The sequence below is a fragment of the Strongylocentrotus purpuratus genome, unplaced genomic scaffold, assembly GCF_000002235.5.
Source record: "Strongylocentrotus purpuratus isolate Spur 01 unplaced genomic scaffold, Spur_5.0 spur5_scaffold_4, whole genome shotgun sequence".
Classification (NCBI taxonomy): Eukaryota; Metazoa; Echinodermata; class Echinoidea; order Camarodonta; family Strongylocentrotidae; genus Strongylocentrotus; species Strongylocentrotus purpuratus.
The window spans coordinates 29,507,247-29,579,335 of NW_022145610.1; the positions used below are offsets into that span (position 1 = coordinate 29,507,247).

The 72,089-nt window shown below is 36.5% G+C and overlaps 2 protein-coding genes across 2 annotated transcripts; both read left to right on the forward strand.

Moving 5' to 3' along the window:
* Positions 1–2,673: 2,673 nt before the first annotated feature.
* LOC115929106 (inner centromere protein-like) lies at positions 2,674–35,223 on the forward strand. The gene is made up of 4 exons (XM_030997302.1): positions 2,674–2,974; positions 32,752–33,213; positions 33,556–34,424; positions 34,907–35,223. The coding sequence occupies exons 1-3, from the start codon at positions 2,674–2,676 to the stop codon at positions 34,026–34,028; spliced, it is 1,236 nt and encodes a 411-aa protein (XP_030853162.1). The 3' UTR covers positions 34,029–34,424; positions 34,907–35,223.
* Positions 35,224–54,851: 19,628 nt separating this feature from the next.
* On the forward strand, positions 54,852–68,807 carry LOC105440054. The gene is made up of 5 exons (XM_030997303.1): positions 54,852–55,059; positions 65,811–66,722; positions 67,168–67,231; positions 67,668–67,957; positions 68,398–68,807. The coding sequence occupies exons 1-5, from the start codon at positions 54,852–54,854 to the stop codon at positions 68,805–68,807; spliced, it is 1,884 nt and encodes a 627-aa protein (XP_030853163.1).
* The last annotated feature ends 3,282 nt before the right edge of the window (positions 68,808–72,089 follow it).

Consider the following 72,089-nt stretch of genomic DNA (forward strand, 5'->3'; position numbering starts at 1 on the left):
CCGGTTCTTATAATTTATTTCCCTCCCTCAACGAACTCATACGCCCACACATTTCACGTACTCGACCTTAAGTACCCTATATTGAAATTAAGTAAATATCAATGATCTGTTTCAAAGTCCTTGCTGGTCTCGTAATCATACTCACACGTTAGCTGACGTGCTAATTATGACCTGTATTGCAGTTTCACTTCACTTGCTTATGACGTATTAAGTTGATTAGTCACATTACGGTCCATGTCGCATACAGTGAACAACTAAATTATTCATACCCTGGTAAATTATATTTCTTGTTTTTTTTGTAACTCAAGAATGAAAGGTTAACTGGTTGAATTAGGGCCTTTTTTTAATGTAAGCACTAATATGTCACATTCTGAAGAAACATAAGTTGGGACAAATCGTTTGTTCACGCACTTACAAATTACAAAAATTGGTAAGGGTACGAATAAATCAAATGAAAGCTCCATGATTTTCGGGGAAATCCAACCTCACCATCCAATTTCTATGAAATTAAACTTAGTCAAAATAAAGAGAGAAAATATTCTTCTAGAATGCCATGAAAAGAATGAAGAAGATCCCAATTCCCCAAAACCAGCCTTTCCTTTAAAGGACAAGGAGTTTCAAAGTCAATTATTTGTGTCTAAAATTCAAAGGGAATGAAACCCAAACATACAAAAGCTGGTACCAGTCGTAATCAAATTAAGAAATTTTAATATTAAGCCTATTTGATTACTTAGCTGATAAATCAATCCCTCCTAATATTTTGCATTTTCCTTGCTAGCCATTGTCCCATGGAAATTGTCATTTTGGGGTTCACTTGAAGAACGAGCAATACCAACGTATACCGGCCTAGTTGCGTTGAAATTAAATAATCAATACATTTGATCAGCTTATGAAAAAAGAAATATAATATATGCATCTAGAATTACGGAAATCATACACAGATGCAGGGAAACAGATGAATCTATTTATTCGTTAAACGAGAGCGGTACGTGAAATAGATGGATATAGTGAGGGAGACAAGTGTGGGAGGGGGTGGTGGCTCGTTGTGGTTCAGGAAAGATATGTCTAGGCCATGTGAATATATGCTAACAACTCTGAAATAGCACTTACATAGTACGAAAAATCAAAAGGTATACATCGATACCTAAAGGCGAAACTAATCAAAAATTGTGTAATACATAAATTATACAGACCCCCCCCCCCGCCTCTCTCTCTCTGTCTTTCTCTCTCTCTTTCTCTCTCTCTCTCTCTCTCTATCTCTCTCTTTTCTCTCTCCCTCTCTCTATCTCTCCCTCTCTCCCCCTCTCTCTCTCTCTTCCTCTCTCTCTCTCTACCCCTCTCTCACTTTCTCTTTCTCTCTCTCTCTCTCTCTCTCTCTCTCTCTCTCTCTCTCTCTCTCTTACGTACGTTCAAGAGCTTGCTCTGACTGGATGCTCGAGATAGACGATTTTAGATTATGTTCCTATCTACCTAGAGAAGATATTAAGAGCAAGTCGTTATTCAATCATGACAGAACAAACACTCCATAAATTAGACATCCTGGACTCCATATTGATAACATATTATGAGCAAACATTGCTTGAAATGAAAAATATTCAGGCAGAATTATAATAATTACGCTACATAAAATTGCATCAATTATATTTCTTGATTTCTCTCTGCGCCAAGAGGCATATATCCGCTTTATGCTGAAAAGTTATTTTAGTTTTGTTATGTAATGTACTTTAACATGGATATGACGTGCGTATGATCCTTACTCGCAGCACCTCATTCAACCCATACTTGAGTGTTTGGAGCCAGAAGGACGTTAGATCAGTGTTAAAACAGAATGATATAACACCCTTCTGGATTCAAACAGTCGTACAATGCCATTTCGTCTACTACCCATAAGGTCTAATAATCATTTGACGATTATCATTTGTTATGATTAAATGGTTATTAGACTATGGATTGTAGCATTGGACAAACTGGGAATGAGACCCACTGGAAATTATAATAAATATGATTTAGCCTTTTCATCGTGATATGTCACGAATATCCATCCATTTCCTAAACTGAATTTAGGGCGGAGGCATATATGAGCATTTGTCCTGTATTATTGTTTATGTACATATTTATAATGATCGTATATATTGTTTTATTTTTAACATTATACAAATTGAAAACCACATTCGGCTTTTAGCCCCGAAGAAATGTTATTAATCAACCATTTTAACTAAATTGAATATTCATTCATATATAATGAGTTTTAGTTTAGCCTATCACCTTGAAAGTATTATGTTGTAAGGATGTCACACTGATGCTTTAACACATTAAGCAATGAATGTGGGGATGGGGGGGGGGTCTTGGGAAAGGGCAGCTCAGTGATCACGAGTCAAATGCACATATATGTAACTGTAATAGGAAGGGGGAAAAGGGGATGCATCAGTTTAAAAGGCAACCAGAACGAATCGTAAACTCATACAAATATAAAAATTATAAGATTGATAGGGGTTTTAATGCACATGTAGCAACGACTCCGGAAACTGAAAGTACAAAGTCCATGGCCTATTGACTCTATGAAAACCATATTTTGAACAGTAAACATTTGCCGTACGAGAGTATACTGATTGAATTAACTGCATATTAAAGGTTGTACTTATTCATAGTCGTAGGCAGGTATAGTCATTCAAAATGGCTTCTTCAAACGCGGATTTGAAGAAAAAAGTGGATACATTACGACGTGAAATCTTGTCGTACAAACCAGGCAAGGCTGTATCTTGTGATGATGAACGAGTGGTGTCTCCTTATAAGTTTGTCGTTGGTATGATTGAACCGTACGGGATTGCGCCCACCATAGTCCCTGCTCTGAGACGAGCTCTTCATGGAGACGTAAAGCCGAGCAAGCATGCTGATAAACAACAAACATTTACCAAGGATCAGGAGCAATATCTGACCGATTCTATATCTGTCATCACGAAAACATTCATTACGGGTTTGTACATTGAAAAATGCAATGTTGATTCACTTGTGTTTGTTTGTTCAAAAACAATTCAAATGAAACTGCACCTTTGAAGATGCAAACTATAAGTATGGCATGTTGGTTTTCCTTATCCTATAATCAAACAGTCAGAGGTATGTTTTTGGTAAAATGAGGAATCTTATCATCAAATTCTGGTACTACTAAAACAACTCAATGCTCTGTGTACCTCACTAAACCAGCATTGTGTAGAAATTAAAAACATTCTAGATATGCCGGATAAAACAAACAATTGATCTCATTTCCTTTTTGGTGTTTCCATCATTCGCTCTCTGAACGCATAGTATGCCCAATTGCCTAAAATAAAGGAAATCAGACGCAACTTGCGTATTTGTAAATTTTAAAAAATCATGTTACAAAATGGCTGTGAGGTAAAACTGCGAGACCATCCAAACTGTGCTTAAAATTACATTCACTTTGGTAGATTACACTAACTTATCACGATCAAAAGTTATCTAACAATGTAATAAATATACTCAGTCGCTTTGAATGTTCAATTATGTTTGATAAATTGCAGACGTCTTGAGCATTGTAATTGTTTGTATATAGAAGCTACAAAACAGGACAATACGCCTGACTAATCCATGAGCTATTGACATCATGTAACATATATTATCTCTTATGAAGTCATTGGTTTAACAGTAGAACAAAATAAAAATCTTGAAATTATTTGTGTATGGTACACATCGAACACATGGAGCGCAGTTTCTCATTTAAACAAAAATAAACATTGGAATAAAAACCAACCAATAATTGTAAGCCGTTGATCAATTTAACATGTGAGCTATATGAAACAATTATTAGTAAGATTATGTGTATGTTTCACTGTGACTATATACCTGACCTGCCTGATGTAATTAGTTTGGAGACTACCAGGAGGGTATTATGCATGAGCATACACGTGTGTATGTAAATTGTGGAAACAGGTTTTCGAACATTGTCAATCGTCAGATCAACACATTGGGATTATCAAAAATGAACTACGAATAATTATATGGCTAAACCTTTTCTCTCTCAAAAGCATATGGGGATACAAATACGGGGCCCTAACAAGCATTTCTCAAATATATTTTCAATGTCATGAAGCTTAAGCAGTGTTAACATATAGATGCACAAATTTCATTAAAGAGAGTGATGTCTTGGGCTTTTCAAACATCCTCATTTTGTTGATGTCGTTATGGGTGTTTCTATTACTGGCTTTGGAATGGTACTATTACTGACCACTGCAATTATTACAACATTCTCACATAACATTATGAATGTACTTGGCGTACATAGGTTCGTAGTTTTATCATAATTATGTCTCCCTCTTCTTAGTATGATTCCACGTCTTCCAAACCCATGTAAGATTCTCTTCATGAAACGCAATTTGTTCACTGTTTTTGTTATCACATAATATTATTTTGTGTGGTTTCCTTAAATGTTATTGCACAAAGAATTCATTCATTTGTGTTATTCTGGCATATTGCACAATCTTTTCTACCTTTTTCTTTCTCTACTTCTGCATGTATGCTAAATATCATGTTCGTAGTATTCAAAAGTTCATCATGCACAATGTATAAACACGTTCTCTCTTGTCATCTTACCAGGTTCATTCGAAAAAGATGTACGAGACTTTGCTGGGAAAGTTGGATGTATGGTGTTGTTAGTTACGTGGGTATTATTTTGTTTCTCTCTCCATATTTACATGGACAGTATATATTTTGACTGAAACCAAATCATATCTTTCTTCATCGCAAATCTGAAGAACACATGTTTTAGCACTTCAATCAAAATTCCACTAACGCGCATATTAATAATAATAAAAAAAGTTATTAAAAATTAATCAATTAATCAATTAGGATTGTGATATTAATAATTAACAGAAAACTCAGTCACTAGGTCTTCTTATTTCGTCATACACAAAACGATATCAAATAATATTTTCAAGAACAAGTTTATTGCTAGTTATTTTTATCGGGTGGGTTGTTTCTCTGAATTGTTCTTTTTTCATAGCACCTTGCAAATAAAAACGCGATTTACCAAACCTAATTCAGCAAAAAAGCGTGAAAAAATAGCAAATGCGATAAGTACATACGCGGAGGGCATCGTCAAGCATGTCGGCAAAGCTTCCAAATTCGGGTGTTTTTGGATTCATAAAATCAGTTCCGTAAAATCGATCGTAGAAGCCTAATTGGTACAGAAAATTAAACACCTTTATCGCAGAATATAGTGACCTGCCAGCATCACAAAAATATATCAAAATATGCTCATCTAACCGTTATGAATGCCTAAAATCCCTGAGCTTCCAGGGGCTCCGCCACTTAGACCCCACGCCAATTCCACTTAGTCTAGTTCTGGACCCTTTTCATTGATTGTTTTATTCGCCGACTATACGCATTAAGCCGAGTGATGGCGCGATCCCGAGAACCGGTCCAGAAAAGCAGGTAATTTTCGGGAATCTCGAATATAATTTTTTTTCGAACGACGAAGTTATTTAAAGCTTCACAACATGTGGCATTCAGAAGGAAAGAAAAAAGAACCAAAGGAAATGAGCTCACTTTTGTTTTAATCATTTATCAACAATGGTGTATATACGGGAGAGGCAAAAGATGCAGGGAGGTATAAAGGTAAGCAAGAGAAGAAGAAGAAGAAAAGTAGAAAAAAAAAAAGATTTTCCGGAATAAGAATAGGCACAAAATTACAAAGCAAACAGTGCACTGGAAAAAGACTTGTTGAAGTTTTAAAACAAATTAGTTTTCAAAATCATGGTCGCTTTTATCTATCGTTTATTTATTAAAGCTTCACAACATGTGGCATTCAGAAGGAAAGAAAAAAGAACCAAAGGAAATGAGCTCACTTTTGTTTTAAACCCAATCAGAGCAATGCAGCCAGCGCTATCCATAACATTGAGACTTGTGTACAAGATGTTCATAATTGGTTAAACTCACATTCACTGAAATTAAATCTCGCCAAATGCGAATTTATAATGTATGGTTCTGAGACTCAGTTAGAGAAGATTTCTTCCATCACTTCAATTACTCTTGCTGGACATGAAATTACCCTATCTAATGTATGTCGCAACCTTGGTGTGTTTCTCGACTCAAACATGAAAATGTCTACTCAAATTCAATATGTCTCAAAATCAGTACGTTATCAGTTACGCAATTTGGGTTTTATTCGTAAATATCTTAACCGTGGTGCCACCGAGAAAATTACTCATGCTTTGATTTCTTCTCGCTTGGATTTTGGTAATGGCCTTTTGTTTAGTTCGCCTCACAACCTACTCGCAAAATTACAAAGATTACAGAATGCTGCTGCTCGTGTCGTGACCCTGTCCAACAAGTACAGTCACATCACACCAGTCCTCAAATCACTCCATTGGTTGCCCGTAGAAAAACGTGTTGTTTTCAAGATTATTTTGCTATTATTTCACTGTATACATGGCTCTGCTCCGCAGTATAACATCGGCTTGATTAAGCATTACTTTCCTTCTAGACAGCTACGTTCTCAAAACTCTGGCTTACTTGTTACTCCTAGGGTTAAAACAAAGTGGGGGGAACGAACCTTCGCTCATGCTGGGCCTTCGTTATGGAATACTCTCCCTCAATGGGTTAAGAATAGCAGTTCTGCTGAGGTGTTAAAAAACAATCTTAAGAAATATCTGTTTAATTTAGCTTATAATTGATTACCATTACCTTTCATGTCTGTACCTTTCCTATCGCACTTTGTATAAATGTATCATGTATGTATTTCATCTTTTGCACAAGCTGCGCCTTGAGCATTTGACTGTCAAGTGGATTTGGCGCCTTATAAATCATATGTATTATTATTATTATTATTATCGTATAATTATGCCGATTCGGGATCGTGTAGTTCTGCGCCCCAACATAGCATAGTCCATACGAAGGGGTCCACATTAATTCTAATCGCTTTGCTCTAATTGAAAATGTGTTTAATTAGGCTCTTTTCAAATTAAGCGCAGGAGTGTACACAAATAAGGTTAGCCATTTAAAAGGAATTTCAACATTCTAGCATTTTACCTAATTTCTTGCCTATATTCATCGCGAGGGTTAGTGGTGGAGTCTTAATATGCAATTTACGTGCGAGGAACAAGAATTACATTTAGGAGAGAGAGCTTAGAACTTATCGATATGCTGCAATTTTTTAATGAATTACATGTATAACAATGTTGATACGCGTGCCGTGCGACAAACATGAGTTTGCCTTTATACCTAATATACGGTAAGCCCCTACCTGCACACTTCTAGGGCTTTGGCATAAAGTGTGTAGGTTTTGGAAATATTTCTTTCTATGAGTATGGTCGAGAACGTCGCGCCCAAGTTAGAAACGGAAATCGGATTTTGAATCATGAAAGTGTGTATTTCCAACTTTTTTTTGGGGGGGGGGGGGGGGCAAAATAGTGAGTGTAGTGGTCCTGTCTTGAAGTTTTTGAAGTTTTATTTATTCCACATTTTACATAAAACAACAGTTTATGTATTTTTTTGTTTTGTACAAGTGTATATTTCTCACAAGAAAAAAAAAGGTACGAGAAAAACCAGTTCCTACCTCCTTTGTAAAGACTAGCACTTGCCCCGAATTTTGACTTTGGGGCCTGTACACGCAGTACCGCATCACTTGGTTTGCGAGGGAGTGTAATGACCGAATATTTAGAATGCTAATATTTAACAACATTTCTTTCTGTCTTGAGAAAATGCTCATTGAGGGGGTCGAAATCGATTATAAGTACTTGAAACAAAGAAAGAAACAAACAAAAAGACAGATAATTGCATGTTAAAGCTTTGTATTTTCACAGTGATAAGAGATATTTGTTATACTGCAAGAGGGCAGAAACGATTTAGCCGTCCCCATAATCATGTGACTGAAAGGCAACATAATGGCCCTCGCATTTAACGCCTCTGAAAGACAGGGTATATATGCAACATACGCCTATCATTTCTGTTGGTGTTGTTGTTGTGCGTGTGTAATGTAAAGGATCGTAGCATCCATTTAAGTACAATACGGAAAGAAGGGTGGAACTGCATTTCAGACCTGTTATAACTGAAAGCTTTACTAAACATTATTTATTGTAATTTAGGCGCAAGAAGTATTTCCCCATCCATTGATAAATGGAAGTACCTGCCCACTCATCCAATGCCTATTCTGCACAGAATATTTACGGTGCTGAGAAACATTACATCTTCAAACATTCGATGGAGCGTACCCACGGAGCGAGAACAATTTCATTGTGATATGCTTAAGGCTTGCGTATAGGGTTAACGTGTTAGAACACAATGAACAATTATTATAAGTGTAGGGTATAACAAATACATACACGTTATCTTCTTTGAGGTGGCCTTTGGTGGGGGTGGGTTGCAGAATCATGTTAATATCATTAAAAATAAATGTATGCAATTTATATTTTTTGATGTACATGCATTTTCTACAACTTCCTCTTATACTTTTTTCTTCATGTTTCTCCTCTCCGTTTTCCGGACTTCATGTTATATTCTGTTTTCTTATTTTTGCTGCCCAAGCAATCGTATCTTAGTAACTATATATGCATGTATTTCAATATTGACAAATTAATTGTAACTGTATTTTACGTTTGAAATATGCAATGAGTGTTTTATTTGTACACATGGTCAATTCAGCCATTGGGCTGCGACTCATGTTTTTCAATAAACCTTGGTTCAATTCAATTCAAGTCAAGCATTAACCCTTCAATCATCACCACGTGAATAATAACGATTCTGAATCGGTGGATTTTCTTATTTTTATTTTCAGCCCGGTTCATATGGATTCTTACCAAAAGTTGATCGAGATAGTAAAGAGGAATACAGGTGAGTTTGCCACTAATCCTTAATGGTAGGTAGAATCATAAAGTGAAGACATATGAAGTTTTATCTTTAAACAATTTTGAATTAATACAAATTGCACTGTTGATACACACAGTATACACCACAATGCGTTGATTTACACCACCGTATTAGTTAAAACAATAATTAATTTAATAAATAATGTTACTAGCCAGAATTCTATAACGCATGAATTATCATGTAGGTTGTTTAGCTTCGGTTACGTATCTGATGTTTTGCGTTATATGCACTGTTATTAAATGTGTAGGTATCTAACAATAATGACACCTGCTACACAATAATGTTCATCAGTAATGAATGGAACATGAAAGAAAACAACCATTATTCAATTTATATCATAATCAAATTTCTACAAGCAATTTCTGTGTGTTAATCATTATTCACATATTGAAAAAAACAGGGTAGCTCATTGACAATCGTGTTCAACCATAAAGCCCCGTACATAAACAGAGAGAAAGAAAGAAATTAAGGATATACATCAAAAACATGGCCTATCCACATATACACAATGAAGTCAAATTTAAGAAAATTGGGACATATATACAATAAATCAAGTATCTAGTATCAAGTATCAAGTTTATTTGTCTTCCAGAAAACACATGTGACAAAATATAATAGAGTATAATCATATTACAGTACAATGTAGAATAAAGAAAGACGAGGAGATCTTGGTTGAAGCACAGCTTCTTAAGTTAAGGCCCCCTCATATGGTGTGACAAAGATAACTGATTCATGAATACAACAACAAATATGGAATATATACTATTCACAAAATACTCTCAGAAAACAACTACCCAACGATGCATCGACCACAGCATGGATGACCACAACAGTCAACAAGTATACCCGAATATGCGCACATCCCCATCACACCGGGTGAGCTAACGAGCTCACCGGCCCGAATTCACAAAGGAGATTTGTCGACAAACCTAGGTTTATGTACGTCATATGACGCGTTTTGACGCGTTTTTTACAAACCTGGTTTGTAAAAAACGCGTCGAAACGCATTATGACGCACGAAAAGCTAGGTTTGTCGACAAACCTCCTTTGTGAATTCGGGCCACCGTGTGTGTTACAATATATGTCATATGAGCACGAACAACCCACCCATGGGAGGGCGATCTAATATGGACAAACCCAAGCTGACACCAAATCGAGACATCAATGAGTTAACGCTCTCTGAGTGCAGAGGTTAAGTAGGAATATATGGTTTATGTACAGATGGGAAAGAAAAAGGATCAAGGGGTTATGTCAAAGTCAAGAAATAACGAAAAATAGATCGAGAGTAGAGTTGAAATCTAGTATTTATCTAAGTTTTCTATATTATCCATATGAATTACACACTCTTAATTCTGATCACGTTGATATCGTGGACTCTTACAAGCCCCTTTTCCGTTCATTTTGTAAATTATATACGTTTTCCTTTCTTCGTAAATTGCATGTTAATACTTACCTCTGCTTGTGTAGGCCTGTGTTAATATGTATGATAGGCCTATGTGATAACACTATTTCCCCATTAATTTGATTATCATACCATCCATTGAAATGCTTGAACAAGATTCTTTTTTTCTATTAGATTTAATATGCATGCACATATCATATCATGTCCTCAGTTGGTAACCAACCGTATAATCATGGTGATTTTACCAGATTTTGGGTTTTGAGGCCATCGTGTTGAATCAAGTGAAACATGGATGGTGTGTATTACATGTATCTACCATTCCCCCCAAAACATCTACTCTGCTCCCGTGTTGAAATGGTTTCTCTCATCATCTGATCATGAATCTACGTGTGAGACATAAGGCCATGATCTGACAATCAACAGTGAACAATTTAAACATAACAAATATGAAACGATTATGACATTATATTTGGATGAAACATTTATTATGCATAATATAAGAAATGTTCCCTCCATTTATCTGCTTGTATACTTATAACATTTGGGGCTTAATGTCCATTTTCCTTGTACTGGATACAGCTTTCTAATTTTGAGCCGAGGCATGGGGGTGATTAAAGTTAGATATAATTATGGCAATGCTTACACCAATTTTTAATACCGGCATTAGGCCCTATATTGGTCGAACCCCACGTGGTCTTGATTTCATTCATTTATTTATTAAGTAATTTTCACTAACTACCCGATCTTTAGATTTCCCAATCATATTTCAACCTTTTTTTTCAGTCGAAGTTGTAGTAGTTAAACAATATCATAACAATATCATCAGTTTATTCTATCATGATTGTCCCGACTACATTTTCTACCATAAATATTACATTTCATTTGCATTATCATAGTTTTAAATGTATTACTATCTCATTAGTCACTTCATTTACTCTTTATACCGGTTCATCTTCAGTCTTCTTCCTCTATCACCCCCTCCCTACTTTGCTCACTCGATTTTGCCCATTCTACGTGTGAGACATAAGGCCATGATCCGACAATACACAGTCAACAATTTGAACATCAAAAATATGAATCAATTATGAAATTATATTTGGATGAGACATAAATTAAGCATAACTTAGAAATATATCCTCCACTTGTCTGCTTTTATACTTTAACATGTAATTTGAGGCTTTATAGCCATCTCCGTGTAGCTTTCTAATAATGAGCCGATCGAGGCATTGGAGTGATTAAAGTTGAATATAATTATGGCAATGCTTGCACCAAATACCGGTATTATATCAATCGAACCCAACGTGGTCTTGATTTCGTTCATTTTTGTATTAATCAATTTACTCTAACTACTGATCTTAAGAATTCCGAAATCATGTTTGATCTTGTTTCCGTTGAAGTTGTTGTGGTTAAACAATATCATAAACAATAAAATCAGTCTATTCTATCATGATTTTCCCGACTAAATTTCCTCCCATGAATATTAAATTTCATTTGCATTATCATAGTTGTGAATGTATTACTATCTCATTACTCACTTCATTTACTCTTTATACTGGCTCATCTTCAGTCTCCTTCCTTTATCATCATTCTCTCTCTCTCTCTCTCTCTCTCCGCTCCCTACTTTTCTCAATCGATTTTTGCCCATTCATTCTTTTTACAACTTAAATATGGCAGGAAATGATATGCTACTGAGAATACTGATAAAAATACACATAGATGAAGAAGCATTTCAGATTTTCTCATTCCTTCGTGTCAACTCCCCCCCCCCCCCCCCCCCCCCCCCCCCCCAACCCCCGAAAAAATAAAATATGATGTGACGTATGTGTGGTATGTACAGTAGTTGTCATAAAAAATATCATGACTTTGGACGTTATTTCGAGTAAACTCATTGACTATGTTTCGATTAAATAGGCCGCGTCCCTCTATGCGCTATACTTCATCATAGATACATCACAAAAGCGAGAAATTTTTTGAAGCGTCTCGGGATCACTGATATCTACGAAATAAATTACCGTGATGACATGCGCTCAGAAGAGGGTCAGTTGCAGTGGCTTGACCTTCTACGTGGATGCCTTAAAGAAGGTGACTGAACAATATCTGAGAAAGCGATGTCCTCATTGGTAGCAGAAATGAAGAAGAAACTTGAGTCTAAGCAACAGCATGTAGACACTTTAACAGAAATCGTAGGGGAGAAAGAGCGAAATGAGATGACTCTAACACAACAAGTTAAGGAGCTAAAGAAAGGAAGAGATGAAGACAGAGCTAGAGCTGAAAAGGAAAAACGCTCATCGGCAGCAGATATGACGAAGAAACTCGAGTCTAAGCAACAACGCGTAGACACTTTGACAGAAACCGTAGGGGAGAAAGAGCGAAATGAGGCAACTCTAAAACTACAAGTTCAGGAGCTAAAGAAAGGAAGAGAGGAAGACGGAGCAAGAGCTGAACAAGAGAAGCGCTTATTGGCAGCAGAAATGACACAGAAACTCGAGTCTAAGCGTAAAGTGTTTTCGAAAGTTAAACGAGGTGCGGGGAGGGTATAATTTAACCCATTGTCATCAACGGGTACAGGCATGTATTCAACACCAGAGGGACGAGACATAGATGTTGCACTCGCCTTGAACATTGGTTAGTGGCAAATTATGCAGGTTTAAAGGGGGGGGGGGGGTTAACATAAATTACAATATATGTAACAGACAGGAACATTTGCCAGATATTTGTGTTTGTGTATTGGAGAAGCATTTAAAAAGAGGGAGGGGAGCTGGAGAGAAATAAAGATACAGAGAGAGAGAGAGAGAGTAATGAAGATACAACTAAAGAGAGGGAACTGGAAAGAGAGAGAGAGAGAGAGTACGAAAAAGAAATGGGAGAAAGAGGGAGAGTGGGAGAGGAGGAGTGGGAGCATGTACACGTTACAACTTGCATTGTTCAAAGCAAGGCATTATGAAGAGTTAAAAGGTAAATGCTCTCAGAAGAGCAAAAACATAACGATCAACTTCAAAACCCTAATGTGAAGTTGAAAGAATTATAAATTACATCTTCACCTCTACTGTTTTATTTACTTAAAACACAAACAAAGTGCCATACTAAATTGTTCTTCAACATATGAAATGCACAAAGCACGTCAAAACAAAGTGAAACGAGAATTGCTCGTGAGATATGCTTTATATTAATATCTCTTCCTCGGTGAATGTTTGAATTAAGCCCTGGATCACAAACTATACTTCTCTTTCACACTTACCCTAAACCTATACTAAAACCCAATACGAACCCTATCCGGACTGCAATTATTATTTTAACGAAATAAAGCCCAGCTTTTTATTTTGCCGGAGTAAATGTTGAATCACCGCAAATTCGAACTTGAAGGCAAACAAAAAGTTATTTTCAAATCGCTGACATGTCTGAAGCATCCTCATAGTTGGAAAATGCAATTCATTTTTCGACATGGCGAGATTCGCAGTTAAAAAGCCGGGTTTCACAGCGATGCTAAAAGCTGTATCTTGAAGCTCTAGTTTAAAAAAAATTCAAGACGAAGATAGCAACAGGCAACAAACAAGCTGTTTACTTTTTGAATGGTTTGACGACTTGTGAATGTAGTTGTATTTCATGCCAATCGAGCGCAAATATTTACTTGACGCGATATCAAAAGAAGATCATTCAATGACCATGTTCCCTTAAATCAGTGTTTACTCCCTTCGGAGTTTAAAAGTTTGACGTGCATTGAAGCAATACAAGAAACACATACTCCATTCTCGCAAAAACTTTGCAAATGCTTTGCGAAGTTTGTAATGGCTTAGTGGACAATACATTAATTTTGCTTTCGCTATTTTTTTTCTCACGCCTCTGCCTACATTTTCGAGATAACAGCATATGCCATGGATAATGATGTTGTTGGTTGTACTTTTTGGCGTTCCGTAAAATGTTACCATTTTTCGCATGCATGAAGTTGATATATTTTTGTTTTACCTCAATTCATGGAATTTGTTTGACAATGATTTATTCCTAATAGATCTAGATAATAGTATACATTCTCAGATTGTATTGAATAATAATTTGCCTGTGTTTGTTTTGCGTGACTGCTACTGCATGTGTATGCTATTATGCTTATCAAATAGGGGACCTACGCCTTTAAGTCATAAATGACAGTAATGAGGATTAATGCCCCACAAAAGGGCACTAATATAGCACATCGACACGGCGTTGATCCTGGGGCCTCACAGTTACGAGGCCATTGCTTTGTCACTGAACCATGACTGTACGCAGCGGGGGCTAGGGTAGGGGGCAGTTCCCACAAATAAAAAAGGAAGAAAATGCAATAAATTATCAATAATTCATTGAATTCCCCCCCCCCCCCGGTCCCCAACAGAAAAATCTTCTGTGTGCCTATGCATTGAGCCATAATGCATGGCCGTACAGAGGATTTTTTTTATGTTGGGGACCGGGTAAAATGCAATGAATTATTGATAATTTATCAACGATTTCGTACGCTCAGCTTAATCTTGCCGGTTATTATAATATTTTATCTCTATAATAGTCCCTACACTTGCTGCAGGACGCCGAAGATGGTGTTATCAACGAACTCGTATGCCCAGCTTAATATGGCCGAAATATTCCTTACACTTGCTGCAAGCCGCCGAAGATGGCATTATCAACGAACTCGTACACCCAGCATTAATCTTGCCGGTTCTTATGATGCCTCTTTATTAATACTCCCTACACTTGCTCCAAGACGCCGAAGATGGCGTTATCAACGAACTCGTACGCGCAGCTTAATCTGTCCGGTTCTTATAATTTATCTCTATTAATATTCCCTCCATCACCGGACTCATACGCCCACACCAGGGGCGGCCGAGCGACTTCCAAAGTGGGGGGGGGACCAAGAAAAAGGGCACTTTCTGGAGAAAAAGGGCACCTACAAAGGGAAATCTCAAAGCGAAAATATACAATGTTTTAGACATTTGTATATACCCCTACATTGTGATTACAATTATCAGGGATGATTTCAATAATTTTTTTCACTTTATACACCATACAAAATATTGCTTAAGTATCATGATTTGCAGTCGGGTTTGATTGTTTAAAAACTGGTTTGCGAGTGAGCGAAGTGAGCGAGGACAAAATTTAAGAGGTCGCAGTGCGAAAAATTATATCTTATAAAGAGGAGAAACCCAAATCTAATGGGGTTATAAGCACACTCTCATAACGGAAGACTGAAAAGACCTTTGATAAGTAACATAAGTATATCATCTATAGATACCTGCGAGCGTAGCGAGCGATCTTTAGGGGAAATTGCTCTTAGTCGCTTGAAATTAGCTAGGGCGCGTTTAGTGATGAGAGGAAAAAGGGACACTTATCAGGAGTGAAAAGGAGCATGTGCCAAAATACAAAGAGTAATTATCAGAGGTGGAAATGGGGAACTTCTTACACCCTCAAAGAGAGGCACTCACCAGGGATGAAAAAAAGTCAGTAAAGAGAATAGGAAATGGGCATTTGTCGAAGGAAAAGGGGCCTCCATCATATTTTATATATGGGCATTTATGAAAAGGGGAAGGTCCCTTATTAGAAAGGAAAAGGGCATGTATCATTGTTCAAAGTGAAATTATCAGAGGTGAAAAGAGGCACTTATCGCACTTGAAAAGGGGCGATGACCAGATATGAAAAGGGGCACTTATGTGAATAAAAAGGGGGCACTTGTACTGAAGGAAAATGTGCATTAGTTGAAAGAAATTGGGCACCGATCAGATTTTAAAAGGGCATTTATCGGAGGTGAAGGGGGCACTTATCTGAAGTGAAAAGGAGTAATTTCTCGTACCTGAAAAGGGTCATTTACCAGAGAAGGGGCACCTATAAGAAGGGGAAGGGGCTCTTTTTTAATGGGGCACTTATCATTAAGAAAAGGGGCACTTTTTAGAAAGGAAAAAGGTCACATGTGGAAATATAAGGTGCGCTAAATTATCCGAGTTAAAATGAGGTTAGTTATAAAAGGGAAAGGGGCACTTCTTACAAAGGGAAAGGGGCACTTGTCAAAGTAAAAGAGGCACCTCTCAGAATTAAATAGGACAATTATCAGAGGTGAAGGGAGCACTTATCGAAAGTGAAAAGAGGCACTTCTTTTACCTAACGAGGGGAACTTACTAGAGATTAAAGAGGGCACTTATGAGAATGGAAAATGGACACTTATTGCAAAGGAAAATGGGAACTTGTCGAAGGAAAAGAGCCACGTGTCCAAGTAAAAGAGGCACTTTTCAAAGTTAAAAAAGGAAAGGGGCATTTTTATAAATTAATAGGGGCACTTGTCAAAGTAAAAAGGGGCACTATTTATATGTAAAAAGGGGTACTTTTCCTCTGTAAAAAGGGGCACTTTTCGGGTGCTTGAAAAAGTGGGGGCACTGTGCTCCCCCCCCCCCCCGGGAGGGCCGCCTCTGGCCCACACACTTCATGTACTCGACCTTTAGTATCCGAGATTGAAATTGAGTAAATATCAATGATCTGTTTCGAAGTCCTAGCTGATCTAATTGCATACTCACACGTTAGCGGACGTGCACATTTTATGCTGTAGTGAAGTTTTACTTCACATGATTATGACGTATCAAGTTGATTAGTCACATTGCGGTCCATGTCGCATACAGTGAACAACTTAATTATTCATACCCCTGAAAAAATCTGATATTTCTGGGTTGTTTTTGTAACTCAAGAATGAAAGGTTATTACTTGTTGAATTGGGGCCCTTTTTTATAATGTAAGCCTTAATATGTCACTGTACATGTGAACATGAAATAAAAGCTACATAGTTTTCGAGGAAATCCAACCTAACCATCTAATTTTCATAAAAGAAAACATAGTCAAAATAAAGAGAGAAATATTCCTCTAAAATGCCATAAAAAGAATGGAATGAGCCCATTACCCCAAAACAAGCCTTCTCTGTAAAGAACAAAGGGTTTCAACTTCAATTATTATGTATCTAAGATTTAAAGGGAATGAAACCGAACAAACAACAGCTAGTACCAATCTTGAAATTATGCCTATTTGATTACTAAGCCGATAAATTAATCTTTTTAAGTTTCCTTGCTATTTTTTTAATCTGTTTATATAAAAAAGCCATTCTCCCATGGGAATCGTCACTTTGGGGTTCACTTAAAGAACAAGCGAAACTAAACAACAATTGTGTAATACATAAATTGTACAGACCCCCCCCCCCCCCCCCCCCTCGCCCTCTCTCTCTCTGTCTCTCTCCCTCTCTCTCTCTCTTACGTACGTTCAAGAGCTTGCTCTGACTGGATGATCGAGATATGATTTTAGATAATATGTTTCTATCTACCTAGCGAAGATAAGAGCAAGTCGATATTCAATCATGACAGAACAAACAAATACTTCATAATGACCTCCTGTACTCAATATTGATAACATATTAAAAACAAACATTGCTTTAAACGAACAATACTCATGCAGAACTGTAGTAACTACGCGACCTGAATTGCATCAATTACATTTCTTGAACTCTTTCTGCGTCAAGAGGCATAGGCTATCCACTTCATGCTGAACGTTTTTGTTTTGTTATTTATTTTAACATGGAGACAGCATGCGCATGATCCTTATTCGCAGCACCTCATTCAACCCATACTTGAGTGTTTAGAGCCAGAAAGGCGTTAGATCAGTGTTAAAACAGAATGATATAACACCTTTCTGGCTTCAAACAGATGTAGTGATGCTGTATCAAGAGTCATAGTATGGACCACGTAACCATGGTTACTCGACTGATATGTACAGCAAAATAACAAAACTATGCCATGCAGCGTTTAAGAAGTAGCACATTATGCTCGTACTTTCAATGATGAGATAATAATGATAAAATTAGTAGTCGTTACAATAGCAGTGGTAGTAATAATAACAATAGTAACAACCAAAGTAATATTAATCATAATAATAACAATAGTCGGATCTTGTAAAGCACTCATGTAAGTCAGTCAGACGTGACCCTATTGGCGCTTCAAAATTATTACCCCGAATTCAGTACGGCTGCCATTCTGGCGCTCTAGTATTTCAAAGAATGAATTCATTTCAGGTAACCATTAACTTCACCTGGGTCGATTGTGACAAAAATATACTACCAACGGACATTAGTGCCGCAAAAATGCGATCAAAAAACCGGTGACGTATCCACTAGACCACGCCCCTCCACGCACAAGGATAGATTACACGCTGTAATATGTACACCATCTCCAATCCCTGCAAAAGGCTCTTAGAGAAGAGATGAGACGAGATGTATGAAAATGGCTTTCATCATCATCATCATCATACAGCTACGAATAACCTCTCACCCGAGAGTCTGGTGGTTAGGGACACACAATGAAACCGTTTGATTCAGCTCTCATTATATTTGCATGTCTGATCGAGCCCCTTAAAAGTGCACATTTTAAAAAAAATTAGGAATGCTCACGATTTATGAGTGTGAAATATTAGATTAGAAGGGACACCGATTTATTTGGTAGGGTAATATTCACTTGCACCACGAGCATTATACGTAGGAATGAAAACGTGAAGATAACATTATTATGTATTATACAACTTACTCCCAGATCCAAATCGAATGATTGGTTATTCGCGGTCACGTATATTATATTCCATATTTTCCAGTCCTATTGCACTCTTTTTCAGTGCGCATTAGTGCGCGTAGAGGTTAGAGCGCTTAATACTGCGTGTGCATGGGCCAATTCTTGCACAGCACTATGCGTAAATTGGTATAGAGGTATTAAAGTGCGCTTGCTATATCTATACTTATGTGTGCGCACTAAATTGAGACTTATTAAAATTATGATGCATGTTTGCTTTCGTTCTTTATACGATCTATCCGCCCTTGTTGATGCTGTGTGTATCTATCGCACTCAGCCTAACGGCTTCGTGCCATAGATACACACAGCCTCAACTCGAGTGCGGATAGATCGTATGGACTCATGCGCATGCATCATTTGTATAATATCACACTATAGTATTCTTTGGATTAATTGCGCTCACGAAATTTGAAATACGCCCTGCACATCAGCTGACGAGCCTATCAGCTAAATAGGATCACATTAGTTTGCATCAGTAGCAAATTTAGCGTTTCTTAAATGATTTATGAAATAATCCAACCACAATTGACGCAACACTATAGTGTAGCAATACTCAAAAGTATTTGCAGTGGAAATAATTGCAACCCTTTACAATATTCAAAAAGTTTCAATTCGCAAAGGTAACTGGCTTTTCAATATGCGGAAGCAAGTTTTTGTATTAATATCTTACATTAAACAATCATGCCAAAAAAGTATGAAGCCAGGAACAATACACTCAGTTCAATTGAGTTTAACCATTTCACTATCCATGAAAGCACATTGAATTCAGGTAAACATAATTATGTACATCCAAAGCGTGCAATAATGATGACAATCCCCTTGCCATTGGTAACATAAACATAATGCTAGTCTAATTCAATAGTGAATGCGAGATAAATAAAGAGATGTTTGGTCCTACACAATCGAAAAATAGCAACGAAAATAGACATATCAATGCTTTCCATCTTCACTCATCGGAGTACATCGCAAAAATAAACAGAAAAGCAATTTCGGCTTTATTCTAAAATTGAAGTAAGAGAACTAGAGAAAAGCTTGTCGTATGGTTCTCTTCTATTATGTTAGCTGTGTTACGGGGTATAAATCGGTTTGTTGCCGATTGATTTTACAACCAATTCATCTACTATCCAATTAGTCTTTACTCATATGGTCTACATCCAGCCCATCTACTATCCTTAGGGTGTGATAATCGTTTCGCCTACTTATCATTTGGTCTAATGACCATTTAGGCTAAAAGCCATTTGGTCTAATGACCATTTTGTCTTATCATCAATAAGTCTAATACCCATTTGGTATATTGTTTATTTTATACTACTAACCAGTTAGTCTAATTCCCAGTATGTATAATGCCAATTTCGTCTACTATACATAAGGTCTAATAATTATTTGACGATTAATTACATATGATTAAATGATTATTCGACTATATAGATTGCAGACAAAATGGGGATTAGACAAACTGGGAATGAGACCCAATGGAAAGTAGAATAAATATGCAATAGCCTTTTTGTTTTCATTGTGATATGTCACGAATATCCATCCATTTCCTAAACTGAATTTAGGGCAGAGTCATAAAGAAGACGCAGTCGCATTTTTTTGTTGGTATTATTGTGTCTGTACCTATTTGTTATGATTGTATATATTTTGTATTTTGTATTTTGTATTTTTTGTAAACGCAATTCGGCCTTTAGCCCCGATGAAATGTTATGAATAAACGATTTTAATTAAATTCAATATTCATTCATATCATTCAGCTATAATATGTTTCGGCCTATCACCTTAAACGTATTATGTTTGTGGGGTTTTCACTCTGATGCTTTAACACATTAAACAATATATGTGGGGGGGGGGGGGGGCTTGTGAAAGGGCAGCTCGGTGATCACTATTCAAATCAATGCACATGGGACAACGGAACGAATCGTTAACTCATACAAAATATTAAATTATACGATCGACAAGGGTTTTAATGCACATATAGCAATGACTCCGGAAACACTGAACGTACAAAGTGCATGGTCTATTAATCCTATCTTTACCAAAATAGCTCGCTCCGACTAATACAAATACAACTGCATTAATAATTATAATGTAATTTAATTTCATACATTGATTACTAGTTGTTGTCCTTTGGAACCGCTTATCACTGGAGTCTATGAAAACAACAGCTTGAACAGTGAACATTTGCCCTGCGAGAATATACTGATTTAATTCACTGCATTAGGTTGCACTTATTCATACGTAGGCAGGTAGTCATTCAAAATGGATTCTTTAAACGCGGATTTGAAGACGTGGATCGCTACATTACGACATGAAATCTTGTCTTACAAACCAGGCAAGGATGCATCTTGTGATGATGAACGAGTGGTGTTTCCTGATAAGCTTGTCGTTGGTATGATTAATACGTACGTGTATGCGCCTGCCATAGTCCCTGCTCTGAGACGCGCTCTTCATGGAGACGTAAAGCCGAGCAAGCATGCTGATAAACGACAAACATCTACCCAGGATCAGGAGCAATATCTGACTGATTCTATATCTGTCATCGTGAAAATATGCCTTGGGGGTTTGTATATTGAAAGAAAATGAAATGCTGATTTATTCGTGTTTGTTTGTTGAAAAAATCAAATGAAACTACACCACGAAGTTTGAAACTTGAACTATGGTATGATTTTTTTCCTTACCCTTTAATCATGAAGTTAGAGGTATGTTTTTTTGGTAAAATGATGAAACTTATGACCAAATTCTGTCTTTGGTATTACTAAACTAACGCAATGCTCTTTGTATCTCATTAAACCAGTATGGTGTTGCAATTTGAAACACTCTAGATATGCCGGATAAAACAAATAATTTCGTTTAATTTCCTATTTGGTTCTTCCAACATTCGCTTCCTAAACATGCGCCAATGCACAATTGCCCAAAATGAGGGAAATCAGACTTAACTTGCGTGTTTGTAAATTTGCAAAGAAATTGAGTAAAAATGAATGTTAGGTACATGTACAACTGCGAGACTATCCAAACTTTGCTTACAAATACATTAAATTTGGTAGATTACACTTATTTATCACAATCATACTTAATCTAACGATGAAATAAATATACTCAGTCACTTTGAATGTTAAATAACGTTTGCTAAATTGCAGTTGTCTTGAGCATTTTAATTGTTTGTATATTGAAGGTATAACCAGGAAATACGCCTCAGTAACCCATAAACTATTGCCATCATCAAACATATAGCATGTGAACACTTGCGTTCTCTTATAAGGTCATTGGTTTAACAGTAACAACAAGTAAAACTCTTAACATTCTTATTACATGGCACACATCAAACACCTGGAGCGCAGTATATCATTTTATTTATTATAAAGAATAAAATAAAAACAAAGGGATATCTGTAAGCCGTCGATCAATTTTACATGTCAGCTATATGAAACAATTAGGATATGTATGTTTCACTGTGACTATATACCTGACCTGCCTGATGTAATTACTTTGGAGACTACCAGGAGGGTATTATGGATGAACATACACGTGTAATCGTAAATTGTGGAAACAGGTTTACGAACATTGTCAATCGTCAGATCACCATATTGGGATTATTAACAAGGAACTGCGAATAATTATATAACTGAGCCTTTTCTCTCTCAAAATCGTATGGAGTACAAATAAGGGGGCATAAAAAGCAATTACTCAAATACATTTTCAATATCATGAAGCTCAAAGAGTGTTGATATATAGATGCCAAAATTTCATTAAAGAAAGTGATGTCTTGGGCTTTTCAAACATCCTCATTTTGTTGATGTCGTTATGGGTGTTTCTATTTTTGTACCTTTTTTGTACCATTACTGACCACTGCAATTCTTACAAAATTCTTACATGGCATTATACTTATAGGCCTACATATACCCATATATTTATCACAATTTTGGTTCTCCTTCTTAGTATGATTTCACGACAAACCCAGGTAAGATTCTCTACATTAAAAATATCATGTTCACTTTTTTTGCTATCACATAATATTATTTTGTGTGGTTTCATTAAATGTTATTGCACAAACAATTCATCCATGCGTGTTTATATAGCTTATTCTGAAATATTGGATGCAACTTATGGAACTACACAAACTTGTCTACTTTGTTCTCTCTCTTCTTATGCATGTAGCCTACATGTTATGCTCGTAGTATCTCAAATGTTCATCATGCACAATGTATCAAACACGTTTTCTCTTGTCATCTTACCAGATAATGTTGAAAAAGAGGTACAAGACATTGCTGGGAAAATTGGATGTATGGTGCTATTACTTGAGTGAGTATTATTTATTTTCGCTCTCTATATTCACATGAGCCGTATATATTTTGACTGAAACAAAATCACATAATAAGTTATTGGAAATCTGAAGAAAATAAACATTCACGAAAATAGAAGACACACGTTTTAGCGCTTTGATCAAAATCCCATAAACGCGCATATTAATAATAAGAAATGATGATTATTAAGAATTAATCAATTAGGACTGAAACAAGGATTGTGATAATAAAAATTAACACAAAACTCAGTCAAATAATAATAACTTCAAGAACATTTTTATTGCTAGTTATTTGGGTGGGTTGTTCTTTTTCATAACACCTTGCAAATAAAGCGCGATTTAGCAAACCTAATTCAGCAAAAAAGCAAAAGAATAGCAAATAGCAAAAGTACAAACACGAAGGGCATCGTCAAGCATGTTGGCAAAGCTTCCAAATTCGGGAGTTGTCGGATTCATGAAATCAGTTCCGTAAAAGCCTGATTGCTACAGGAAATTACACACCTTTATCGTAGAATATAGTGACCTGTCAGTGTCACAAAAAAGATATCGAAATATGTTCATCTGACCGTTATTAAATGCCTAAAATCCCTGAGCTTCCAGGGGCTCCGCCTATTAGACCACACGCCAAATTTAGGCTCAGTCTAGTTCTGGACCCTTCTTATTGATTGTTTTATTCGCCGACTATACGCATTAGGCCGAATAATGGCGCGATCCCGAGAACCGGTCCGGAAAAGCAAGTTATTTTCGGGAATAATCTCGAAGATAATTTGTTTTCGGACGAAGAAGTTATTTAAAGTTTCACAACATGTGGCATTCAAAAGGAAAGAAAAAAGAACGAAAGGAAATGAACTCACTTTTGTTTGAATTATGTATCGATAATGCCGTATAGGCCTATATACGGAGGAGGCAGAGAATTACAAAGGTAAGCAAGAGAAGAAAAAGAACTGTAGAATGAGAATAGACCCAAAAATACAAAACAAACGGTGCACTGGAAAAGGACTTGTTGAAGTTTTAAAACACGATCAATTTGAAAATCATGGTCGTTTTAATCTATCGTATAATTATGCTGATTCGGGATCGTGTAGTTCTTCACCCCCAACATAGCATAGTCCATACGAAGGGGTCCACATTAATTCTAATCGCTTTGCTCTAATTGAAATGTGTTTAATTAGGCTCTTGTCAATTTTTGCGCTGGAGTGTACACAAATAAGGTTAACAATTTAAAAGGAATTTCAACATTCTTGTATCTTACCAAATTTCCCGTCTATATTTACCGCGAGGGTTCGTTATCTTCGCACCTATTTGAGGAAGAAATAGATGGAGGACTGCTTTTATTAACGTTCAAAACTTGAAAGTCTACTGTTTGATTGCAGGGTTGGACGTTCCATTATTCGGGCAACCATCACCTCATCATTATTCGGGCAGCAAAGTGCCCGATTTTTTTTTGTGTAGGGTCTCGATTAAAATATAAAAAAGTAAAGTATAATGGGAACAAAATAAAAAAATTATTAGAAAAAAAATAGGTGAATATTTACATAAGAAGAAAAATAGTAAGAAACAAAAATGTTAGGCCCTAGCTAGAAAGGAATTTTGAAAATAATTTGTAATTTACTTCTAAAAAAAAAAAGTTGTAGTCCTACATGATTTTTTTTATTTCAAAACATTACGATCTTCGATAAATTGACCAACTCTTAACCCTAATATGGATGGCGCCTCACCGCTCGCTGATTTTTTTTCTTTTGAGTCTTGCGCATCTTTTAAAAGATTTTTTTGAAAATCGGACCTACAGTTACAAAGTCACGTGACCTTTTGTTTTTGCATGTCAGCCCGAAAATCGCTAATTTTCGTGATTTGTGTACAAAACATATGGAAATGTCATTTTTCCTAAAAATAGATCAAATATTGGTAATTGGGTCTTGTTTAAAGTTTAGGAGGTTGTTTTGGGAGTCAAAATAGTTGAATTGTAGTTAGAAATATAAACAAATTACAAAAACAATAAAATAAACAATTTAAAAAACAGTGAAATGCATAAGAAATCATCAAAACAAGAGCTAACGTAAGGATTAAGCTGGCTCTTCAAAATTTGTTGTCGTATTATTATTACAAATGGTCTAATAAATATATGTAGTGAAAGAGAATGCTTAAATAGGAATAATATATGATTTATGGGTAAAAATGTGAAAGTATTATAGTATTCTATACACTTCACTTGACATGCGTGTAAATTATCGCGGCGATCGGCCGTTTCACGCCCCCCCCCCCCCCCCCCCCCCGCCGTACTAACACCTCAAATAGCCCGGCCTTTTTAGGGTTAAGACTTTTTTTCGATGTTCTTGTGCTTCATATCACTACGTAACTAAGACGACTCGGAACGAACATGCAAATGTATGATATTTCCCCATTACAAAATTGATAGAAGGCGATAAAGAGAGCGAGGGAGAGAGAGGGGGAGAGGGGGAGAGGGGGAGAGGGAGAGAGGGGAGGGAGAGGGGGAGGGGGGGGGGGGTAAGGAGAAGGAAGGTCTTAAATGCCCATTACGAATAATTACAGATTCTACGCTCTTTGTATATATTTGTTCAGGCACGATGAAACGTTTCCACCTTTTTTTTGGAGGGGGGGGGGGTGGAGGAGGTGGGGTAGAAACTGTGAGAGGTCCCACCTCCAAATCGATTTTAACATGTTTTTAAACTAGGAAAAAAGCTACACTTACTAACTGCATATACCCCCATAACCCGCCGAAACAAGGAAAGCTAATATTCGCTTGATTAAATAATAATATTTCCAAAGAGCAATGATGTTCGTTAACGGAAATATACGTTGCCGTCCTATATGTACATCTTTATTCGTTGTTGTGTTCATCACTTATATATTAGACATGATAAGGTAGAAGGGTGGGATAAAGGTGGAATGTAGAAAAGGAGCACTGCCAAGAATAGCATCCACAGGCCTAAAGGGACCCAATGGGTTTTGAATTACACTTCCCTTGAGCAAGCAAAGAAGAAAATATCCAGAATCTCCATTTACATGAGACAGAACATTCACTTTCTCTACAGTACTTAGGATCTTATAACTTTAACTCTTTATGCGCCACTTAAAAAAAAACCCTGTGCCACATTCTTTTAGGGTCACACATTTCGAGGGAATCTTTATTGACTCTGCTGAATCAAGAGGCTATAACTCTTCACTGGATGATCATGATGAAAAATATTGTGCAGCAAAGTTGTAGACCGGAAAACGTGCTTTTCGATGAACCGTCATTTGTTATATTTTGAATTATCATTTTTATAATAATCATAATTATATAATGTTTAATTTTTCTTATTTACGGCAGTTTTTTATCCCTCTAGAATTTCTTATTTAGCAATGATAAGACATCTTCAAATCGAATCTATTAGAAAGGTGGACTTCTTACCTTTCTTTACATACCTTGCTCAAGTATTCTAACAATTCAGAAGGTTAGTATTTAGGTTGTTGAAGAAAAGAAGTTCAATAGGGAGAGACTTGAAAGTACCCCGCTCAGCCACCCTTGACAATGGGCTAATCTGCCCATTGAAATCCCTATTACCCCAGGTTATTGTCAATGTCCGGTTTAGCGGGGCATGAAAAGGGACGTCGTGGGGATGTTTTTCTTTGTTGTGCCATGATAAGTCAATAAGAAATAAGAGAATGTTATTGATTTTGCCCACTGGTATGAGCATGTAAAAATGGTATAGGCATAATATATTATATGTGATATACATGACATAATCAGCATCTTATTGAAATGTCTCATTATGAATGTTCACCGCATCTGTTCTCTCACCTTCTTTACCCCTCAATAAAATTGATTTCAAGTACATTTATCACAGCCATAGATATACAAAGAAAGAATGAATCAATCTTAAAATATAAACTATATTGCATTGTTTTCCATTTACTTTATTGTGAGAGAGCTTATTATCAGAAATGATTGACGAGTGGAGTATGCAATGAATAAAATATGATGAACGGACGTGAGAGACATTATGAGAGAGAAATAGTGATATGAAATGAAAGGACTTTACTGTGAATAAAGATTATAAGAGAAAGAGATAAAGATGACGGCAAGACAGGATACATATTGATACGAAAATAACAATAATAATGAGATAGAGATGACGGAAAGAAAGAGAGTAAACACTGATAGCATAAGAATGAATAAAGATAATAAGAGAAAGATATAGAGATGACGGCAAGACATAGGGTACATATAGATAGGAAAATGATAATAATAATAAGATAGAGATGACGGAAAGAAAGAGAGTAAACACTGATAGCATAAGAATGAATAAAGATAATAAGAGAAAGATATAGAGATGACGGCAAGACATAGGGTACATATAGATAGGAAAATGATAATAATAAAAAGATAGAGATGACGGAAAGAAAGAGAGTAAACACTGATAGCATAAGAATGAATAAAGATAATAAGAGAAAGATATACAGATGACGGCAAGACATAGGGTACATATAGATAGGAAAATGATAATAATAATAAGATAGAGATGACGGCAAGAAAGAGAGTAAACACTGATAGCATAAGAATGAATAAAGATAATAAGAGAAAGATATAGAGATGACGGCAAGACATAGGGTACATAATTATAGATAGGAAAATGATAATAATAATGAGATAGAGATGACGGCAAGAAAGAGAGTATTACACTCATAGCATAATAATGAATAAAGATAATAAGAAAAAGATATACAGATGACGGCAAGACATAGGGTACATATAGATAGGAAAATGATAATAATAATAAGATAGAGATGACGGAAAGAAAGAGAGTAAACACTGATAGCATAAGAATGAATAAAGATAATAAAAGAAAGATATAAAGATGACGGCAAGACAGGATACATCTTTCTTTCATTAGTTTTATTCATTCTTATTCTATCACTGTCTACTCTCTTTCTTGCTGTCATCTCTAGCTCTTTCATTAATTTTTATTCATTCTTATTCTATCAGTCTACTCTCTTTCTTGCTGTCATCTCTATCTCTTTCTTTCATTATTTTTATTCATTCTTATTCTATCAGTCTACTCTCTTTCTTGCTGTCATCTCTAGCTCTTTCATTAATTTTTATTCATTCTTATTCTATCAGTCTACTCTCAGGGAACACTTTTATCACTAGAGTCTTCGTCACTGCTCGATTCGTCGGAATCAGAGTCCATGCTCCATGCTTCCATAGTAACAAGATCTCGAGCCTCCTCTACACTAAACACACGTTGACGTTTTCCAGCAGGTGCCATCGTAACATCAGTAAAAAAAATCCAAAGAAAACCGCTAAATACACGGTAATTTCGAATGTAACACTATGAAGAAAAACAGTTTACCGGAAAGTGTGCGATGTATACAATGTAAACAATAGTAAACGCAACGCGTGGCTACACACTGCGAGCGGTATTATGAATGTCTAATTGACTCGTATACATCTGTGCAAAAATGCGAAGTTGGCACGCCTACGTCCGTGCAAATCGGCGAACAAAGCAAACAAAGAGTTAAAGTAAGTTCATTAGGAGACGAATGAGCGTAGCGAACGAATTGAAAAGACACCCTCACTCGCTTCTACGGCATTGTAATTAATTTTAATCAAGACTTCATTTACACACACAGACAAATCACAGCCTACTTCAAAATTATGATAATGACATTGAGCATATGCCATGCTCAGCAGAAAGAGAAGCGAGATAAAGCTTTGTGTGTTGTGAGAGGATGGCGATATTGATCGTGTCCTACCCCCTTCAATACAGTAAAACACGGATAAGAAATATTCCAATTCTTGAAATGTGTAAGAAATATTCCAATTATTGAAATGTGTAAGAAATATTCCAATTATTGAAATGTGATTGACATAGTTGCGAAGAACAAGAAATAGATTTATTTGTCGATAAACTGCAATTTTTTTAAAGATGTATTACATGTATAATAATGTTCTTACACGTGCCGGGTAACAAACACGAGTTTAGCTTTCCACCTTTATACTCAAAGCCCCTACCTGCACACTTCCAGGGCCTTGGCATAAAGTGCGTAGTTTTTGGAAATATGCTCGATAACGTAACGCCAAAGTTAGAAACATAAATCGGATTTTGAATAATGAAATTTGGTATTTCCACAAAAAAAAATTGGGGGGGGGGGGAGGAGGAAAGGGGAGTTTGGGGCAAAATAATGAGTGTAATGTTATCATCTTGTCTAGCGAGAGGTACGAGAAAAAACAAATTCCTACCTCCTTTTGTAAAGATTAGCACTTATCACGAATTTTGACTTTGGGGCCTGTTGAGACAGGGTTTATAATGTACACGCAGTACTGCATTACTTGGTTTGCAAGACAGTGTAGTGACCGAATATTTAGAATGTTAATATTTTACATTTTAGAGCCAAACAAGGCATTAGTGTTATATACATCAATGCCATTTCACGTCATTTAACAACATTTCTTTCTGTCTTGAGAAGGTGCTCATTGAAGGGGTCGAAATCGATTATTAGTACTTGAAACAAAGAAAGAAAGAAACAAAAAGTCAGATAATTGCATGTTGAAGCGTTGTATTTTCACAGTAATAAAAGATATTCGTTATACTGCAAGAGGGCGGAAACGATTTAGCCGTCCCCTTAATCATGTTACTGAAAGGCAACATAATGGAAAGAAGGGTGAAACTGCATTTCAGACCTGTTATAACTGAAAGCTTTACTAAACATTATTTATTGTAATTTAGGCGCAAGAAGTATTTCCCCATCCATTGATAAATGGAAGCACCTGCCCACTCTTCCAATGCCTATTCTACACATAATATTTACGGTGCTGAGAAACATTGCATCTTCAAACATTCGATGGAGCGTACCCACGGAGCGAGAACAATTTCATTGTGATATGCTTAATGTTTGCGTACTCTCTTTAAAAAAAAGAGTGAATTTTCACTCTATTTTCACTTTCTTGGGAGTGACGTCCGTGATCACTTGTTTAGGAGTGAAAATCGATTGATTTTAGAGTGCTCTCTAAGAAGAAAAGAATGAATGTTCACTCTATTTTCACTATATTTTCACTCTCCAGAGGAGTGACGTCCGTGATCACTCGATTTTTTTTTAGAGAGTATAGGGTTAACGTGTTAGAACACAATGAACAATTATTATAAGTGTAGGGTATAACAAATACAAACACGTTATCTTCTTTGAGGTGGCCTTTGGTGGGGGTGGGTTGCAGAATCATGTTAATATCATTAAAAATAAATGTATGCAATTTATATTTTTTGATGTACATGCATTTTCTACAACTTCCTCTTATACTTTTTTCTTCATGTTTCTCCTCTCCATTTTCCTGAATTCATATAATATTCTGTTTTCTTATTTTTGCTGCCCAAGCAGTCGTAACTTTAAAAACTATATATGCATGTATTTCAATATTGACAAATTAATTGTAACTGTATTTTATGTTTGAAATATGCAATGAGTGTTTTGTTTGTACACATGATCAATTCAGCCATTGGGCTGCGACACATTTTTTTTCAATAAACCTTGGTTCAATTCAATTCAATTCAATCATTAACCCTTCAATCATCACCACGTGAATAATAACGATTCTGAATTGGTGTATTTTCTTATTTTTATTTTCAGCCCGTTTTATAATAAAGATTACCTACATTGGATCGCGATAATAAAGAGGGATACAGGTGAGTTTGGTAGGTAGGATCATAAAGTGAAGACATATGAAGTTTTATCTTTAAACAATTTTGAATTAATACAAATTGCACTGTTGATACACATAGTATACACCACAAGGCGTTGATTTACACCACCGTATTCGTTAAAAGAATGATTAATTAAATAAATAATGTTACTAGCCAGAATTCTATAACGCATGAATCATTATGTAGGTTGTTTAACTCTGTTTACGTATATGGTGTTTGTGTTATATGCACTGTTATTAAATGTGTAGGTATCTAACAATAATGACACCTGCTACATGATGTTTCATCAGTAATGAATAGGACATAAAAGAAACGAGGAACAACTATTATTCAATTTATATCATAATCAAATTTCTACAAGCAATTTCTTTTTGTTAATCATTATCCACATATTTAAAAAACAGGATAGCTCATTGACAATCGTGTTCAACCATGAAACCCTGTACATAAACATATGACATGATATATGATTAATTCAATTTGTACATATGGTTCAACTATGGATATTTTCTTTTTCTTTGTAACCATGTACATGGATAAATTTGACATTTTATGTTTGTTACCCACTTGAATACATTTTGTAACATTGTGTTATGTTGTTGTTAATAAATTCAAATTATTTATTTAAAAAAAAAAAAGAGGGATCAAGGGGATTATGTCAAAGTCAAGAAATAACGATAAATAGATCGAGAGTAGAGTTAAATAATTATGCTACAGTACATGATTTGACCTTGAAATCAAGTATTTATCTAAGTTTTCTATATTATCCATATTAATTACACACCATTAATTCTGATCACGTTGAATCGTTTACTCTTACAAGCCCCTTTTTCCGTTCATTTTGTAAATTATATACTTTTTCCTTGCTTAGTAAATTGCATGTTAATACTTAGCTCTGCTTGTGTAAGCCTGTGTTAATATGTATAATAGGCCGATGTGATAACACTATTTCCCCATTAATTTGATTATCATACCATCCATTGAAATGCTTGATCAAGATTCATTTTTTTCTATTAGAGTTAATATGCATGCTCATATCATCTCATATCCTCGGTTGGTAACCAATCGAATAATCACGGTGATTTTACAAGATTTGGGATTTTGAGACGATCACTAACTACCGATCTTTAGATTTCCCAATCATGTTTCAACCTTTTTTCCGTTGAAGTTGTAGTATTTAAACAATATCAAAAACAACATCATCAGTCTATAATAACATTTAAAAAAAAAACGTTTTAGCCCTCCATAGGCTAATTTATTGAGTCAAACAAACATTTTTACAATTCAATGAAATTAAGTCGATTATAACATGATTGTCCCGACTAATTTTCCTACCACAAGTATATTACATTTCATTTACATCATCATAGTTTTAAATGTATTACTATCTCATTACTCACTTCATTTACTCCCTATACCGGCTCCTCGTCAGTCTCCTTCCTTTATCACCCTCATTTCTCTCTCCCCCTCCCTACGTTTCTCACTCGATTTTGCCCATTTATTTAAAAATTTAAATATGGCAGGAAATGATATGCCACTGAGAATACTTATAAAAACACATATATATGATGATGATGATGATTCACAGCATTTGTATGGCGCCATTTATCTGTTTCAAAAACATTCAAAGGCGCGAGCTCCTACAATAAAGTTATATAGCATAATTTAAATGTCTGAAGGAAGATGTAAGTTTTGAGTGAAATATTTCAGATTTTCAGATTTTCTCAATTCGTTTGTGTTACCCCCCCCCCCCCCAGGAAGAAAAAAGGATATTATGTGACGTAGGTGTGGTATGTAGATGTCATAAAAATATCATGAGTTTGGACGTTATGGCGAGTTTAACTCACTGAATATGTTTCGATTGAATAGGCCGTATCCCTCTAGATGCTATATTTCGTTACGGAGGCGTCCCCAAAGCGAGAAATAAATTGAAGCAGCCCGCCGGGAGCACTGATATGTACGAAATACCTCAACCTGATGGCTCTCCCTCAGATGACGACCAGTTGCAGTTGCTTGACCTTCTACGTGGATGCCTTTATGAAGGCGACAGAACGTTAGCAGCTAATGATCTGAAGAAGATGTGCACGAATCCACGATGTACGTTGTTCTATGAGAAAACCAAGAAAGAGGTGAAAGAGGCGAAAGAAGCAAATCAGAAGATGTTCACAGAGGTCCAAGAGCAAAATCAGGAATTAAAGAAAGGGAGAGAGGAAGACAGAGAAAGATCTGAGAAAGAGCAGCGCTTATTGGCAGCAGATATGACGAAGAAACTCGAGTCTAAGCAACAGCAAGTTGACACTTTGACAGAAATCGTAGGAGAGAAAGAGCGAAATGAGACGACTCTAACACAACATGTTGAAGAGCTAAAGAAAGGGAGAGAGGAAGACAGAGGAAAAGCTGATAAGGAGAAGCGCTCATTGGCAGCAGAAATGACGAAAAAACTCGAGTCTAAGCAACAACGCGTAGACACTTTGACAGAAATCGTAGGGGAGAAAGAGCAAAATGAGACGACTCTAATACAACAAGTTGAGGAGCTAAAGAAAGGAAAAGAGGAAGACAGAGCAAGATCTGAGAAAGAGAAGCGCTCATTGGCAGCAGATATGACGAAGAAACTCGAGTCTAACCAACACCATATAGACACTTTGACAGAAATCGTAGGGGAGAATGAGCGAAATGAGACGACTCTAACACAACAAGTTGAGGAGCTAAAGAAAGGAAGAGAGGAAGACAGAGAAAGAGCTGAAAAAGAGAAGCGCTCATTGGCATCAGATACGACGAAGAAACTCGAGTCTAAGCAACAGCAAGTAGACATTCTGACAGAAATCGTAGGGGAGAAAGGGCGAAATGAGACGACTTTAAGACAACAAGTTGAAGAGCTAAAGAAAGGAAGAGAGGAAGACAGAGCGCGATTGGACAAGGACAAACGGTCAATAGAATTAAGCTGGAAGAAGGAGCATGACTATAAGGAACATTTGGAGCAACTTGAGCGTGAGACCTGGAAGCTGAGAACCAAAATTCAACTAGAAAGTGAGATACGATCAGCAGAACAGAAGAAGAAAGCAGAGACACATCAATTGAGTTTCATTTCTCGGTTCACTACTGCTGGAAAACAAACTCAGGGTGGTAAGACTTTTTTTCCTTTTTAACTCCTTTTTTAAAAATTATGTTATAGGCCTACTATATAACTCCCATTCCATTTTGGGTTACTTTCTAAAATATTTATAATGTGAGGCTTATCCAATGTGGTCCTAAACCTAAATTGATATATTTCTCGTTTGTTTTAGATGTCATTATGTCAAAAAAAATGACGCCATTCGATTATATTATCCAAGGAAACTAGAGGGATGTAATGTTTGTGCATTATTTACACTTTAGAAGTTAAAAAACCACATAGAGATACAGTCAACGATAAATATCACTCAAAATATTTCTCTTGTTTTTTTTTCTCATTCAAAATGACCTCATTCCTTCATGACAGGCACATCATTAGTTGAGGACAATTCAACCGGAGGACTGGGAATGAGTGATACATTACAAGCAGGGTGAGATGAAATATATTTACTATTTACATGACAATGAAAGCATTATTGATTTTAAAGTGACAAAACTACTATGGAATGAAGTTTTGTGTGTGAAATGAGGGGTGCTAGACTGTCGATAAAAGTTCATAAAGTATGGCAGCACTTATGTTCTATGAATCCAAAATCATGATTAGAAATGTCATGACCACCTGTGATGATGTAGAAGCAGAAGTGACCAAAAGATTAAAATTCATTAACGAAAACATGGGAATCTTAGCTGCATTCCAGTCTATGGTGATTAGAGTTAAAAAGTGAATCCTTTAATGAGTTTATATCAATCATTTTAGCATGTTGAGTATGGTCTCATCTCCAGAAGAACCTATCTTTCCGTTTTATTTATTCACCTCAGTAAAGATTTTAATTACTTTTCAAGTTGATACGTCATACCTACTTTCTTTGACCGCCCCCATGTTTTATTTATTTATTACCGTGTACCATTCTAGAGAGGAACCCCCAGATGATGAGTTTGCAGGCATATTACAGCAGATAGCTGACGATCTTTACGATGAAGCCAAAATCGACAGCCTTGGTGGTCAGCTGGGAATCCTACACGGTGATATACAAAGAGCGCTCATGACCAATGTGAAGTTCAACCGTGTTACCAGTGATGGAACTCGCCATATGCTGAAACAATGGAGAGAAGGTGTGTCCAGGGAAAATGAACGGGTTGAGCTAACGAAGGCGCTGAAAGCTGCCAAGTTGTTCAACCTTGTAGACCTGTATCTCAGCGAAGGTAACGTATATTTTCATTAAGAACAATTGTAGTTTCGTAATAAGGTCCCCATTCAACACTTCAGCAACATGCTGTTATATTTGGTGTACAATACGGCCCATGTGTTTAGAGTCAGATTTATAGTATTTTCTGAAACAAGTTCATTTCCCACATTTACACTGCTGATATTTCGTTTAAATAAATACTATTAAAGGAGAGAAAATAAATAAAAGGAGAGCTTAGGTACTACTTTTAGTAAGCATTTTCCTTATTATAGATGGTAAACATTAAAATTTAAAAATTCCATGCGATAAGTTCTACAAAATTATGATAGTTCTGATTCGATGTGTTTTGAGAAATAAAACAATTATTTGTTTTCTTTCTTGCTGCCGGTCAGGTGGAGCAGGAAAACAGATCGATGCTGAATATGCCAACGTAGACGTCAACGATCAGTAGCTACCTTATAGAAATGAGAACTTTCTATAACAGGACCAGACCAAAGGACATACTGACATCCAGGTACTTCAGGAAGCTACAGCAAGCAGTAACCACACTCCACGAGATGAGCACACAGGAGACATGGCTTTCAAAACCCAGGAGGACTTGACAGATGGAAGTTGGAGTCAACATCTTGACCAATCACCGGAGCGCAGTACAGAGGACTTGGATGAATCTGAAGTGACTTCTGAAGAAGTGTCCTCTGAAGAAGTTCATCCTGGTGATGATATGAACATCGTAAGTAGCATTCAACCTTCTGTACAATCACCACTCCATGAAATGCAAGTCCTACCTGACGACATGTCTGAGATAGCCCCCTGCTATCTTATGGTGGGAAACCCAACGATGAATCCACCACCTTGGATACAAGCCATGTGGGCGGAATCATAAGTAATGAAGAAGATCTGGTTTCTCAACTCGTTCTTATTGATACATCCCCGGAGAAAATATTGCTCCTTTTCCTCGTAAAGATGATAATGGATATATCCCAGAAAGCACTCAGCTTATAAGGAATCACCAGAGAACCTTCAAGTCAAGTTTACTCACATTATTTTATCAGGGCGACTGGTTTTTAGCCCCAAATTATTGTTGACCCATGAATACGGTGACGAGGTCGAGGAACGTCGGCATGGTCGACCTCATGAAGCGTCTGTGGACGTAAAACGTCGCAAGCGAGAAAAAATTAAATCCAGTTTACTTTTTTTTATACACTATCTACTGCCGGGATGGTTGAAAAGAGTAATATACATAACCTTTATGATCATTAAGTAAATCATATTGCATCCAAACACCGCATATATAATTTCAACAATGTGAATTGTTGAAATATTACAAGTATAGCATGCAGAGCGTGATGTTTTTAATGTAGATTTGAATTTTCTTGTTGGCAAGATAACTGGATATAGAAATTAAATCAATTCTAGTAGTTATACAACAGTCTATTATTAAAATCGGAGCAATTTTAATTTATTTTTGTATTTTAATCTGTCAAAAAGTATTAGGTTTGATCAATCCTATAATATTAATCTTTTAAATTTCATTGTATATTTTAAAGGAAATCTTTATATGGATCAGAAGAATCGAATCATTTCCGTTAAAAAAGCTGCAACGCTCGTTGTTATTTATGTATCTACCGCCATTTTGAAATAGATCAGTAAATAGACGAATACATGAAACAATAACGAAGTCAATGAATGAATAATGAATATGAAATAATAAATAACTTAAATAAAGAGTATAAACATTGATTGTATAAGACACAGCACTCTTTAGAGAAGTATATCTATCACAGTTTCTTTACGGTTTTGTTTGTCTCTGTTTTTAAATATTTTTCCACGTACGTATTATGTAGACGTACTGAACGTATATGCATTAAAAAAAAGGCGTGTTAGTTGTTATTCGGGTCATGTCCAATATGTCCAACCTTGTCTACGCATATTTAACCGGTTTCTGTGCAGGTATTCGGTCTCATATAATCTTGGTCTTTGATGCGCCTGGTATACTTGTCATTTATCTGGCGTCTGTTAGAAATATTATCGATTTGTTTTACATTTCTTTGTGGCCATATACACAATTTATTGTCCGCTAAGTATAGCAGTAAATAACGTTATTCTAAATTATGTAGTCGATGACATTTAAACTACGTGAACTGCATTTTATGGAACGGAATACATCATGTATATGCTAATCGATGTTACACAATAACGATGTGGGAGATTAGACGGACACACAAAGGGAATAGACGACCTATCTACGCGAAGACAGCGCGAAAAGCAAATCACAAAGAAAAGAAAATGTATATTTAAATTCTTCAAATTGGATATATGACAAGATATGATAATAAGAACGTTACTTATATAGCGCATATCACTAAGACAAAGAAAGTCCCCATGCGCTTAGGAAAGAAGGAAATAGAGATAGGGCAGAATAAAAATGAACATTTATGCCTGATATATGAAAACTAAAGAATTTGGACCAAACTGCCAAGCCATGTGTGCTTGCGTATGTGTGTGTGTATATTATGTGCGTGAGCGCGTGCTTTGCAGCAAGACTGCGTCACGAATGTTTCAATTTCCTCTCATGTTGGTGATGCCGTAAAACTAAGGTATACAACAGTGTTTATATAAAACACAATCAGCTGTCGATTTTTTTTTACAGACAGTTGCTTGACCAGATCTCAAAAATATCTATAACTGCTTTTAATGTTCTGAATGAATGTAAAACTAACCACCCCAAAAAATGAAAATTAAGGAGAGAGAAACAAAATATTATATGTTGAATTTATTTTACGAACATCACTTATGAATCCTTTGATATTGTGGTGGAAGCATAACCCTGACATTATGACATTGTATTGCTGTATATTATTTGCTGCCTGTTTTCCTACGATACATTTGTTGTTGAAGCTAATAATGTTCTTTATAATGCATGTGATTATAATTGTGATTTTATCCATATCATATTTTCATATGTCATATATTAAATTTTATGTCGTTTTCCATAATACCGTTATTGATATTCCAATCTTATAGATATTAGTGTTCAGTTCCTAAAATTATATTTTCAAAATATTTAGGTTAAACAAAAAATTACATAGATTATAAAAGAAGACTTAGATGTAGACCTGATAGATGTAGGCCAATACGGTATAACATATAACCAGATGGCTTATTACTATAATATTAGCAGAAACTCATTTGGCTGTACATTGATGTGGTCACACACAGGGAATGCAAATATTAACTCTGAAAGGAACTTCCGTAAATTCTTGATATGTTAATAACAAACACTGAATAGATGAACATGTATTACTTTGCACTTGTTGCTTGCACCTACCGTTAGTACTCTGTATATACAGACATGCGCTTAGCATTGAACGTAAATAGACGTAAATAAACAATAATCGCATGAACAGTATACAGGCCTATCTGCGTGCAAAATATCATAAGGGTTTAGCTGGCATCCCAAATCGAGCAACTCTTGATTTCTATGTATCCTCGAATCGCAAATGTATGTTTTGCTGTATAGCGCTTGGCAAATATAGTTGAACCTAGAAATGAATTTGATATATTAAGTCATATGCAATTGTCATCATGTGTAGCACAATTTGTGTAAATGATACACAATTATGTAAGAAATAAAGTGACATGACTTTTGATTTAATTTCGAATATGTAAGCTACTGATACCATTTCTTTGTCTTCCTCAATATATCACTAATGTCTATTTCTCTACCGGATCGTTCATCAGCTTCATATCATTTTACTTGCAAGAGAATCATAAAGTTTGCCCAAAGAAAACCTTGATAAATCATTGAAATATTCGTCTGGCATTGATATCTCTTTTACTGCGTAAAGTGTTTTCGAAAGTTAATGACGGTGCGGGGAGTGTTATAATTATTATGCAGTCATAATTTAACCCGTTGTCATCAACGGGTACAGGCATGTATTTAACACCAGAGGGACGGGACATAGATTTCACCCTCGCCTTGAACATTTGTTAGAATTTAAAAAAGAGAGAGGGTGAAATGGAGAAATAATAGAAAGAGAGAGAGAGTAATGAAGAGAGAACTACAGAGGGGAAAGAGGGGGAGAGAGAGAGAAGGGGGTGCGGATGGGAGCATGCACACTTTATAACTTGCATTGTTCAAATCAAAGCATTATGAAGAGTTAAATGGTAAATGCTGACAGAAGTTGACAGAATTATGAATTACACGTTCACTTCTCTTGTTTAATTTACTTACAACATGAACAAAGTGCCACTCTAAACTGTTCTTCAACATAGGAAATGCACAAATGCCGCTTTAATTATTTTAACGAAATAAAGCCAATCTCATTTTTTTGCCGGAGTAAATGTTGAATCACCGCAAATTTGAACATCTTTTAACGTCTTTTGGTATGACGCGGCCGGGGTTCGAACCCCTCCAACGCTCTACTGACTGAGCCAACACTTCCTGTTGATTAGGTGCAAATATTTACTTGACGCGATATCAAAAGTAGATCATAAAGTTCAATGATTAGGCCCCTTATATCGGTGTTTACTCCCTTCAGAGTTTAAACGTTTGACTTCCATTGCAGCAATACAAGATGCACATACTCCATTCTTGCACAAACTTTGCAAATGCTTTACGAAGTTTGTAATGGCTTAGTAGACAATACATTGATTTTGCTTTTGCTATTTTTTTTCTCGCGCCTTTGCCTTATTATTCGAGATAACAGCATGTGCCCATGCATATTGATGTTGCTGGTTGTACTTGTTTGCGCTCCGTCAAATGCATGGCCGTACCGAGGAATTATTTATGTTGGGGACCGGGGTAAAATGCAATAAATTATTGATAATTTATCAACGATTTCGTACGCTCAGCCTAATTTTGCCGGTTATTATAATATTGTATCTCTATAGTCCCTACACTTGCTGCAAGACGCCGAAGATGGCGTTATTAACGAACTCGTACGCACAGCTTAATCTGGTCGATTATTATAATATTTTATCTCTGTAATAGTCCATACACTTGCTGCAAGCCGCCGAAGATGGCGTTATCAACGAACTCGTACACCCAACATTAATCTTGCCGGTTCGCGCATATTTTGTTTACACAACTGTTTAGCCATCCAAGAAGTGCTCTGGTGAAAGAGTCTAAGTCGTCAGCGTACTATTAAAATTTAAAGAGTAGACAACGATTTAAAATGGTTTATTGACAGGCTGACAAAATGTAGGTCAAGAGGTTGTTTACATTTTTGAGGGAAATTCACGCGCTAGGAAATGTAATACTTTGTATTACATTGGAAGGAAATGTACAAGCGTATGTACGCTTATCAAGCAAGCGCGGAAAATACCGCCAGCAAATTAAAAATAGCACGAAGGGGCTTTCATTCTAGTTATGGCTTTCATTTTGAATGGACAAGAAGAAAAATTTACGGAGTCTAAAACATTATTAGAGGATTTGGATTAATACTAAAGTTAGCACTGCACTGGAATAATTAGTTGGATATATAACGCTGAATTATTTCTTCTCGTGAGCGACCAGCGGGATTATACTCGGGTTTTGGGCTGGCCTTTGTCGTTGGGCCTGATTAGAAAGGAGAGTCCATATCATTATTTTGGCCTGGTCGCACATCACATAGTGGCATTACGGCATAGGCGGGATCGAATGCTGCGCTTTACGGACGTGGCAGTCACCGGCAGTGCACCACATCGCCGGGTGAGTCTCTCTTAGTTTAAGGGAATCGAAAACTGATCCGAGGGGAAACGGTTGCACCATTTCAATACACGAAATTGAGGCGGGCAGTTGTCCCGTAAAGGCGGTCCTTATATATTTGAAAATGCGCCCGGGAAGTGGGGAGGCTTTCTTTTGCTCATATGGTTCACTTCCTCTCACCAAGCATGAGTTCAGTGCCATGATAAAGAGATGCATGTCATACAGAGATATGTTGGCGGCCAAATGTTGGCTATGGCGGGCTGCTCGGACGCCCAAATACAGCACATGGGTCGATGGGCTTCCTCAGCGCATCGCAGATATATTGATACGGTTGTTTAAATATGAGCAATGTTGCAAAGTACCGTTGGGGTTGATTTGATTTGATTTGATTTGATTCGCCAGGTATACGTACAAAATATAACAGAGTGAATGATGAGGTTAACGTGTCCGGGGCCAATAATGTAAGGGTGAGGCCGCATACACAGGAATGAATATATGTACAACACACAGAGGAATAAGTCCCTCGCCTGGAGAGGTTAAATAAGCTAATAATAATAATAGCAATAATAATAATAATGGTGCTACAACATGAAAATGAAAACGAAGTCAAGCAGAAAACAAACATACATGCAGAACAAGAGCAAGAAAATATAATGGGATTTCAAGTTCACATTAACGCATGTTCTTTGGAATACAAAATGCTGCCCAGTCCTCTTTTCTTATTTTGTCCACAGAACAAATATGGATAGTAGGCGACTCTATCGTTTTCTGGGCCCATCGCAGGGCGGAGCGGATTGGCTGCGCCGATATGGATTTGGGGACGGTCATCCATTGGGCTGGAAAGCGGGGCCTTCGCTTGGACCAAACAAACGCATGGCTAGAGTCGATTACCAGTGGCCTGACGAAGCCGACCGTTTTAGTGTTACACGTGGGCACGAATGACATAGAGGGATGTTCGAAGAGGGCGATGGCGAATTCGGTGAACAGATTAATCACATCGAACACTGAGACGACAATAATATGGTCTGACAGCCTAGAACGGGTAGAATATAAATGCTGTAGTCCGGAAGAGCAGAAAAAATTAGACGATAGAAGGAGGACCACGAACCGATACGCTAGCGCCTTGGCCGGCAGGAATGGGGGAAAGGCCATTCCACACCCCGACATAAGGCATAAGGATAGGGCTTTATATAGGCCGGACGGATTGCATCTCTCCAATGAGGGTTTGGACAGGTTTATCACTGACCTGAAGGAGGGCCTGTCCTATCTCGGTTCATCCAAGTAGTTAAACAATGATAATGTTACAATACACGTTGTTCTTATATTTCAATGTTCTTATAGTTCAGTGTTCTTATATGTCAGCGTTCTTATAGTTCAATGTTTAAGTCTGTTCGGGTAGCAAAGTAAATCCCGCCCAATAAACAGAACACTAAAAAGTAACCTCTTTTGGGAGTGTATTTTAAGTGATTTTAAAGTATAGCGCCTTTTGAACTAGATTTAAACGTTATCGACACGTGCCTTCATTTAAACAAAAAAGGTATTCCTGTTCACGTTTTCATTTAACCTAAAAACCACCAGTTTATTACGCGACTGGAATAACGTGATTCCATTTACCTTTGTAAGTGGAGTGTTTATGACCAAATAACCACTTGACCAGGCAACGAGTTTTTTGTCCGTTAACCGATGGTGGCGATAAATACGTAATTATTTGGTCTTGTAAGCACCTTTATCGATTGGTTTCACAGGTTATCCAAGGTTGATGGTAATAATCACGTTGCTTACACCGGCTAATCGTCTTATTGTTCTGTCCGTGAATCTCTGGTTATATTAAATTAGTAATTCGGAGGTGTCTTACACACCTCTTTAAATGGTTTCAAAGTTACCATAAATTTATTGGTTATGATCACGTGGCTCAAGCTGATTACTAATCTAAGCTGTGAATCCATGATATGTAGGTGTGAAAAATGAGTAATTATTAGGTGTCTTAAAACACCTATTTAAATGGTAGTCAAAGTTGCCAGCAGTTCCGCGGTGATAATCTCGTGACTCAAATGGAATATTAACCTAAGCTGGGCATACGTGACTTTTAGGTGTGAAAAATTAGTAATGATTAGGTGTCTTAAAGCACCTATTTAAATGGTAGTCAAAGTTGCCATAAGTTCCGCGGTGATGATCCCGTGAGTCAAACGGATTATTAATCTAAGCTGGGCATACGTGACTTTTAGGTGTGAAAAATTAGTAATTATTAGGTGTCTTAAAACACCTATTTAAATGGTAGTCAAAGTTGCCAGCAGTTCCGCGGTGATAATCTCGTGACTCAAATGGAATATTAACCTAAGCTGGGCATACGTGAATTTTAGGTGTGAAAAATTAGTCATGATTAGGTGTCTTAAAACACCTATTTGAATGATAGTCAAAGTTGCCATAAGTTCCGCGGTGATGATCCCGTGAGTCAAACGGATTATTAATCTAAGCTGGGCGTACGTGACTTTTAGGTGTGAAAAATTAGTAATTATTAGGTGTCTTAAAACACCTATTTAAATGGTAGTCAAAGTTGCCAGCAGTTCCGCGGTGATGATCTCGTGATTTAAACGGATATTAATCTAAGCTGGGCATACGTGACTTTTAGGTGTGGATAATTAGTCATGATTAGGTGTCTTAAAACACCTATTTGAATGATAGTCAACGTTGCCAGCAGTTCCGCGGTGATGATATCGTGACTCAAACGGATTATTTATATAAGCTGGGTATTCCGTGTTTTTCAGGTGTGAAAATGAGTTATTCTTGGGTGTCTTGATGGTTTCACAGTTACTATTTAAGTTCCGTGGTGATAATATCGTGACTGTTGGCATATTTTTATGTTCACCAGTTGATAACTGACTGTTGGCATGTTTTCATTGCACCAGTTGATATTAAACTGGAGTGTGTATATTTCCAGTTGCACCGGTTGATGACTGAGTGTTGGCATATTTCGAGTTGAACCAGCTGACACCAGTTAATTTGCATATTGAAAATGGGGTGCGTGCAGATCTATGTTTTTTAAACAATTTATCTGAATTTACAGCATATTTCTTAATTACTGATGATTTAGTTATATGCAATTCATTTCGAAAATAATACAAATATAAATTACCAGTTATTAGGACATTTCGCTACTTCGTATAAATTACATTTAGTTAAACATGAATAAGGGAAACATTAACTATGAACTAAAATAATTTCAAATGATTCATCTCAAGTCAGCCTCGTAATATTCACGTGAATTTCACGCAGATATTTTGACTAAAACTATCACTAACGCTTCACGTGTTTCTGTGACGCGATAATTTCGTTTATGAAGATGTAATTTCATAACCAAACAAACACGGGAATATTAGGTTTACAAACCAAGGTCTCCAAGGTAGGGATAATCACGTTATTATAATGGTGATATTGCAGTGACGATTGCGTGATTTAGTGTACGTGTGTTTTAAGTTACCTAGTGCAATAAACGTATTAACACATTTACGTAAATGTCAGGTGTTTGAAGAACGTAACTGTCCTCAAGTCGATACCTTGATATTGACGTGATTTTCACGTGATTATGTTTATTGGGCGCAAAAAAGTTTGAGTCCGGCACCGCAAGATCATGTTTTTGTTGTTGGGATAAGAGTGCCTTATTTTGGGAGTAACAAAGTTGTGGAGAGTAAATAATGGTTATATGGGGCAGGTTTAGGTGGACATTGGTAAATGACCAGTAAATGCTTCATTTCGAAATGGGCATTAACGGTTTAGTCACTTCTTTGAGGGGAATGAATTAGGCATAATGATGTGCCGGTGTTGTAGAGAAAAGTTTATTACGATACTCTGTAGTCTGTTAGAGGGTTATAAATTAGCTAAGGGCGAAAAAGTACATGCCTGTACATGTACATTGGTTAATTTGGCCAATTGAAATGTTAATTCCACCAAAGTGTAAATAGTTAAGCATAGATATTCCCTTAGGGCACAGAAATCGTTCATTACAACAAGTTAATACGCGTCAGGGGACAAAACCTAATGAGGTATGACGTATTGTTTTCATTTACATACAGCCAATCAGAGCCCATTGGTGGTACTGATTAATGAATATTCATATAACTATCACGAGTTGACCTTATTCGCATACGCGCAATGTAAAACAGATTTAACCAATTAGCGCGTAGTGTGCACATTGCATACGCGCGCGCCAGTCGTTGAGAGCCGTTGGGAGGTCATAAGGAATGAATATTTATGAAGTGATCCCGCGCTAACCTTATGCGACATCATACTCTAACGATAGTTATCCAATCAGCATCGCGTATTACAATTGTTGCACGCGCATGCTACTGTGTGTACACCTATGGCATGGGCAAAATGGCCTTGCTAGCTAGTCGGATTGACAAGGTTTATGAATATTGACAAGGTACCTATGGCGAATTTTTGCAAATTGCCACGAAATTTTTCATGAATATGCATAAGGATCTGTTGCAATTAATTATGTAGGTTTTTTTGTGAATGAACAACGTGTCGACAGTGAAACGCCCCGCCAAAGTTGGAAATCCGGTTGGAAATATTCCACCTCGCGTCAATGTGAAAACGCGTGTTGTGGCAGGCTAATTGCCCTAGAAAGTGCCTTGTAAGCTATTTTTCAACTCGAAAGGTACCTATGTAAAATTTTCACAAAAGTAGACAAATTTGGCATCTACAGCAAGTCTTATACCTGAATTTTCATAAAATCGGGTTCTTTTGTACATCAAGATATATTCGGGGAGATATGAGCTCGTAAAATGGACAGTGTGTGTAAAAGCCCATACCTGATTGTGCGCCCTTTTGTGGTGCGTTTTGAATACGCTTGGCCTCTATGGAGATGTCCCTCAACTTATTGTAATGTGATGACAACGTTGTGATTTGGCGGCCGATCATATATAAATATATTCTCGTTTGGCGGTAATTTGTCAAATTATGCCTCCAAATCACTAATCACATGGTACTGATAAGTTTATTGATCAATAATTGTCATCCGATAATTTTCGACCCCACTCAATTTTTACATGCGAGGGGGTTGCCAATGTATATTCAGTCGAATTTGTTCGCATGTCAATTCTTAGTTTTCCGGCCCCCATTCGATTTGAATGCGGGGGGACCTAGTTGTACCTACACATTTTCAAACTCAGAGTGTCACGCTTCAATCTTAGGCATCATCCGATCTTACAGGCGGAGAGGCTGGTATATATATACATCTATATTCTATAACTTTAGGCATCACTCGATTTTATAGGCGGGGGGCTGATATAATGACTTAATGTATATAAGTTTAGCCTAGGCATCACTCGATTTCATAGGCGGGGGGCCTAGCATAAATTTAGGCATCACTCGATTTTATAGGCGGGGGGCTGATATAATGACTTAATGTATATAAGTTTAGCCTAGGCATCACTCGATTTCATAGGCGGGGGGCCTAGCATTGCATTTGTAAGCATTTTTTATGATTCAATATATCTGGGTTATTTTGTTATGACACCCAGAAAATCAAAATGTGCAAAATAAGCGTCCATCTCAAAATGTTAATAAAGCCACGACATAAACGCAAATTTGGTTGTTTGTTATTTTTGTTAGCCGTGAATAATAAAATTTAAAGAGTAGACAACGATTTAAAATGGTTTATTGACAGGCTGACAAAATGTAGGTCAAGAGGTTGTTTACATTTTTGAGGGAAATTCACGCGCTAGGAAATGTAATACTTTGTATTACATTGGAAGGAAATGTACAAGCGTATGTACGCTTATCAAGCAAGCGCGGAAAATACCGCCAGCAAATTAAAAATAGCACGAAGGGGCTTTCATTCTAGTTATGGCTTTCATTTTGAATGGACAAGAAGAAAAATTTACGGAGTCTAAAACATTCCCACCACCTCCCCATTATCTCCACCAATAAAAGTATTTTTAGTATATTAGTGGCATAAATTAAGTATTGCTTGGTGGTTCGAAGTAGCCAAGGTATACGTATTAGTACGGAAAGGATTTAGGGTTTGAGATATGAAAGGTACGGATAGGGTTTATGTAATAAATTAGTCAGTGATTTATGAAGTTAATGCAGAGCCGGGGGCATTTGGCCTGGTCGCACATCAACTTGCGTCGTGCACAAAGAAAGTGGGCCGTAGGGGAATTTTTCCCATTGGGTTTCGCCCCTACCCGGTTTTGTATGGGTAAATCACTGATCACATTGTACTGATAAGTTTATTGATCAATAATTGTCATCCGATAATTTTCGACCCCACTCAATTTTTACATGCGAGGGGGTTGCCAATGTATATTCAGTCGAATTTGTTCGCATGTCAATTCTTAGTTTTCCGGCCCCCATTCGATTTGAATGCGGGGGGACCTAGTTGTACCTACACATTTTCAAACTCAGAGTGTCACGCTTTAATCTTAGGCATCATCCGATCTTACAGGCGGAGAGGCTGGTATATATATACATCTATATTCTATAACTTTAGGCATCACTCGATTTTATAGGCGGGGGGCTGATATAATGACTTAATGTATATAAGTTTAGCCTAGGCATCACTCGATTTCATAGGCGGGGGGCCTAGCATAAATTTAGGCATCACTCGATTTTATAGGCGGGGGGCTGATATAATGACTTAATGTATATAAGTTTAGCCTAGGCATCACTCGATTTCATAGGCGGGGGGCCTAGCATTGCATTTGTAAGCATTTTTTATGATTCAATATATCTGGGTTATTTTGTTATGACACCCAGAAAATCAAAATGTGCAAAATAAGCGTCCATCTCAAAAGGTTAATAAAGCCACGACATAAACGCAAATTTGGTTGTTTGTTATTTTTGTTAGCCGTGAATAATATGTGGAAGCACGTACACCCAGGGAAGGGAATAGATGATAGAAAGGGGAAAACAAGGATATAGTTGAGAGAAAGGAGAAGGAAAAACAGGGAAATACATAAGGAAAGAGAAGAGGATAAGTCAAAGGAAGAACATAAAAATACATAATTGAAGAGCTAAGAGGATCATAGATCTCTAAGGAAAAACAGGGAAATACATAAAGAAGGAGAAAGGGAAACTATATATCAGATTAAAACAAAGAAATAGATGACGAAGGAGAAAAGGATAGATTGAAGGAGAAACAAAGAAATACATAATGAAAGAGAAGAGAGGCTAGATTAACCCGAAACAAATAACGAGTATGTACACATGTATGGCTCCAGCAATCCAACAAAACTGCTAAGGGTAATGCTAGACTCTGTCTCTAGTCGTTTGCACAGTACATTTGACTGAAGTGGCTAAACAGTTGTGTAAAAAAATATGCGCTGCCGGTGTGACGGCAGATCTTGTTACCTTGGCGGATTGTGTTCTCGGAACAAAATCTGCCTAGCAGATATCGTGATCAGCAGCGGATATCGTACCCGCTACAACCAAATCTGCCGTTAGTGAACACGGCGGATAATGTGCATTGGCGGATTTTGTTCCTATATAGCTACAGGCAGTGGCGAACCTGGCATACCGCGTCAGGGGGGGGGGGGGGTTTGGGGGGAGGGTTTTCCCCCCTCCCACGGTATTTTGATGTTTGCGATCGCGCGATTACATGCATACCCGTACCTTACTTATGTTTTGTTGATTTGAAAAGTCTTCATAATTCGAAAAAGATTGTTTTATTGGGAGGGGGGGTTAGGGTTAGGGGTGTGACACCCAAATTTGCTGCAAACTTTTAAGGGTGCGACGTCATCCAAATTTGCCGATTAACAAATGCATAGCATCTACCACCCTCCTTCCCTATCCTAAATGTTAATTATTCCATGGTTTAATTAGGCTCTTATCAAATTAAAAAACCTTTTGAAGTAATCATTACCCCCTATAATATTGAAACATGCAACTAATTTGTTTCTACATCGTGATCGACCTGAAAACAAATACAAAAAAGTAATTAGCCCCCTTTTTGTATCTGAATCCACATATCAGTGATAAAAAATAATCATGCGAGCGCGAGGCATTACGAACTGATTTTTCCCTCAACAGTGACAGGAACTGGGCTTACGAAGCCCTTCAAAATTTCTGTCGGCAAATGCGTCACTCTTTTCCCCTTTCCTTCCCTACTTCTTTCATTTTTTTTCTCTCTCTCTCTCTCTCTCTCTCTCCTTTTTTCTTTCTCTTTTTCTTTCCTTTCTTTCCCTTTTTTCTTCTTTTCTTTCTTTTTCTTTTTCTTTCCTTTCGTTTCCCTTTTCTCTTTTCTTCTTTTCTTTCTTTTTCTTTTTCCTTCCTTTCTTTTCCCTTTTCTCTTTTCTTCTTTTCTTTCTCTTTCTTTTTCGTCGGGGGGGGGGGGGGGGGGCAATCCGGCCCCTTCCCCCCCATAGGTACGCTAGTGGCTACAGGACATGGTCTGATAATTCTATCGTGAATAACATGGCGGATTGCTAGACTTAAATTGTCTGATTTGTTCGTATTGGACATCGAATCTGTAGGCTATTCCGAAAAGCATCCCCCTTTATTGCATTGACGCCCACAGGCGACAAAGCCTTGTTGTCTCTCTTTCTTCTTGTCCATTCTTCTTGTCCATCGTTCTAATTTTATATTAAAACCAGCATAATTGACATTTTGGCATTTTTGTTTTATTTATGCCCGAGTGGGTCTAATGGCCTCTAGAGGCCCATACATAAGACCTCCTCCCCAACTGCTGTTTTAACAGAAATAAATCATAATTTAATTACGTATTTATTTCATTTCATTAAACATTTTTCCTGTGATCCAGTCTCTGTACTTTTTCATTTTCTTTCTTTTCATTTATAACTAAAATGAAGGCAGATATGGGAAGGGTCATGATTGGTCAGAGCAAATTGACGTGTTTGTTTGGAATCTTTCAAACTTTTGTATTACTGCATTTGTTAGCCAAGAAAACCTTTTAGAATAAAACAACCTGACTCCCATAGTAGCGTTTTAAACATTGGTAAGCCCCCCCCCCCCCCCAAAAAAAAAAAAAAAAAAACCCAAACAGATTCCTTTGATTTTATATGATAAATTGCAAGAAATAGAAATTATCAACGGCTTCGATCATTTCTTTAAAAATAGATTTATAAGCTAATAAAACAATATAGACCTAATAAACTTAAATTTGTTTTACCCCTATTTTCAAACTATTCTCGAATCCTTACAGAGTATAATTCAGGTTATTTTGCCACCTTTAGAAGTTGTCCGCATCCAATAGACGAAAAGGATTATATTGTATTTCTTTATCAATTTAAAATTTGCCATTACTGTGCATCCCTTACAGATTTATAACATTTTTTTTTATTCGGTTGTACTGATTACGAAACTTGAATTGTGGGGCCGGGGGGGGGGGGGGGGGGGGTGATCGAGGCTCTTTGCATCATCCCATATCCTCCCTTCATTTTTTTTTTTGGGGGGGGGGGAGTGAACTTTAAGGTCACTCTACATGATAGAAAAAACAGATTTTAAATATCATAAACTATTTTCTTAATTGTAATGGGTTTCATCAGTATAGTTATTGTTCAATACTGTAAAGACAGTGTAGGACACGGGCGAGCTGATGTGGATAGCGAATTTTTGGAATCATTGGAATTTTTATTTCAAAATAATTATAGCGCAAATTCCCTCACAGTCATCGTCCTTTCATTAAAACTAACGGTGTAGCGTTTTGGGAAAATAAACCTTGAATTTCTGGTACACCTGCCCTCGCTTTCTATCAGCACAAATAGTGAAGATATAGCAATTCTGATACAGAAAGAGAAAAAGATTTGCGAGCGAGCGAGCAAGCCAAAATAATGAAGTTTTTTCACAGAAATGTTTTTTCTTCTTTTTCATCCAGCATAATTCTATTGTCAAGGAGGGGTGTACAAATTGGCGATTATGGAGGAGGATTATTGTTTACTTTCCTTCATAAGACACAAAGTGTAATATACATGTTGGTCGCCTTTCTATCACAATGGATTACCATCTTTAACAGAAAGGAACTTGGATTATGATAATAATCGAGAACATACTTTGTGAGCAAGCGAGTGATCTGGAATTTGTTTTAAAACTTCGTCATAGAACGCTTGTTTTTATATCCAGAGATATTTTTTATTCATATATAGATTGACCTTTTAATTCCTCTTTTAAGAGAAAACTCTTAATAAGAGCGGCCTCTTGCTCGAACTCGTACTCGCACTCAGCATCCATGGTGGTATACAGTATATTACTACGGTACACATGCAATTGCAATCGCACGCAGCCTAGCCATGCGCCAGCATGCATGCATGCATGCAGCAAGCGGAGACCGTATACCACTCATAAACACGATACCTTCAGAATGGAACGATAGCTGCAAAACGAAACACTATCTGCCAGCCACTCTGCGTGGTGGGTTACAATATCTGCCGGCAGATTTTGTGACGGGAACAATATCTGCCGGCGGATTTTGTTCCGCGAACACGATCCGCCAGTCACACTAAACGCCGTCACACCGGTTCTAATAATGCATGTCTATTAATATTCCCTACACTTGCTGCAAGACGCCGAAGATGGCGTTATCAACGAACTCGTTCGCCCAGCTTAATCTGTCCGGTTCTTATCACCGAACTCATACGCCCACACACTTCGTGTGGTCGACCTTTAGTACCCGAGATTGAAATTGAGTAAACATCAATGATTTGTTTCAAAGTCCTAGCTGGTCTAGTAAGCATACTCACACGTTAGCTGACGTGACAATCATGAGCTGTATCGAAGTTTCACTTCACTTGCTTATGACATATCAAGTTGATTAGTCACAGTCCATGTCGCATACAGTGAACAACTAAAATATTCTTACCCCTGGTAAATTTAATATTTCTGTTTTGTTTTTTTTGTACCTCAAGAATGAATGGTTAACTGGTTGAATTAGGGCCTCAATGTAAGCATTAAGATGTCACATTCTGAAGAAACATAAGTTGGGACAAATCGTTTGTTCACACACTTAAAAATTACAAAAATTGGTAAGGGTACGAATAAATCAAATGAAAGCTCCATGATTTTCGGAGAAATCCAACCTCACCATCCGATTTCTATGAAATTAAACTTAGTCAAAATAAAGAGAGAAAATAAAGAGAGAAAATATTCTAGAATGCCATGAAAAAAATGAAGAAGATCCCAATTCCCCAAAACCAGCCTTTTCTTTAAAGGACAATGAGTTTCAAAGTCAATTATTTGTGTCTAAAATTCAAAGAGAATGAAACCCAAACATACAAAAGCTGGTACCAGTCGTAATCAAATTAAGAAATTTTAATATGAAGCCTATTTGATTACTTAGCTGATAAATTAATCCCTCCTAATATTTTGCATTTTCCTTGCTAGCCATTGTCCCATGGAAATTGTCATTTTGGGGTTCACTTGAAGAACGAGCAATACCAACGTATACCGGCCTAGTTGCGTTGAAATTAAATAATCAATACATTTGATCAGCTTATGAAAAAATAAATATAATATATGCATCTAGAATAACAGAAATCATACACAGATGCAGGGAAACAGATGCATCTATTTATTCGTTAAACGAGAGCGGTAAGGTGAAATAGAGGGATGTAGTGAGGGAGATGGGGCGGGAGGGGGACGGGTGTTCGTTGTGGTTCAGGAAAGATATGTCTAGGTCATGTGAATATATGCTGGAAACTCTGAAATAGCACCGACATACTACGGAAAATTCACAAGGTTATACAGTCATCGATTCCTGAAGGTAAAACTAATCAGCAATCGTATAATACATACATTATACCGATCTCACCGCCCCTCTCTCTCTCTCCGTTTCTATCTCTCTCTCTCTCTCTCTCTTTCTCTCTATATATATGTATATATATAAAAATGCGAGAATTCTCAACTCTGACATATATATATAAATCTATCTCTTACGTACGCTCAAGAGCTTGCTCTGACTGGATGATCGAGATATGATTTTAGATAATATATTCCTATCTACTTCGGGAAAATAAGAGCAAGTCGTTATCCAATCATGACAGAACAAACAAACACTTCATAATAGACCTCCTGGACTCAATATTGATAAAAAAAAATAAAGACAAACATTGCTTTAAATGAAAAATATCCATGCAGAACTATAAAAACTACCTGAATTGTATCAATTATATTTCTTGAATTCTCTCTGCGTCAAGAGGCATATCCGCTGTATGCTGAAAAGTTAGTTTAAATTTATGTTGTTATTTTTTTTAACGTGGATACAACGTACGTGTGATCCTTATTAGCAGCACCTTATTCAACCCATACCTGAGTGTTTGGAGCCAGAAGGACGTTAAATCTATGTTTAAACAGAATGATATAACACCCTTCTGGCTTCAAACAGACGTAGTGATGCTGTATCAAGAGTCACAGTACGGACTACGTAAACACGGTTACTCGACTGACATGTTGAAATATCAAAAAAACTATGCAATGCAGCGGTCATGAATTAGCACATCATGCTTGTATGTTCAATGGTGTTAAATGAGGAGATAATAATGACGATAGTAGTAGTAGATATAGTAGCAGTAGTAATAACAGAAATAATAATAAAAGAGTAATAATATAACAATAGTCGGTTCTTGTGTATGCCAGACGTGACCATATTGAATGCTCACGATTTATGAGTGTGAAGATTAGGAGTGATTTCAAATTATTTGGTAAGGTAATATTCACTTGAACCACAAGCATGATACGTATGGATGAAAACGTGAAGATTAAATAATTGTGTAATATCACACTATATATATGGTTAATATCCATAAAGTCTAAAAATCATTTGATGATTATTATTTATGATTACATGGTTATTAGACTATATGAAAAGTGCACACAAATGTGCATTAAACAAACTGGGTATTAGACCCCCCCCCCCCTGGAAATTAGACTAAAATGTGCAATAGGCCAAATGGGTAGTAGACTTATTGGAGATTAGACCGAATGGAAATTACACGAAATGAGAATTAACCCAAATGGTCATTAGACCGAATAATAAGTGGATGAAATGAATATTAAATCATGTAGATAGTACTCGGGCTGGGTGTAGACCATATTGAAGTAGACTAATTGGGTAGAAGACAAACTGGTTGTAGATAATGCCACACACATCCGAAATAGAACAAACAGAAGTTATGTATACATGTTTGTAAGAAAGGTTTGAAAAAATTAAGCATTGGAATTGTTCATCTTCACTGCTTCGTATTTTCACTCTCTTCTCGTTAATGTAATACCAATTAGAGCTACTGATGCATGTCACTTGTGCAAGCTCTGCTATCAACACGAGAAAGTGATAACGGTATGAGCTCCGATGGGCGTGGCGGATCATCATCATCATCATCAGACATCGTTCGCTCCATCATGAGAAGTCCTGTTCTCAGAGGAAGTAAACGGAGGTCGGCTCCAGTCATTCAAACGAGCCAATAGGCTTCCCCGTACGATACGGCCACCGACACTCATTGGTAGAACAAGCCCTCTCATTAGACGATGAGAATGGTGAACTATGGAAGCTACCAATTAGTCCGCCTTTCAATCTTGACGTACGAAAAACACGACAAAGGGCAGCTCAGGGATCACGAGTCTAATCAATGCACATACATTTAACTGTAAAAGGAAAACATAAAAGGATGCATCAATTTAAACGGCCACCAAAACCAATCGTAAAATCATACAGTATATTGAATTATACGATTCATAGGCTTTTTAATGCAATAATTTCGGCAACAGTGAAAATACAAAGTGCGTGGCCTATTGACCCTATCCTTACTAATAAGATGGTTCGCTCCAATCAATACAAATACAACTGCATTACTAAATATAATCTAATCTGGTTTTAAAGATTGATTACTAGTTGATGTCCTTTGGAACCAATTATCACTGGAGTCTATAAAAGCCATATCTTGAACAATAAACATTTGCCTTGCGAGAATATACTGATTGAATTAACTGCATTAGGTTGTACTCATTCATACGTAGGCAGGTAGTCATTAAACATGGCTTCTTCAAACGCCGATTTGAAGACGAGGATTGCTACATTACGACACGAAATCTTGTCGTACAAACCAGGCAAGGCTGTATCTTGTGATGATGAACGAGTGGTGTTTCCTGATAAGCTTGTCGTTGGTATGATTGATCCGTTCAGGTATGCGCTCGACATAGTCCCTGCTCTGAGACGCGTTCTTCATGGAGACGTTAAGCCGAGTAAGCATGCTGATACACGACAAACATCTACTGAGGATCAGAAGGAATATCTGACCGATTCTATATCTGTCATCACGAGCATTGGCTTTACGGGTTTGTATATTGAAAAAGAAATGCAATGTTGATTTTATTTGTGTTTGTTTGTTGAAAACAATTCAAATGAAACTACACCTCTGAGATGAAAAATGTAACTTGGGTATGTTTTTATCCGTATCCTATAATCATAAAGTCGGAGGTATGTTTTGGGTTAAATGTTGAATCTTATGACCAAATTCTGTCTTGGCAAACATTTGTAAAAAATAGCTGTGAGGTAAAATTGCGATACTATCCAAACTGTGCTTAAAATTACGTTCACTTTCATAGATAACACGAACTAATCACAATCCTGAATACGTTATCCAGCAATGTAATACATATACTCAGTCGCTTTGAATGCTAAAGCATGTTTGCTAGATTAGTGTTGTCTTGTTTGTATATTGAAGGTATAAACCATGACATACGCCAGTGTAACCCGTGAACTATTGGCATCATCCAACATATACCATCTGAAAGGGGGAATTATGTGAACACTTGCGTTCTCTTATAAAGTCATTGATTTAACAGTAAACAAATAAAACTCTTCGAATTCGTATTACAAGGCACAAATTAAACATATGGAGCGCAGTATATCTTCTTCTTTTTTAAAGAATGGAATAAAAACAAACGAATATGCGTAAGTCATTGATGAAATTAACATGTCAGCTATAATAAACAATTATTAGTTAGATGATATTTATGTTTCACTGTGACTATATACCTGACCTGGCTGATATAATTAGTTTGGAGACTACCAGGAAGGTAATATACATAGGCTTACACGTGTGGATGTCAATTGTGGAAACATGTTTTCCAACATTGTCAATCGTCATATCATCATATTGGGATTATTAACAAGGAACTGCGAATAATTATATAACTGAGCCTTTTCTCTCTCAAAAGCATATGGGGATACAAATACGAGGCCCTTAAACAAGCATTTCTCAAATACATTTTCAATATCATGAAGCTTAAACAGTGTTAACATATAGATGCACACATTTCATGAAAGAGAGTGATGTCTAAGACTTTTCAAACTTCCTCATTTTGTTCATGTCGTTATTGGTGTTTCTATTTCTGGCTTTTGAATTGTACCATTACTAACCACTACAAGGCTTACAAAATTATCACATGACATTATACTTATGGGCCTACATAGATTCATAGATTCATAGATTCATCATAATTGTGGCTCCCCTTTCTTAGGATGCCGGGTTCCACGACTTTCAAACCCATGTAAGGTTCTCTTCATGAAGCGCATTCTGTTCACTGTTTTTGTTATCACAAAATTATTTCCTTAAATTTTATCGCACAAACGATTCATTCATTTGTATTTTTCTGGCATATTGCATGCAATTTATAGAACTACCTCAGCTTGTATACTTTGTTCTCTCTCTACTTCTTCATGTAGGCTAAATGTCATGTTCATAGTATTAACAATGTTCATCATGCACAACGTATAAACACGTTCTCTCTTGTTATCTTACACTATGAACATGACAGACAAAGAAAGCAAACAAAATATACAGTTCCTCAGGTAGACAAAGGAACATCCCTTCACTGCTATTATGTAAAAAAGTGAATATGCATGTGACACCTGTTCTACACATTTGTATATAATAGCAGTGAAGGGATGTTCCTTTATCTACCTGAGGAACTGTATATTTTGTCCGCTCTCTTTGTCCGTCATATTCATAGTGTTACCAGGTTCCTTCGAAAGAAATGTACAAGACCTTGCTGGGAAAGTTGGATGTATGGTGCTGTTATTTGAGTGAGTATTATTTTGTTTCGCTCGCCATATTGACATGGACCGTATATACTTTTGACTGAAACCAAATCATATAATTCTTCATCGCAAATCTGAAGAACACTATCATTTACAAAAATAGAAGACATATGTTTTAGCGCTTTGATCGAAATTCCACAAACCCGCATATTAATAAAAAGAAACAAGTTATTGCAAATTAATCAATTAATCAATTAGGACTGACACAGGGGCTGTGATATTGAAATTTAACAGAAAACTCAGTCACTAGGTCCTCTCATTTCGTCATACACAAAACGATATCAAATAATAATTTCAAGAACAAGTTTATTGCTATAATTTTTATCGGGTGGGTTGCTTCTCTGAATTGTTTTTTTTCTTCATAGCACCTTGCAAATTAAAGCGCGATTTACCAAACCTAATTCAGTAAAAAAAAGCGTGAAAAAATAGCAAATGCGAGAAGTACATACGCGGAGGGCATCGTCAAGCATTTCGGCTTCCAAATTCATAAAAATCAATTCCGTAAAATCGATCGTAGAAGCCTAATTGGTACAGAAAATTAAACACCTGTATCGCAGAATATAGTGACCTGCCAGTGTCACGAATAAGATTTCAAAATATGCTCATCTGACCGTGATTAAGTGCCTAAAATCCCTGAGCTTCCAGGGGCTCCGCCTCTTAGACCCCACGCCAATTCACGCTTAGTCTAGTTCTGGACCCTTTATATTGATTGTTTTATTCGCCGACTATACGCATTAAGCCGAGTGATGGCGCGATCCCGAGAACCGGTCCAGAAAAGCAGGTAATTTTCGGGCATTTCGAAGATAATTTTTTTTTTTCGAACGACGAAGTTATTTAAAGCTTCACAACATGTGGCATTCAGAAGGAAAGAAAAAAAGAACGAAAGGAAATGAACTCACTTTTGTTTTAATCATTATCAACAATGGTGTATACACGGGAGAGGCAGAAGATGCAGGGAGGTATAAAGGTAAGAAAGAGAAGAGGAAAAAGTATAACAAAATATTTCCCGGAATAAGTATAGGCACCAAAGTACAAAGCAAATGGTGCACTGGAAAACGGCTTTTTTAAGTTTTAAAACACAATCATTTTCAAAATCATGGTCGCTTTGAGAGTGTAATTCAAAACTGGAAAGTCTTCTGTCCGATTGCAGGGTATTTCGACTTTCCATTTTTCGGGCAATCATCACCTCATCATTATTTACGATTTTGTTCAAATAATGAAATAGCACCAAGTTGGAGGTTCCATGAGTCAATCACTCGCAAAATGTATACACATAATGGACTCATCCCCCAATGGCAATACTTATACGTCTTTGACATCAGTAGGTGGTGCCTTGGGATATTTCTATGGGTAAAATGCATAAGAAATTGTGCTTTTTGTTTAGGGTTACAATTCATGAAACAATATACCGTTCAATCTCTTTGTTTACTCGCTTATATAGTAACGTGAATTTTGGGCGGAGGGGGGGGGGGAGCAATTTTAAAATATCTAGATACCACACTTGTTATCAGCTTCGTCTTTTAAAACAAGTTTTTACAAAGAAATTAATTATTAGTAAATTCATTTTTCATTAGCAGTAGCATGCACCGTTTCTGGATGACTCGAGGTAGTCGAATGTCACATGACCTCATACAAAATCTAGATTTTTCCAAGATCTTGGTCCCTGTAAGAAGATGCAGCTATTAGCCTCAAAACTACATGAGTTGTTAGATTTGTTCATGTTTTATTGAGACACATTTTAGTTAGTTCAATATAGTAGTATTTATTTCCATAGAAAAGCATATACAATGTAACAATATAACAATACAAAATAAGATAACAAGGAATCTTTCCTTCACATAGTGAATAGACATATTATAAAGACGTGAAAATCGTGGCCCAGGACGTTGACATTACTCAGGCAGGGCCTAACATGTAAACATATACATACAAACATATATACTTGTTCTAAGATCATTAGCAGTCAGAAGTATCAGTTATAATATGAAAAATTAATTATGGGGTTCGTTCAATCTAAAAATATAATAATATTTATGTAATGTAGAACGTAATGGTAAAGTTTAGCGGAGAAGGAGGATGAAGTGGGAAAAGGGAGGAAGAGAGACATAGCAAAGGAGAGAGACGGAGAGAATGAATTTACAACAGATTTCTTAATTGCATCTCACGGAGAATAAGCTGTATCGTATTATACACACATTTGTTATAAAAGTTGACTTATCATTATTTAAAGAGTTCTCATGAATTTTGTAGTAAAAATTTTGGTCATTTGCTTCTAAATAATCACACATTTGAGTTGCTATAAAAGGTACATTGCATAGTTTACATTTATAGTTTATTCATAGTTTACAATTGATGATAAACTCGATTAAATTTAAAATCACTGATTTGTTTGTTGTTGTTAAAAGAATTAATGTCCAAGTATATATTTTGGTAGTTGACAAATACAATTGTAGCATCGAATTTCATTATTTAGTAATTGATTTGATAAAAATTGACACAAAATATACTTTCCAATTTCAATTCAGTCATAGACTTCAAACTATATAATTATATCAGTATATATCAATATCTAACATTCAGCTGTTATATTCGTGTCCTCCTGGTTCCTACACGTATTTTTCACATCTATAGGCTGTTATTGGAGGAGTGGAGGTAATGTCCATGCTGGGTCTTGTCTTGCATGGAAGATTGAAAATGATGACACTACAGCCATTTTTGAAATTTGATTTGACAGGGTTTTGGCGGTTACGTTTGCGTTAGCCATTTTGATTAGTGATTTAAGTGACTGAAAGTTGTGGTTTGTTAGTAGACCGCGACTCCCGACTTCGAATGCTATAAGGGATACATCAAAATTGCGGGCCGAAATGTCATGAATCAGGGGGGGCATATTTATTACATTTATACTCATGGGCCTTGGAAATATTAAGGTCGAATGGGACAGTTAGTTCAAAGATGAGCAGTTTCTATCGATAAATGCATTACACATTAACGAAAGAGGGAAATAAATCACCATCAAGCTCCTGTCCAACAAATTATTGGAACTCACTGTTAGAGCCGACAATGCGGCAGTTCAGAACGCAATGCAAACTCTAAGGAAATTAGTATATGAATAACTATATGATACTATTATAAGAATAGAATTGCAGGGCCCTTTTTCGAATTCTCTTTTCGAAGTTCGTTATATCGTGTTTACCTATCGAAATATTATGAAATTGCATGGGAACGAGCAGAAAGAGAGTATGGCACAATAGAAATAAGGTTCTACACAAATGCTTATAAATCAACAAAAATGAACATGATAAGGAACATGTTAATTAGCATGTTCATTAGCAAGTTCATTTTTATGATATTATCCCCATTACAAAGTTGTTAGGAGATATAGAGAGAGAAGAGAGAGAGAGAGAGAGACTAGTATTTGCTTGCTGAAATCATAATATTTCCAAACAGCAATGTTTGTATATTTTCGTTTAAAAAAAAGATACGTTGTCGTCTTATTTGTACATCCATTGATGTGTTCATTCCTTATTAGGCATGGTAAGGTAGAAGGGTAGGGTAAAGGTTGAATGAAGAAAAGGAGGACTGCCAAGAATACTCAATGGGTTTTGAATCACACTTTTCTTGAGCAATTTTTAAAACGCACAAAGAAGATAATACGAATCTCTATACTTTTCATATATATAGAACCGTTGATTCCTAATATTACACTTTCTCTACAGAACTTATGATCTTATTACTTTAAAGAACGTTTATTACAAGGCGAGTGAGAGTAGCGACCGTTTGAGAAAAAAAACTCCCTCGCACGCTTATACGGTATTGTAATTAATTTTAATCAAGACTACATGTACACACATACACAAATCACAGCCTGCTTCAAAATTATGATAATGAGTTTGAGCATATGCCCTCCTTAGCAGATAGAGCTTTCAGCTAAATATAGCACTTTGTGTGTTGTGAGAGGGGTGGCGAAATTGATTGTGCCCTACCCCTTCATTACAGTTAAACAAGGATAAGAAATACTCCATGTATTAATACGCGATTTACATAGGTGCAAGGAGCCAGAAAAAGATTTAGAATGGAGCGCTTAAAACTTATCGATATACTGCAATTTTTAAAGATGAATTACATGTATAATAATACGCGTAAACCTTTCCCCCTTCATACGGTAAGCCCCTATCTGCACACTTCCAAGGCCTTGGCATAAGGTGTGTAGTATTTGGAAATATTTGATTTTTAATCATCAAAGTGTGTATTTTCAACTTTTTTTTCAAGGGGGGGGGGGCAAAATAGTGAGTGTAATTGTCCTGTCTTGAAGTTTGTGAAGTTTTGTTTATTCCACATTTTACATAAAACAACAGTGTATATTCTTTTTTATTTTTGTTTGTACAAGCGTATATTATATAAGAGTAGATTTCACACAAGAAAAAAAATGTACGAGAAAAACAAGTTCCTACCTCCTTTTGTAAAGATTAGCACTTGCCCCGAATTTTGACTTTGGGGCCTGTTGAGACAGGGTTTATAAAGTACACGCAGTACTGCATCACTTGGTTTGCGAGGGAGTGTAGTGACCGAATATTTAGAATGTTAATATTTTACATTATAGAGCCAAAAAAGGCATTAGTGTTATATACACCAATGTCATCTAACAACATTTCTTTCTGTCTTGCGAAGGTGCTCATTGAGGGGGTCAAAATTGATTATTAGTACTTGAAACAAAGAGAGAAAGAAACAAAAAGTCAGATAATTGCATGTTGAAGCGTTGTATTTTCACAGTAATAAAATATATTCGTTATCCTACAAGAGGGGCAGAAACGAATTAGCCGTCCCCTTAGTCATGTTTAATGGCCCTCGCATTTAACGCCTCTGAAAGACAGGGTATATGCAACATACGCCTATCATTTCAGTTGTTGTTGTTGTGCGTGTGTAATGTTAAGGATCGTAGCATCCATTTAATACGGAAAGAAGGGTGGAACTGCATTTCAGACCTGTTATAACTGAAAGCTTTACCAAACATTATTTATTGTCATTTAGGTGCAAGAAGTATTTCCCCATCCATTGATAAATGGAAGCACCTGCCCACTCATCCAATGCCTATTGTACACAGAATATTTACGGTGCTGAGAAACATTGCATCTTCAAACATTCGATGGAGCGTACCCACGGAGCGAGAACAATTTCATTGTGATATGCTTAAGGTTTGCGTATAGGTTTAACGTCTTAGAACACAATGAACAATTATTATAAGTGTAGGGTATAACAAATACATACACGTTATCTTCTTTGAGGTGGCATTTGGTGGGGGTGGGTTGCAGAATCATGTTAATATCATTAAAAATAAATGTATGCAATTTATATTTTTTGATGTACATGCATTTTCTACAACTTCCTCTTATACTTTTTTCTTCATGTTTCTCCTCTCCGTTTTCCTGACTTCATGTTATATTCTGTTTTCTTATTTTTGCTGCCCAAGCAATCGTATCTTAGTAACTATATATGCATGTATTTCAATATTTACAAATTAATTGTAACTGTATTTTATGTTTGAAATATGCAATGAGTGTTTTATTTGTACACATGATCAATTCAGCCATTGGGCTACGACACATGCTTTTTCAATAAACCTTGGTTCAATTCAATTCAATTCAATCACTAACCTTCAACCATCACCACGTGAATAATAACGATTCTGAATCGGTGTATTTTCTTATTTTTATTTTCAGACCGCTTTATATTGAATCTTACCAAGAGTTGATCGAGATAGTAAAGAGGAATACAGGTGAGTTTGCCACTAATCCTTAATGGTAGGTAGGATCATAAAGTGAAGACATAATATGAAGGTTTATCTTTAAACAATTTTGAATTAATACAATTTGCACTGTTGATACACACAGTATACACCACAAGGCGTTGATTTACACCACCGTATTAGTTAAAAGAATGATTAATTAAATAAAATAATGTTACTAGCCAAAATGCTATAACGCATGAATCATTATGTAGGTTGTTTAACTTTGTTTACGTATATGGTGTTTTGTGTAATTTACACTGTTATTAAATGTGTAGGTATCTAACAATAATGACCCCTGCTACACAATAATGTTTCATCAGTAATGAATGGAACATGACAGAAACGAGAAACGTATTATTCAATTTATATCATAATCAAATTTCTGCAAGCAATTTCTTTTTGTTAATCATTATTCACATATTTAAAAAACAGGGTAGCTCATTCACAATCGTGTTCAACCATGAAGCCCTGTACATAAACAGAGAGAAAGAAAGAAATTAAGGATATACATCAAAAACATGGCCTATCCACATATACACAATGAAGTCAAATTTAAGAAAGTTGGGACATACATACAATAAATGAAGTATCTAGTATCAAGTATCAAGTTTATTTGTCTTCCAGAAAACACATGTGACAAAGTATAATCATATTACAGTACAATGTAGAATAAAGAAAGACGAGGAGACCTTGGTTGAAGCACAGCTTCTTAAGTTAAGGCCCCCCCCCCCCATATGGTGTGACAAAGATAACTGATTCATGAATACAACAACAAATATGGAATATAAACTATTCACAAAGTACTCTCAGAAAACAACTACCCAACGATACATCGACCACAGCATGGATGACCACAACAAGTATACCCGAATATGCGCACATTCCCATCACACCGGGTGAGCTAACAAACTCACCGGCCCGAATTCACAAAGGAGGTTTGTCGACAAACCTAGGTTTATGTACGTCATATAACGCGCTGTGATGCGTTTTTTTTACAAGCCAGGGGGTTAACCTAAGTTAAATCTAAGTTGGACTTAAATTTTATGGAAAGCCATTTGTAGCCTTAAAATGAAATATATTTAAAAGCAAAAATTCAAGTAATTTAGACTTTTTATAAATTCCACATCAAGAACATGAAATCTCCTTGATAATAGAAAATATGAACGATTTTCATTAACATTTCATGCCTTTTAAAATAACCTTTACAAAATATTTGCATAGATGTTAACGGCTTTCCATAATGTCCAACTTAGAGATAAGTTCAACTTAGGATCTTTGTGAAACACCCCCTGGTTTCTAAAAACGCGTCGAAACGCGTCGAAACGCGTCATATGACGCACGAAAACCTAGGTTTGTCGACAAACCTCCATTGTGAATTCGGGCCACCGTGTGTGTTAAAATATATGTCATATGAGCACAAACAACCCACCCATGGGAGGGCGATGTAATATGGACAAACCCAAGCTGACACCAAATCGAGACATCAATGAGCTAATGCTCTCTGAGTGCAGAGGTTAAGTAGGAATATATGGTATATGTACATATGGGAAAGAAGAAGAAAAAGAAAAGGGATCAAAGGGATTATGTCAAAGTCAAGAAATAACGAAAAATAGATCGAGAGTAGAGTTAAATAATTATGCTACAGTACATGATTTGACCTTGAAATCAAGTATTTATCTAAGTTTTCTATATTATCCGTATTAATTACACACTCTTGATTCTGATCACGTTGATATCGTACACTCTTACAAGCCCCCTTTCCGTTCATTTTGTAAATTATATACGTTTTCCTTTCTTCGTAAATTGCATGTTACTTACCTCTACTTGTGTAGGTCTGTGTTAATATGTATGATAGGCCGATGTGATAACACTAGTTTCCCATTAATTTGATTATCATAACATCCATCGAAATGCTTGAACAAAATTCTTTTTTTTTCTATTAGAGTTAATATGCATGCTCATATCATTTCATATCCTCGGTTGGTAACCAATCGAATAATCACGGTGATTTTATAAGATTTGGGATTTTGAGACCATCCTGTAAATTCATTTGAAACATGGCATGGTGTGTACTATGTACCATTCCCCCAACATCTACCCGCTCCCGTGTTGACATGGTTGACCTTAATCATCTGAACATGGATCTACGTGAGACATACGGCCATGATCTGACGATCCACAGTCAACAATTCAAACATAAATAATATATCTGAAACGACTTTGACATCATATTTGGATGAAACATAAATTAGGCATAAAATAGAAATATACCTTCCACTTATCTGCTTGTATATTATTTCATGCAATTTGGTGTTTAATATCCATTTTCCTTGTACTGGATACAGGTTTCTAACTTTGAGCCGAGGCATGGGGGGGGATAAAAGTTAAATATAATTGTGGCAATGCTTACACCAATACCGATATTATTTGAATGAGCCATTTTTGGTCTTGATTTCATTCATTTATTTATCAATTAATTTTCACTAACTACCGATCTTTAGATTTCCCAATCATGTTTCAACCTTTTTTCCGTTGAAGTTGTAGTATTTAAACAATATCATAACAACATCATCAGTCTACTATAACATGATTGTCCCGACTAATTTTCCTACCACAAGTATATTACATTTCATTTACATCATCTTTTCTCACTTCATTTACTCCCTATACCGGCTCCTCTTCAGTCTCCTTCCCTTATCACCCTTATTTCTCTCTCCCCCTCCCTACGTTTCTCACTCGATTTTGCCCATTCTTTTTAAATTTTAAATATGGCAGGAAATTATGCCACTGAGAATACTGATAAAACACACATGATGATGATGACTCACATCATTTGTATGGCGCCATTTATCTGTTTCAAAAACATTCAAAGGCTCGAGCACCTCCAATAAAGTTAGCATTTAAATGTCTGAAGGAAGATGTGGGTTTTGAGTGAAGCATTTCGGATTTTCAGATTTTCTCCATTCGTTTGTGTCACCCCCCCCCCCCCACCTGGAAGAAACACAATATTATGTGACGTAGGTGTGGTATGTAGATGTCATAAAAATATCATGAGTTTGGACGTAATGTCGAGTTTAACTCATTGAATATGTTTCGATTGAATAGGCCGCGTCCCTCTATGTGGTATATATCGTTACGGAGACATCCCCACAGCGAGAAATAAATTGAAGCATCTCGGGATCACTGATATGTACGAAATACCTTACCCTGATGAAGTTAGCTCAAATGATGGTGACTTGCAGTGGCTTGACCTTCTACGTGGATGCCTTCATGAAGGTGGCAGAACAATATCTGAGAAAGCGATGCGCTCATTGGTAGCAGAAATGACAAAGAAACTTGAGTCTAAGCAACAACGCATTGACACTTTGACAGAAACCGTAGGGGAGAAAGAGCGAAATGAGAAGACTCTGACACAGCAAGTTAAAGAGTTAAATAAAGGAAGAGAGGAAGACAGTGCAAGAGCTGAGAAAGAGAAGCGCTCATTGGCAGCAGAAATGACGAAGAAACTCGAGTCTAAGCAACATCATGTAGACACTTTGACAGAAATCGTAGGTGAGAAAGAGCGAGAAAAGACGACTCTAAGACAGCAAGTTCAGGAGCTAAAGAAAGGAAAGGAGGAAGACAGAGCAAGATCTGAGAAAGAGAAGCGCTCATTGGTAGCAGAAATGACGAAGAGACTCAAGTCTAAGCAACAACGCGTAGACACTTTGACAGAAACCGTAGGGGAGAAAGAGCGAAACGAGACAACTCTTAGACAACAAACTGAGGAACTTAAGAAAGGAAGAGAGGAAGACAGAGCAAGAGCTGAGAAGGACAAACGGTTAATAGAATTAAGCTGGAAGAAAAAGCATGACTTCAAGGAACAGCTTTTGGAGCAACTTGAGCGTGAGACCTGGAGACTGAGAACCAAAATTCAACTAGAAAGTGAGATACGATCAGCAGAGCAGAAGAATAAAGCAGATACACAACAATGGAGTTTCATTCCTTGGGTGACATCTGGAAAAAAAGCTCAGGGTGGTAAGACTCTATTTTTCCAATCTCATTTTCTTTTCAACTCCTAAAAAAGATACATTTGACTATATAACTCCCATTTCATTTCAGGCCACTTTTTAAAATAGTTATAATGTGAAGCTTATCAAGTCCAATATGGTCTTTATAGCTCTCTACCGTTATTTTGCTACTTTAAATATACCTAAACATCGAGCTTATCACAATCCATAATGGTCCCAAACCTTAATGTATATGTTTTTTGTTTGTTTTTGTTTTCATTATGCCGGAAATAACACCATTCCAGTACATTTTTCAGGGAAACTAGAGATATCTTATGCCTGTGCATTATTTACACTTTAGAGATTTAAATAAAAAAACACGTAGAGATACAGTGAACAATAAAGATCATTAACGAAAATTATCTTACATTCTTTTTTTTCTCATTCAAACGGACTTCATTCCGTCATGACAGACTCATCATCATTTGAGGATAATTCAAGCGGAGGACTGGGAAGGAGTGAAATATTACAAGCAGGGTGAGATGAAATATATTTACTGTTTAGATGAAAATGAACGCATTATTGATCTTATAGTGAGAAACTTACTGTCAATAACAGTTCAAATACGGCAGCTCTCATGTTCTATGATTCCAAAACATGTTTAGAAATGTCATGACCACCTGTGATTATGTATAAGCAGAAGTGAATACAATATTTCAACTCATTAACAAAAAATGATTATCTTAGCTGCATTCTTGTCTATGGTGATAAGAGTTAAAAGTAAAATCCTTTCATGAATTGATATCAATAATTTGAGCATGTTGAGTATGGTCTCATCACTGGAAGAACGTATTTTTCCCTTTCTATCTTCACCTAAGTAAAGATTTTACTTTACTTTTTAAGTGTATACGTCATACCAACGTTCTCTGACCACCCCAAGTTTGTCTTTTTTGTTTACCGTGTACCATTCTAGAGAAGAGCCCCCAGATGATGAGTTTGCAGGTATATTACAACAGATAGCTGACGATCTTTACGATGAAGCCAAGATCGACAGCCTTGCTGGTCAGATGGGAATCCTACATGGTGATATACAGAGAGCGCTCATGACCAATATGAGGTTCGGCCGTATTACCAGTGATGGAACTCGCCATATGCTGAAACAATGGAGAAGAGGTGTGTCCAGGGAAGATGAACGGATTGAGCTAAAGAAGGCACTGCAAGCTGCCAAGTTGGTCAACCTTGCAGACCTGTATCTCAGCGAAGGTAACGTATTTTTTCATTAAGAACAATTGTAATTTCGTAATAAGGACCCCATTCGACACTTCAGCAACATGCTGTTATATTTGGTGTACAATACAGACCATGTGTTTAAAGTCAGATTCGTAGTATTTTTTAAGCAAGTTAATTTCCTACATTTACACTGTTGATGTATTAATACTAAGGTGACGTAAGGCAGGGAAAATAAAGTAAAAGAGAGCTTAGGTTTTACTTTCAGTTAGCATTTTCCTCACCATAGCTGTACACACGAAAAAGCCAAACAGATGCTGACTAGGAACGTCAAAATCGTTTCTACAGCCTGGTTATCATAACAATAGACGGAATTTGAAATTCACTGCTATAAGTTCTACACAATCATGATAATTCCGATTCGATGTGTTTTGAGAAGAAGAACAAAAATTATTTTCTTTCTTGCTGCCGGTCAGGTGTAGAAGAAGAACAGATCGATGCTGAATATGCCAGCGAAGACGTCAATGATCAGCAGCCCTCTAATAGAGATGAAACCTCTCTAGAACAGGACCGGACCAAAGGACACACTGACATCCAGGTACTTCAGGAAGCTACAGCGAGCAGTAACAATACTCCTCGAGATGGGCATTCCGGAGACACGGCTACCAAAACCCAGGAAGACTTGACAGATGGAAGTAGGAGTCAACATCTTGAACAATCACCGGAGCGCAGTACAGAGGACTTGGATGAATCTGAATTAGAGTCCTCTAAAGAAGTTCATCCTGGAGATGATATGAACAACGTTAGTAGCATTCAACTTTCTGAACAATCGCCCAGCCATGAAATGCAAGTCCTACCTGAAGACCTGAAGACCTGTCTGAGATAGCCCCTCTGGTATCTTATGGTGGGAAAACCAACGAGGAAACCACCACCTTGGATACAAGTCATGTAGGCGGAATCATAAGAAACAAAGAAGATCTGGTTTCTCAACTCATTCTTACTGATACATCCCCGGAGAAAATATTGCTCCTTTTCCTCGTAAAGATAATAATGGATGTTTCCCAGAAAGCACTCAGTTTATAAGGAATCACTATAGAACCTTCATCGAGTAGGGTTTACTAACATTAGTTTAGCTAGCGACTTTTCAGGTTCAATACGCTGCCCTTCATCAGGGCGACTGGTTTTTAGCGCCAAATGATTGTTGACCCATGAACACGGTGACGTGGTCGAGGAACGTCGGCATGGTCGGCCTGATGAAGCGTCTGCGGACGGAAGACGTCATAAGCAACACAAAAATAATCTAGTTGACTTTTTAAAATATATATTATGTAATGCCTGGATGGTTGAAAAGAGTCATAGACAAAGCCTTCATAAACATTATCTGAACTTTATTGTTTCCAAACACGGCACATATAATTTCATTAATGTGAATCTCTTAAGATATTGCAAGAATAGCATGAAGAGCGTGATGTTTCTTAATGTAGAATTGAATTTTCTTTTTGGCAAGATACCTGGATATAGAAATTCGATCAATTCTAGTTATTGCAAGAGTTACTTATTATAACCGGAGCAATTTAAGTTATTGTTAGGTTTGATCAATCCTATAATATTAGTCATTTACATTTCACTGTACTTTTTAAAAGAAATCTTAATTCGAAACAGAATACTCGGATTATTTCAATTACAAAAGCTGCAACGATCGTTTGTATTTATGTATATACTGTCATTTAAATAGATCAGTAAATAAACGAATACGTGAAATAATAACGAAGTCAATGAATGAATAATGAATATGAAATAATAAATAACATAAAAAAAGAGTATAAACATTGATTGTATAATACACAACACTCTGTACATCAGTATATCTATCACAGTTTCTTTAGAGTTTTTGTTTGTCTCTGTTTTTAAATATTTTTCCACGTACGTGTATATCTAGACGTACTGAACGTATATGTATATTAAGGCTGGTTGGTTATTATTCGGGCCATTTACCATTTGTCCAACCTTGTCTATGCATATATAACCGGTTTCTGTTCTTGTATTCGGTCTCATACAATCTTGGTCTCTGATGCGCCTGGTATGCTTATCATTTTCCTGATGTCTTTAATAGAAATATTATTGATTTGTTCTACATTTGTCCGTGGCCATATACACAATTTATTGTCTGCTATGTATAAAATAGTTTTTGTCTAATGTAACGACCATGTGGTACGTAATAAATACGTTAATCTAAATTACGTAGTCGATGGCATTTAAACTACGTGGGAATTTGACGACTAGACCATATGGACAGTCTTTTATGGAACGGAATACAGGCAAATAGATGTTACACAATAAGGATACGGAAGATTAGATGGAGACAAATAGGAAATAGACGACCTATCTACTAAATGAAGAGCCTAAAATCGACTTAATGAGAGTTTTCAGTTGCGATAAAGGTGAAAATAATTTGTTAGCTTCCTTTAATATTTTGTTTCCGAAAATTCGGTATTCTGAAAACGTGAAGCGACGCGAAGACCAGATGGAACAGCGAGAATAGTATATCACAAAGAAAAAAAATGCATATTTCAATTTAAAATCGGAATTTAATTTGGAAATATGACAAGATATAGCTACAGAACTCGGACGAAAATGCCATGCCACATGTGCTTGCGTGTTCGTGTGTGTAAGTAATTCCATATATGGGTTGAGTATGTAACATTCAGCAAGCCTGATTGAGTCGATTTTCTCTCATGTTGGTGATGCTGTTAAACTAAAGTATACAAACGCTGTTTATAATCATGAATCACAATCAGCTCTCCATTTTTTTTCAGACAGTCGCTTGACCAGATCTCAAATATATCTGTACTTGTTTCTAATGTTTTGAATGCATGTAAAACTAAAAGAAAAGAAAAAACGGAAAAGAAAAGAGAGAGCAAAAAAGTTATGATATCATGAACTTTTTTTAAGAACAGGCAAACCATGTATGACGTGATTAGTGACATTGCATTGCTGTATATTTTTTGCTACATGTTTTCCTATGATACGTTAGGTGTTGAAGCTAATAATGTTCTTTGTAATGTTTGTGATTATAATTCTGATTTTATCCATGTTATATTTTCATATGTCATATTTCAGTTTATGTCGTTTGTCATAGTACCGTTATGGATATTCCGACCTTATACGTATTTCATCTGATCTACATGTATTAGTTTTCAGTTCCTAAAATGATATTTTCAAAATATTTAGGTTAAACAGAAAAATACACAGATTATAATAGAAGACTTAGATGTAGACATGAAAGATGTAGGCAAATACGGTAGAACATATAACCAGATGGCTTATTACTATAATAATCGCAAAAACTCATTTGGCTGTACATAGATGTGGTCACACACAGGGAATGCAAATATTAACTCTGAAAGGAACTTCCGTAAATTCTTGATATGTTAATAACAAACACTGAATAGATTAACATGTATTACTTTGCACTTGTTGCACCTATCGTTTAATAGTACTCTACAGAAATGCTCTTCACATCGAACGTAAATAAACAATAATCGCATGTACAGTATGCAGGCGTATCTGCGGGCAAAATATCTTATGGGCTTTAGCTGGCAGCCTAAATCAAGCAAATCTTGATTTCTGTGTATCCTCGAGTTGCAAATGAAGTTTGTTTTGCTGTATATAGCAATTGGCGAATTTAGATGAACCTAGAAATAATATTTGAAGTCATATGCAATTGTCATCATGTATATCGCAATGGCGCGCCATGGCGGGGAAAACTATGTAGATGATACTCTGAAAATTATGTAAGAAATAAAGTGACAAGACTTTTGATTTCATTTTGAACTTTACTTGAATTTGAATATGTAAGCTACTAATACAAATACTTTGTCTTCCTCAATATATCATTAATGTCTATTCTCTACCAGACCGTTGATCAGCTTAATATATATTTGCTTTCAAGAGAATCATAGAGTTTGCAAACAAAATGTTTAATAAATCATTGGAATATTCGTCTGGCATTGATATCTCTCCCATGTGTAAAGTGTTTTCGAAGGTTAATCAAGGTGCGGGGAGGGTATAATTATTATACAGTTATAATTTAATCCATTATTTTCAACGGGTGCAGTCATGTATTTAACACCGGAGGGACGGGAAATAGATTTCACGCTCGCCTTTA

Coding starts and splice junctions, on each gene's coding strand:
- LOC115929106 (XM_030997302.1), top strand. CDS start 2,674: ATGGCTTCTTCAAACGCGGATTTGAAGAAAAAAGTGGATACATTACGA. Junction 2,975..32,751: donor CACGAAAACATTCATTACGG/GTTTGTACATTG, acceptor TCGATTGAATAG/GCCGTATCCCTCTAGATGCT. Junction 33,214..33,555: donor CGTAGGAGAGAAAGAGCGAA/ATGAGACGACTC, acceptor AGAATGAGCGAA/ATGAGACGACTCTAACACAA.
- LOC105440054 (XM_030997303.1), top strand. CDS start 54,852: ATGGCTTCTTCAAACGCCGATTTGAAGACGAGGATTGCTACATTACGA. Junction 55,060..65,810: donor TCATGGAGACGTTAAGCCGA/GTAAGCATGCTG, acceptor TCGATTGAATAG/GCCGCGTCCCTCTATGTGGT. Junction 67,232..67,667: donor AGTGAAATATTACAAGCAGG/GTGAGATGAAAT, acceptor GTACCATTCTAG/AGAAGAGCCCCCAGATGATG.